Source organism: Benincasa hispida, chromosome 11, assembly GCF_027475165.1.
Source record: "Benincasa hispida cultivar pf3 chromosome 11, pf3_genome.v1.1, whole genome shotgun sequence".
NCBI classification, from domain to species: Eukaryota; Viridiplantae; Streptophyta; class Magnoliopsida; order Cucurbitales; family Cucurbitaceae; genus Benincasa; species Benincasa hispida.
Genome location: NC_143488.1, coordinates 44093834 through 44165922, shown reverse-complemented (window position 1 = coordinate 44165922; position 72089 = coordinate 44093834). Strand labels below are relative to the sequence as shown.

Genomic DNA, 72089 nt, shown 5'->3' with positions numbered 1-72089 from the left:
AATTTATGAGTAGAGATGTCCAATTTTTCAACAATGATCCATCTCAATGGATGAAGATTCTCTAATTAAATGGAAAATGGGGAGAGAGTAGAAGAAAAAAAAATTCTTGCAAATTAAATGGAGATGAGGATGAGGAATGCATTACCTATCCCTGCTTCTACCCCTATCCCAACCTGGATTAACATCTATTTATTTATTTAGTCTAATTATTTAATGTTATGATATTATTATTATTATATAAATATTACATTTAAATTTCAAATTTGATTGTTTATTGTTTTAGATAATGAATATATTTAAATTGAATATTTAAATTTAGATTATATATGTGAGTCATTTGATTTATATTTATATATATTTTTTTTACTAAAAAAGTTGATTAGTTTTTTTAGGCCAAATTTTGAGTAATTTATTTTAAATTCAAATTGTCATGTAAAACTAACCATAATAAATAATTTAGTGATAAAGTTAATTATTTAATTAAAATTTATCACATTAGTGATTTAAATTAGTTATTTTTCAAAAAAAAAAAAAAAAAAAAACTAGGGAAAATTTTCTCACGAGAAACTTGATCCCTCTGAATTCCCTACGAAAAATCCCCACTTCGATCTCCATGGAGAATTTCATGGGGATAAGGAATGTAATGGCCGGGGAGCGGGGATGGGGACGGAGAATGACATCCCAGGCCCCACCGCACCCGTGGACATCTCTATGTATGTGCAATATGCAATTTTTACATTTTTTAATATATTTTTATTATTATTTAATTTATTTGTACAATAAATAGGGAAACAGAGATTTGAACATTTGATCAATTGAGCTAAAATTATGTTGATTTTTTTTTTAATTATATTTCAAGTTGAACTTTTGAAGCTATTATATACCTTTTTTTTAGTATATCATGTTCGATTAATTCTTAAAACTATCAGTATTTTTTTAAAAATAAATTCTTGGTATTAATCTCGATAATAAACCTTAGAGAGATGATGTGATAGGTTAATTTTGAACATGTTTGAGGATGTAAGCATTAAATTAATAGAAAATTTTGATACCAGATTATAATTTTAAGATATATTAGAATTCTTCTAAAAAAATTACTAGAATCTTTCTTAAGGTAAATAAGCCACAACCCTTAAAGTTCATAGTACAAAATTAAACATCTAAATATCTAGTGATCAAATTTATAACCTAATCTCACTTTTTATAAAGAAAAAAAATCAATAAATCTCAAGGGATTCTCTTTAATTAATAGATAAGTGACTGATGAATGAAGAATTTTGGACCAATCACAAGCTGCCACGTCATTTACTAAATTAATGAAAAAATTCTAAATCATTCAATTTGGATCCAATTAAAAGTTGACAAATGTCCCGAATTGAATTGAAGACAAATTTTGATGACGTCATGCGGTTGGATCAGATGAGATTAAATTGGCCTAATTTGATATTATTATTTAGGTTTAAAGTCTAAACTACAAAAAAAGCTGAATTGGACTCAAATTTCAAATCAGGCCCAAAACCGACTAATTGGGCCCAAGGGCCAGGCCCATGGATCAACCAAGCTCAAGTCCAAATAATTGGGCCCAAGGGCCAGGCCCATGGACCAACCAAGCCCAAGTCCATGAAGCTCACGTGAGAACTCTATAAATAAAGAAGTTCTCTTCATTTGTCGGGATCAATATTTTCTACATTCAGAGAGCCCAGAGAATTCATCAACAATCAGAAGACTCCCAAGACTCATGAAGCTACACTCCTAGAAGACAGAAGATCCTTGAAGACACAAAGACTCTTCCAAGACTTCTACTTCAAGAACGTTCGGTGCTTTTCTTCTTCAAGTCAAGTACATTCACCCAACTGAGAGAGAATCAGAGGATCAAGTATTAGAGATCGAACCATATCGCATCAAATCAACTTCAACATCAACACCAACTTAAGTTCAACTCCACGAAACAAGTTTCTCCGGAAACCTCGTGTGAACAAATTGGCACGTCCAGTGGGACATCTCTACCTCTCATCTCTCTCTCAGTATCCAAACAAGGAAAATGGCACCTAAGAAGATGGCATCCAAAGCTTCCTCCATAAACGACTCATACATGGGACCTGTTACCCGCAACCGTTCAAGAGAAGTCACGTAGGAGTAAGAGTAGAGCTCCCTCATCGCCCATAACATCTTGAGGCAAATGATGGAATCCCCATAAAGAGGGGTTGTCATCAAGGAAAACCCTTTGTTTGACAACTCTACTTCCACCTTCAGCAGGCCGAAAAGAGATTCACCGCCAGATGTGATTTTTGTCATGATGGCAGATGTGACGGTGGAAGCGGCCATGGAAAAAATGGAAGGGAAGATTAACTTTCTGATGAATGCCATCGAGGAGCGAGACCATGAGATCATTGCCCTGAGAGAACAAATGCAGTCTCGAGAGGCTGCTGAATCAAGCCAAGCACCCCACGGTCAAAGCAACTGACAAGGGGAAGACCGTGCTGCAAGAAAACCAACTGCAATAGTTAGCCTCGGTGGCCCTCTCTGTCAGTCCAACAACTGCAAGATATGATCATGATCTCCATAAGAGCTCAATTGGAGGACCGACTCAAACTTCCTTCATGTATTTCAAGCCATACACCCAGAGGATCGACAATCTGAGAATGCCTATAGAGTATCAACCCCCAAAGTTCAATTTAAGATGGAAAGGGCACCCAAAGCAACATATCGCCCACTTCGTAGAAACATGCGAGAATGCGGGAACAAGGGGAGATCTATTAGTCAAGTAGTTCGTCAAAACACTAAAAGGAAACACCTTTGACTGGTACACAGACTTAGAGCCTGAGGTGATTGACAGCTGGGAGCAACTTGAAAGAGAATTCTTGAATCACTTCTACAACACTAGGCGCATCGTCAGCATGATAGAGCTGACAAACGCCAAACAACGAAAAGAGGAGTTGGTCGTCAACTATATCAATCGATGGAGAGCTTTGAGTCTAGATTACAAAGATCGACTCAACGAATTATCTGCTGTAGAAATGTGCACGCAAGGTATGCATTGGGAACTCCTCTATATCCTGCAGGGAATAAAGCCCCGTACCTTTAAAGAATTGGCGACCCACGCTCACGACATGGAGCTAAGTATTGTCAACAGGGGAACGAGGGACTTCTTGAGCCACGAACCAAAGAAAGACAAGAAGGAGGTGAAGGGCACTGAGAAAATTGTGAAAGGTGCCACAAAGGAATCAATAGTCGTTAATACGATCCCGTTGAAGTTCTCCTCGAAAGGAAAAGAAAAGAAGATAGAAAAGAAAGACGAAAGAGGTGAAAGACGTTGCCGAACCCTAAAAGAGTGACCGGAAAAAGTCTACCCATTCCCCGACTCTAACGTTGCGGATATGCTTGAGCAACTACTAGAGAACCACCAAGCTACCAGAATATAAATGACCGAAACAAGCCGGAAAAGTGGATGATCCCAACTACTACAAGTATCACAGGGTCGTTAGCACACTCAGTCGAAATTTTTTTTTTACTGAAGGAATTGATCCTCAAATTGGCCCGTGAGAGGAAAATAGAGCTGGATCTAGACGAGGTAGTCCAAATGAATCATGCTGTAGTGACAGTACCACCAAACGTGGCGGCACCGATCATATATTATGAAGAAAGAGAGAACCCGGTCCAGTTTGGGACCTTCAAACCTGTGGTAGTGCGGTTTCAGCAGAAGGTCCAAGCTACAGATCCTCAAAACAGAGGAAAGCATGTTGACGATGACGAAGGCTAGATCCTTGTGTGCGCTGTAAGAAGGAAAGACTAAACTCTACCCAAAAAGAGCTACACTCTCATAGAAGCTACAAGAAAGGGAGCAAGACACAAAAAAGGAAGAATAAAAAGAAGGCTTGAAGGCCCAAGGCTGTTGACGAGAGAGACGAGGATGTTCCTCGTCCCAGACAACAGATGACGTTAACAGATTTCCTCCCGAAGAACTTCTGCAATTGGGGTTCAGAGGAGATGCCAGAGGCTGCTGCATGTCATGCTGTCAGTACCATGGAAGAAGAAGATACCATTCTAGGCCCATTAAATTCGACAGGAGAACCAAAGAGTTCGTCACCATTCAACATAGACGACCTGCTCTCACTCCCGTGAGAAGCTAAGACGACCCTCATTGAGACACTGTTAGAATCCAACGCATCTGGTGCATCAACCTCCGCAGCACATGGTTATGCCTCGTGTTGCACATTCATAGGCTTCTCAGACGAAGATTTGCTACTGGGATCCAAATTGCATAGTAGGCCTTTGTACGTCTCTGGATACATTCGAGAACAGAGAGTGGGTCGAATCCTCATCGACAACGGATCCACCGTCATTATAATGCCTAAGATGACTATGAAACAGTTGGGCATCCTCATGGAAGAGCTATCAAACAACAAATTAGTAATTCAGTGCGATAGGCATGATACGCTTGGAACTCCTCATTGGTGATCTGAAGGCAGACGCACTGTTTCATGTGATAGACTCAAAGACCACCTATAAGATACTATTGGGATGCCCTTGGATTCATGGGAATGGTGTGATTACATCGATACTACATCAGTGTTTCAAGTTTTACCAAGACGGGATAAAGAGGGTTGAAGCAGATTCTAATTCGTTCTCTGAGGCCGAGTCTTACTTCGCAGATGCAAAGTTTTACTTAAAGAGCAAGAACTCCTATGGGACTATGTCGACAGAGAACTTGTTGGGAAAGAAATCAGGTGGATCCCGGTCGAGGTCGTCAATAGACACAGAGAAAGAGGCGGGTAGCAAGGTACAAGTCTCCAGCCCAAAAGAGAATAGGACATCCCTCAGCGTTGGAGAAAAACCCGTGGTGAGGGGCGAGAAAGCCTTAAAACCTCCGATTCTATGCTATGTTCTTTTGTCGAGACGAAAAAAGGGTGAATCACCTTTTACGGAATGCTCGAATGGTTTTCAAGTTGACAAGATAGAAATTCTAAAGAAGAGTTTCATCACACCCCTCATGCTGATAACGAAGCAGGAAGTCCACGAGCCGGAGGCGGAAGTGATGGGGTTAAAGCTATCTGAGAGGCGAACGAAAGACGGATTCGATCCTAAGGCTTACAGGCTGTTGACGAAGGCGGGCTATGACTTCACAACTCACACTGAGTTCAAGATTTTGAAGATTTACGAGCAACCCTGAATCTCGCTGACCCAAAAGAAGCTTTTGCAAGAAGGACACGCTATACCCACATCGAGGGTGGAACTGGGATATGAGCCGTCAGAGCCAATTCACATAATTAGAAAGGCGCAAGGGAAAGTGGCCAACAGTAATCATATCACTGCAGAAGAAGTCGATGATGTAGGAGAAAAGAAGGGCAAAGATAAAAGAGCTTCAGCCTTCGACTGTATTAATCGTTGGCCGCATGCTCCTTGGTTTTCGAGAGGTTAAGCATGATAGAAGCAGAAAGGGGAAGCCCACATACTATTCCTAGAGTTACTCGACGTTCAGTTTTTAGAAGGTTGACTCTACCAAATGAAGAAAATGAGGAAATTTTCTGTCAATTGTCGGTAGTGGAGCGACCGTCAGCCTTCGAGAGACTAGGCACAGTTCCAAAGGAGAGCAAAGGAAACCCCGCGCTCCCATTTTTGATCGTCTGAAGCACGAGAGGGCTGAAGATCCCTTCGACTAATATGTCCCTAGTAAGACAAAGGGGAAGGGAAAAACCTGCGCTGACGCCCCCGAAATGACTATAAGAAAGAGAGGGCCGATACCCCGAGCATCCATCTGGCAACGAATCGACCTTAAAAACGCTGAAGTGTTATCGAACCAGAAGCCATAAGGAGAGGCAAGAAGTGATGGAGAAATCCGTAGTATCGTCCCCTCACGCATGAAGAGAAAAACCTTCGTTACTCTAAACACAAGTGAGGGCATACTCAAAGTAAAGAGGCGTGATGTCGTTTTCACCAATCCTCAGATAGAAATTTAGAGCAGAAGGAAGGCGAAACTTCGTGCCACCACATCACCATCACTGAAGAATCCGAAGAAGGTATGACCGAAGAGGAAGTGGAGGACACTCCGCAAGGTCTAGAGTACGGTGGTCAATCCACGATGGACGAGCTAAAAGAGGTGAATCTGGGCACCGTAGAAGAACCACGTCTGACTTTCATCAGTGCATCCCTCTCGGAAGGGGAAGAAGACGAATAAATGAGTTTGCTCACCAAATACAGGGATGTTTTCGCCTGGTCATACAAAGAGATGTCGGGACTAGATCCAAAAGTAGCAGTCCACCATCTCGCGATCAAACAGGGGTGTCGACCTGTTAAGCAGGCTCAACAAGGCTTTCAGCTAGAACTTATCCCTCAGATTGAGGTTGAGGTCAATAAGCTGATCGAGACCGGGTTTATTCGTGAAGTTAAATATCTAACATGGATAGCCAACATTGTCCCGATTAGAAAAAAGAATGGACAACTTCATGTCTGCATAGACTTTTCCGACCTAAATAGCGCATGTTCGACAGACGATTTTCCATTGCCCATCACAGAGATCATGGTCGATGCGACAATGGGACATGAAGCCTTATCCTTCATGAACAGATCTTTCGGGTATAACCAGATATGAATGGCCCTCGCATACGAGGAAATGACAGCATTTCAAACCCCAAAAGAGATATATTGCTACAAGGTAATGCCCTTCGGGTTGAAGAACGCCAACATTACTTATCAACGTGCCATGCAAAAGGTGTTTGACTATATGTTGCATGAGTGCTATGTGGACGACCTTGTGGTCAAGACCAAGCAACGACAAGACCATTTGAAAGATCTAAGTACCGTGTTCGATCGCCTACGAAAGTACCAATTAAAGATGAACCCCCTCAAATGCGCGTTCGACATAACTTCAGGAAAGTTTCTGGGCTTTGTTGTGAGACATCGAGATATAGAGATAGACCAATCCAAGATTGATGCCATCTAGAAGATGCCAAGACCAAGAAATCTACATGAGTTGAGAAGTTTACAGGGACGTCTGGCCTACATCCGAAGGTTTATTTCTAACCTGGCAGGGCAGTGTCAACACTTTCAAAGACTGATGAGAAAGGAAGAGAAATTCGAATGAGATGAGGCCTGCCAGAATGCTTTCGATAGCATAAAGAGGTACCTAATCAACCCTTCTATCTTAGGAGCCCCAGTAGTGGGTAAGCTGTTGATACTATACATTGCAGCACAAGAGAGATCACTGAGGGCACTGTTGGCACAAGAAAGAGAAAAGGGAAAAGAACGTGCTCTCTATTACTTGAGTAAAACCCTGAATGGAGCCGAGATCAATTATTCCCCTATAGAGAAGATGTGCCTTGCGCTTTTCTTCGCCATAGATAAGTTGAGGCACTACATGCAGGCCTTCACAGTCCACTTAATTATGAAAGCCGACCCCATCTAGTATATCCTGTCCAGGCCGATCATCTCGTGAGGTTTAGCCAAATGGGCAATCGTACTTTAACAATACAACATTATTTATATACCGCAAAGGGTAGTTAAAGGGCAGACATTGGCCGACTTCCTGCCAGATCACCCAGTTCCATCAGATTGGGAGTTAAGTGAAGACTTTCCTGATGACGAAGTTCTCTCCACAGAAACCTCAGGGCGGTGGGTCATGTTCTTTGACGGTGTGGTACGGAAAAGTGGTGCGGGGGCAGGTATCATCCTCATTTCGCCAGAAAAGCACATGCTGCCTTATAGCTTCGCACTTGTCGAGTTATGCTCAAACAACGTTGCTGAATATCAAGCCTTGATAATTGGTCTCCAAATGTCCTTAGAGATTAGAGTAGCTTGTATAGAGATTTTCGGTGACTCAAAATTGATAATCAGTCAACTCTTATGCCAGTACGAGGTGAAACATGATGACTTGAAACGCTACTTCACTTACGCTCGCCAGTTGATGGAAAAGTTCGAAAGCGTGACGTTGGAACATGTCCCGAGGACGGAGAACAAGAAGGTGGATGCCATGGAAACCTAGCCATTGCCTTAACGGAGCTGGATAATGTGCCTCTTAATATATCGCTTTGGCGGAGATGGGTTGTACCTCCGGTTGGGACTGCATATGGGGAAATAAATGCGATATCAGTCTACCTAACCGATGAGGAAGACTGACGATAGCCCATCATAGATTACCTTGAGCATGGAAGTCTCCCGGATGACCTCCGCTATAAAATCGAGGTTCGAAGGAGGGCAGTGCATTTCATTTACTACAAAAGGGGTTCTATATCGTCAATCCCTTGAAGTACTTTTCCTTCGATGCCTCAGTAAAGAAGAGTCCGTGAAGGCTTTGGAGGAAGCACACTCAGGCGTATGCGACGCGCATCAATCTGGACCAAAGCTACGGTTCCAGCTGAAAAGAATAGGTTACTATTGGCCGGGAATGATCCAGGATTCGATGGATTATGCAAAGAAGTGTAAAGCCTGTCAATATCACGCGAATTTCATTCATCAATCGCCTGAGCCTCTGCATTCGACCATAGCCTCATGGCCTTTCGAAGCATGGGGGCTTGATTTGGTCGGCCCTATAACGCCTAAGTCGTCAGCAGGGCACTCCTACATCCTCGCAGCCACTGACTACTTCTCAAGATGGGCTAAAGCTGTCGCGTTAAGGGAAGTTAAGAAAGAAAATGTGGTGGATTTTATCCGCACTCATATCATTTATCGATACAGTATTCTCCATCGGATCGTGATGGATAACAGAAGACAATTCTCCAACAGTTTGATGGACAAGTTGTGTCAAAAATTCAAATTCAAGTAGTACAAGTCATCCATGTATAACGACGTCGCAAATGGGTTGGCTGAGGCATTTAACAAGACATTGTGCAACTTGCTGAAGAAAATTGTTTCTAAGTTGAAGAGAGATTGGCAGGAGAAGATCGGTGAAACGTTGTAGGCTTATCGCACCACTCACCATACCCCTACAGAAGTCACCCTGTACTCTTTCGTTTATGCGGTAGAAGCTGTCCTTCCTTTGGAAAGAGAAATTCCATCGCTAAAAATGGCGGTGCAAGAAGGGCTGACTATAGAGGACAACGTCAGACTGCGGCTCCATGAGTTGGAAGCACTGGATGAAAAATGACTAGAAGCTTAACAAGCGTTGGAATGTTACCAAGCGCGAATGTCTAAAGCCTTCGATAAGCATGTAAAGCCTCGGTCCTTTCAAGTCGGTGATCTAGTTCTCGCCGTAAGGAGACCAATTATAATGACAAGACATACGAGGAATAAGTTTACACCTAAATGGGATGAGCCCTACGTCGTCAAAGAAGTCTACACAAACGTAGCGTATAAGATAGTTGATCAAGATGGGCTAAGAATTGGCCTAATCAACGGCAAGTTTCTCAAGAAGTTTTATGCTTAAAAAAAAAACCTTTGTACAAACTACGTTAGGACTTGATCCCTGTCATTATAAAGGGTACGTAGGCAACTTAAAGAAATTTAAGTTCAATCGCGCAAAAAAAAAAAAACATTCTTTTTTAACTACGTTATGACTTGATCCCTATCATTATAAAGGGTACGTAGGCAGCTTAAAAGAATTTAAGTTCAGTCACGTGATAAAAAAAATATATATGTGCATGTACATGAGTCCAATGAGAGATAAGCAAATAGAAGAAGCAGAAATTTAAAGGACGAAATAACAAAAAAAACTTTCATATAAGAGACTTCAGTGCTACAATAGTCGACTCTAGTAGTTTTTTTTTTAAAAAACTCCAAGGCCATTGCCTATTGAGGAACGTCTAGGATACCCAGTTGTAGCTCCATAGCTTCTACTACATGGCTTCTAACACATGACGTAGGGCATCCAAAGCTTTGACGTCCTTGTCAGAATGGATTGGGATGGTCTCGAGTTCATTTATCACCCCTTGCATCTCCGAGGCCTCAAGCTTATGCCGAGTCAAAAGGCCGTCGCTCTCGAAAATCAGCCACGATATTTCGACCCGTTTGGCCTTAATGGCCTCTAACTTGGCTAACAGTTTCTCTTCCTCTTGTAAGGCCTGAGAGTCGTGTTCAATGAGCAACTTTTGTTTAACAAAAGCACTACTCTCATCGTACAATATCTTCTCCAGATCAGACTTGGCCTCTTCCAAACGTTGCTCCTTACTTGTCTAAGTCAACTGAGTGAAATAGGATAACTGGAACTGATTATACTTCTCCACATTTTAGAAGTACTCATCTACAAGTTTTTTTAGAGGAGAGAGGTTGGCACCACAAATGTCAAAAATGGCTCGGAATATCTCATGCGTTTCTTTCTCCAACTAAGAACCTTCTCGAAAAGGAGTATACATGATCTTCTTGTGCATAGTCTCCCACATGGCCGAGGCTGCCTAGCGTCGGATGTCGAAAACCATAGTGGCAGCATATAATTCAAAAATCTTGGGATCGATCGGAGGTGGTGCCCTATTTGTTCACCTTTGGAGCTCACTATCGCTTGGAATTGCCAAGACCCTCGACGCTTCTCCGGGTTGGAGAACCCTTCCTACCGCAGGCGCCAAGGGGAAACTAGTTTCCTTGGCTATTAAATCTGATGTTTCAATGTTCCCGACAACCACCACCTCATTGGCATGAGGAATGTCTCTGGGGATAGCACACGCTTGACAGGACTTTAGCACGGGATCCACTGGCAGCGCTTCAGAGGTACCAACTCCCTTAACGACTGAGTCAATGACAAAAGGGCCCATTAAAGATTCTTCGCTTCGTGATGCTTCAAGTCCTTGGAAAGAGAGGTTCAGAGACGACTACAAAAAAGGGAGATTTAATGTAAACCGTACAAAAAAAATATAATAATAAAAAATAATAATAAAAAAATGACATACCAGTGAGTTGAGAGCGTTAGGAGCCATCGAATCATTCTGAGCCAGCTCAAAAAAATTGGCATCCGATGCCCTATGTTTTTTGGAGCATCGCTTACAATAATGGTTGTCGGTACTACTTTGACTATCCTCCTCAATCGGTTTGGAAGCGCCTTTTTGTGTGATCGCTGCCACCCCCTCAGTCAGGCGAAGCAGCTTCCCTCCATGGTTGATTTCTTTACCTTTAAGTAGTCTTGATGGCGTTAGGGGAGGGATAACACTGGTCACTAACAGATGACGATTCTCTTCGAAGTAGTTCCCATGCTTCGTTAACCACCAATCCTTGAATCGTAGGATAACATGGGTGTGCGGATCCAATGTACAGGCCGGCATGAATACCTGAGACGAGGGCTTGTGTCTCATACATACTCTCCAGTAATATAAAACATTTTTTGGCATAAGGGCGGGAGGTATTCCCCCTATATCATTCGGAACGTTTTGATGGAAGCCAAATTGTCGACCGTAGTGAAAGGGACTATACGACTCTATAATTCGGGCATCCCCACACTGGGAGGATAAGTAACCTGATCACATGTTGGAAAAATAACTGGACTTTAGGAGAGGTAGGTCTCTACTATCAGTTAGGCGTTCATGCCTGTTCCTGTCTGAATACTTCAGCCGCCATGGATTAATTCCTGTGCCTCGTACTCGTGGAAGTAAACCGAGCCACCTTCGCCAAAAAAGTGGGCCATCTTGGGACCTCGAACATCTGCAGGAATGGGGTAATGGGTGTCGAAGTAATGGGCCAGCCAACCATGGACATAATGCATGGGGAAATGAAAGTCCATATCCCCGATGGGGTTCGAAGCCTCTGCTACCAGCCTTAGGCTGTGATAGATGTTGGTCAGGACCAGAACAACAAGACTATAAACATTTCCATGAGCCATCAAACAAGCCATTCTAAAGACCTCGGGGCGAAGATAACCTCCCTTCTGGGGAAATAAAAAAAGACATAACCAGCAGGATAGAAAGGCGGCCAGATAGGTCTTGTTCTTCAACTCGTTTCCTACATCTAGCTCCGCAAATAACATGTTCTCCCTACTCGACCAATCTCGAAATGCGATTTGCGTACCATCAGGATTTTGCGTGGATCGAAAGGCTTTCTTTTGCTTTTGTGTAACGGGCTTGTCATATTTGCAAGCCCTCAGGAACTAAAACACGATCCATGAGCTGATAGACACTGAGGAATCATGTTTCGTGGGAGTCATGCGATTTTCTCTCTACGAGCACACTATAAAAAAATATGCCCAAAAAAGGTGTTGCATGTTTTTGGCAAGTACTTCTCTTTGTCACAGTGACCAGTTAGCTCTTTGAGGGAGGGAATCACTTCTTCGTAAAAGATTCCTTTGATCGGGAGGTCCCCGAACAACCAGAGGTCCCATAAGGAAATTGACACTTTGCCCACTACAGTATGAAGAATGTTGGTTGAAGGGCACCAGGCTTCACAGAAAGCTCAAACTATGTCACCATTGCGATCATATGTGTACAGGGAGGCCATCACTGTGCCAAGCCACTCCTAACAAATTAATGTCACGAAGGAATTGCTCATTTCGACCTACTACAACCTCAAGCCAGTCCCAGTAACAGTCAACGAAACCGAATTCTCTAGGGACTTTTGTCACAACGCTTCAGCGGACCTGACCCTCAATTATACGACGTTTGAGAGTTAGCACTCGATCTGGGTTAGGGGTTTCCTCATGAATAGAAGATCTTAGGATCCATGCACGCTCTCTTCGGGTCAAGGGTACTTCCATTGATAATTTGGAAAGGATCATGTTGTCATTTAAACTTGACCAACGATTAGTGAAAGGACCGACTAACGATTTTGCCACAAGAAGGTTGAGTCATTCCTCCATGGGCTGACTCTGATTTTTAAGAATTACGAGGAGCCTCTCATCTGATGAGACGTGCTCGATGAAGTAGAACATTGTTCTGTAAAAAAAAAAAAAAATGTCACAGAGGAATGAGCTTAAACCATAGGGTTAAAAAAAAACACAAAAAAAAATCAAATTATTCCTTGGGGGATCGGGATGCTCCCATGACGATCAGGATGCACGAACGGTGCCATAAAACAAACCTCAACGGGATCCTCCTTAGGGTGATAGCATGGGAGAGCTGTAAGCCTTGGCGGGACCCCTCCCACGATGATCAGGATATGCGAACGGTGCTACAAGGTAAACCTTATCGGGATCCTCCCTAGGGTGAAAGCATGGAAGAGCTATAAGCCTTGGCGGGGCCCCTCCTATGACGATTAGGGTATGCGAACGGTGCTACAAGGTAGACCTTATTAGGATCCTCCCTAGGGTGAAAGCATGGGAGAGTTTTAAGCCTTGGCGGAGGCCCTCCCATGACAATCAGGATATGCGAACGGTGCTACAAGGCAGACCTTATCAAGATCCTCTTAAGGTGAAAGCATGGGAGAGCTGGAAGCCTTACGGGGCCTCTTCCATGATCAGGATATGCGAATGGTGCTACAAGGTAGACCTTATCGGGATCCTCCCTAGGGTGAAAGCATGAGAGAGATGTAAGCCTTGGCGGGGCCCCTCCCACGACGATCAGGAGATGCGAACGGTGATATAAGGTAGATCTTATCGGGATCCTCCCTAGGGTGAAAGCATGTGAGAGCTATAAGCCTTGGCAGGGCCCCTCACATGACGATCAGGATATGCGAACGGTGTTACAAGGTAGACTTTATCAGGATCCTCCCTAGGGTGAAAGCATGGGAGAGCTGTAAGCCTTGCGAGGCCCCTCTCATGATGATCAGGATATGTGAACGGTGCTACAAGGTAGACCTTATCAGGATCATCCCTAGGATGAAAGCATGATAGAGTTGTAAGCCTTGCAGGGCCACTCCCATGACGATTAGGATCCAGGTACGACACTGCAAGATAGTCGGTGATCGAATGAGGGGTCATAAGCCTTTGCGGGTCCCCCATGACGATCAGGAAGCACGAACAGGCATGCAGTAGATAGGCCATACCAAGGTCATCCTTATGTGCGCCAAGGATTCGGTCACGCGGCCAGATAATTAGAAAAAAAAATTGTTGTTACAAAACCAAGCTTATAAGAGGAGAAACCCACCCTTCAAGATTATTGATGGGTTGGCTAAGAAAAAAGCGGTTGTGTTCCCTTGAGTTGTGTTTTAACTCCTACAAAAGAATAAAGGGGACAAGTTAGTAAACTTATACACAAAAAAAAAAAAAAAAAGAAAAGGGGCAAGTTGGTAAAAAAAAAAAAAAAGAGTGATGATTGAAAAAAGGGCAAAAAAAAAAAAAAGAGAAAAAAAAACGAAAATTTTTCTTAAAAAAAAAAAAGAGGACATTTTTTTTAAATAAAAAAAAGAGTAATAAAAAAAAAGGAAAAAAAGGGGAAAACGGGGGGGAGGGGATGGTGCCAGAACCTTAGGGCGCCCCCTATCTTCGGACACTGGAGCCTGGCGAGCCCTGGTGAGCCTCGAATGGACGGATCGATTTCGACGGCAATCGATTGCGGCAGCCTAACGGATGAGCAGGCAGTGGCCTTCGATGAGCGGACAGCAAGCACGACTTTAGCACAGTCGGCGGTACCGTGCGCGTGGTGGCTGGGACAGACGAGTGGATGGCAAGCGCATGGTGGCTGGGTCGGTTGGACGAAGGCGTGAAGAAGAAGACCGGATGCGGCTCGGCTCGGCGCAGCGGCGGCGTGAAGGCACTAGAGATGACCGAAAACGGCTCGGCTCGACCCAGCTTGGCGGCTGTGTGAAGGGTTGGGGCTACCGCACGTGGCTCGGCTCCTTGATGGTAGCTCGGTAGAAAAAAAAGAAAAATAAAAGAGAGAAGGAAAGTTTTTTTTTCTCTACCATTGACCGTTTGGGTGAAAATTCAAAAGACCTTAAGCCCTATTTATAGGGACTCCATAGAATCCAGAATCCAATAAGAAAATATTAGATTTGATTAAATTTAGATTTTATTGCTAAATCTAGATTCTATTATTTAAATAATAATAATAAAAAATAAATAAAATAATAAAAAATTTTACCACCCAAATCTTATCTTTGATTCTTTCTTTGTCCCTCATTTTCTAAAACTTTTGGCAATGTACCGAACCTTTTGTTAATCGTATTTTTAGCCCTGAATTACATTAAATTAGGGATGAATCCTTTATTTATTTATTTATTTTTTTCGTAAATTCGACTATATCTCAAATTTGATCCCGAACTCAAGTTAAACTTATGTACTAAATTCATAGTTTGACTGACACATCAATTGAAGTCAAATTCAAGAACAGATGTATTTGGATTTTGATTCCAACTTTATATTTTTCGAGATTCATCCACCCATATATGTGCATAAATCTCGAAAGGGGACATTTGTTGAATGAAGAATTTTGGACCAATCACAAGTTGCCACGTTATTTATTAAATTAATGACAAAATTCTAAATCATTAAATTTGGATCCAATTAGAAGTTGACATATGTCCCAAATTGAATTGAAGATAAATTTCAATGACGCCATGCGGTTGGATCAGATGAGATTAAATTGATCCAATTTGATATTATTATTTGAGTTTAAATTCCAAACTACAAAAAAAGGTTGAATTGATTCAAATTTCAAATCAGACCCAAAACCGACTAATTGGGCCCAAGGGCCAGGTCCACGAACCGACCAAGCCTAAGCACACGAAGCCTACATGAGAACTCTATAAATAGAGAAGTTATCTTCATTTATTGGGATCAACATTTTCTACATTTAGAGAGCCCAGAGAATTCATCAACAAGCAGAAGATTCCCAAGACTCCTGAAGATGCACTCCTAGAAGACAGAAGACCCTTGAAGACACAAAAACTCTTCCAAGACTTCTACTTCAAGAACGTTTGGTGCTTTTCTTTTTCAAGTCAAGCACATTCACCCAACTGAGAGAGAATAAGAGTATCAAGTATTAGAGATCGAACCACATCGCATCAAATCAACTTCAACATCAACACCAACTTAAGTTCAACTCTATGAAACAAGTTTCTCCGGAAATCTCGTGTGAACAGTGACGTGTACGTTTCACGCAATATGTTGATATGTGAGTATTTATTTGAGTTATATAAGTTCAAATCCGATCATAGCTAAGCAAATTAGATAACTATAATCATTTTGAAGGCCAATAATTCGATCTCTCACCCCAAAAATAGTTATATATGTATGTGTGCATATATGTATATTAGAGTCATGTAAATTAATTAGTTAAGTTGAATCAAATATTAAAATAAGTTTATTAAAAAAAATGTATTAAAAGATGTTTATAAAAAGTGTAAGAATAATACTCACAAGCATTCTTAAAGAAGTATGCATTCAAAATGAAACGTCTCGGTGTGCATTCTTCATTTTAGGGATCAATTGTATCATTTGGTTAGGATCTCTATTAGTAACGAAAACACCATGATTATCTTAAATGTGGATATAGTTCCTTGTTTGAGTTACTCCTCCCAAATAGCTATTGGTCTAGGCTGTGTAATTCTAGTGATCAAAGATCCCTGTGACAGATACATTTTGTGGTGGTTAAGAACTGTAGGGAGGATCGTTTGATTTGGCCCCTTGTCCTTAGAGTTTTTTCTATCACCAATGCCTGGGGGTTCTATGTCCGAGAAGATTAGGGGTGTCATTATATATACTAACACTGCAACAATTTTGACTTTTAATGTCAGTTTTGAATTGCCATCATATACATATGATGGTGGAATACAAATGGCCATTGTATCCCGTTTCATCTTAGGATATGATAGCAGTTTTGAACTACCATCATATAGTTATGGTGACGATTACCTACGATGGCGGTTACTAATTGACATTAAATATTACGTCATCATGTGTATATGATGGCGATTTGAATGATGTCAGTTGGACACTGACATCATAACCATGCCATCATCATCTATGATGACGACTTTCTATGATGTTAATTTGTAACAGACGTTGTATGCATAATGGATGACCGTTGTGAACTGACATTGATTCTAATGTAACCTCCAACAAGAAATATTAGCATAATTGGAACCCAAATCTTGCCTAAAATGAATTTTACAATAATAATAATTCTCAACTCATTTTCAATTAATTCCTCCATACAAATGTTCCAACAAAATTCAGAAAAATTTCTATAATACAATAATTTGTCATTTCATTTCAACATTTATCAATTCAACATTAAGTTTGGTACACAATGCTCTCAGAATAGCTATACAGTAGGTTCCAAAATCGAGAAAAAATTTAGAAAAAGATCCTGAAAACCAGACAAAGCTACACAATATATTTTAAAGTACACAAAATGCATCTACCAAACTTTCAAAAAGCCAAACAATATGTTAAACCACCATGTGATACTAATTAAATGACTCCGGAAACACACACTCCACCCACTCAACTTTATACCTCGTTGAGTTCTTGTGTAAAAAGGTTTTTCGTGTTAAACTACATGAAAAAAAAATCACAAATATTATAATAAAGAGAAACCTAAAGAGAGAAATTAAATTACTTAACACAATATTAAACAAACTTAACATTACCAGTTGTGGACCACTTGGGCATGCCTGCACACACTACTAAGTGTGTGTGCATAGTAGAACCATTTTTCACAATCAAATTTTACCTAAAGAAACATGAAAAAAAATGACAATAAGTATTCTAGTTAACTTTGTATGCACTATGCTCTAAAGATTGGTATTGCAATTACCAAAAACAAGGCTTTATAAAGATTAGTATCTCCACAACATTGGAATAGCAGAGTTTTCAAACATAGCAAATAAAGAACACGATCTAGGTAAATAAAATGATAAAAGAAGAATATATATGAAAATCATACAAATTTAATTTGGAGTTATCCACATAACAAGAGAACTATTAATGAATTAACTTGAGCATTTGTGAATACTAAACAAAAGAATTGATAATATGTGGTATGTTAGAGTACGTAAGAGAGTGCTTTGTTGGTGCACAATTCTTGAAAACAAGCATTTTTGCTTGTTAGCAAGATATATAAGTTGTTAAAATAACAAAGTTTAGAAGAAATACAAAGGGAGAGAACAAGTAACGAAAGACAAAAGGTATGTAGTTGAATAAAGAAAATACAAATGACAAAGTAAAGAATTGAAAGAAACAAAAAAGGAGAAGAAGAAAAGATAACTCACCAAAATTTAGAAACCCACGACGTAGTTTTGCATTATGTTTTGATATCAGGCTTCGACGACGGTTCAAAACGGCACCATTTTAATTTTATTAAACTACATAATTCTTTTTCCATTTTAGCGCCATTTTTTAAAACTTTCAATGGCAGTTTAAAACCACCCTTATATCTAAATCTTTGGTGACAGTTCATGCATGTCATCTTATATAAGATTTACTAAAAAAAATATAATAATTTCCACAAAAGAGGCATGCTTTTTCCAAAACCAACATCATAGAGGTCATCTGTCATCGTTTATAAAATCCCAATTGACATCTAAAGCCTAAATTGTTGTAGTGTAACTTTACGGTTCAAATTTCATAATCTAGCTAACTATTGGAGATATGCTACCTATGCGAGATTATTTGTCACTGATAGGTTGCTATATCTAGTGTCTATATTTTTTGTATCGAGTAGGATGAGTCGATACCATATATTCTTTGATTGTCCTTTTAGACATACAATTTTAGGGAGAAGTACTTTCGTGGGGGTGGCTCCTCCTCCCATCAGATTTCTTAATAGCCTAAAGAACTGGATTGGATTTGTCCATTTTAGTACAAGTATATGCATATAAGGCAAAATTTGGAGAATGTCCTAATGTGTGGTTATTTATTATATTTAGTCAAAGCATAACCTTCATGTTCATCATGTTACATTACGGTCCCATAACATCATTAATGTGTTTCTCAATGGTTCCACTTGGCTTAGGGCGTTTAGTGAGGAAGTGATTGTAAGGTTTTTCTCTTGGAATCTCTTGTGTTCTTTTTGGTCTTGTTTAGTGGTTATGTTTGGTTTGTTGTACTCTTGTTGTGACATTGATAGTTCCTAGGTTGTGTAGTCACCTTTATGTTTGCAATTTAATACCTTGGGAAAAAGAAAAAAAAAGGAGTAGCACATTGTTTTACTAACACGCATTTAGGAAAAGAAAAAGTAAATAATAAGTGCTTTAATTTCTTATTTAAGGAAAATATAAAAAATAAACTTGCAAAAGAAGAAAAAAAAAGCACTAATTCACATTCATAATGCCAAACCCACCAAGAAGTTAATGGAACTTTAATGAACTTGTTCAAGCTCCTTTATATCCTCTCCACACAACATTTGGGAGCCTATTCAAATTATTATAATTTCTTAAAAAAAAAAAAAAAAGAAAGAAAGTCTCCTCAAATTGGTTAATACCAATATGAGTCGTTGCTTCAAAGAAATGGAATGGTAAGAATGGACATGAATATATAAAATCTTTGTTTGGTAGAAGAATTGAAGTATTTACATGAGAAAATATTTTTTCTAGATATCATGAATGCCTCTCTTTGCATGCTTTTTATTCCCGCCATAATGGATGAGTTTTTAATAAACCCCCACTTTTACTTCTTTTTTTTCCTCCATTTTTTATTCTTTTTTCCATTTTTTTCTCTTCTTTTTATATTATTATTTTAACTTTTTTTAATCATTTTTCTGCTTTATATTATATTTTTACATGTTTTTATTTTCTATTTTTCTTTAATATATTTATTTTATTTATTTCCTTTTCTTTCTTCTATTTATTATTCATCTTTTTTTTTTTAATTTTATTTCCTTTCATTCTTATCATTTTATTCTCATGTTTTCCATCCTATGAATGGAGATTAAATTAAATTATTATGGTGTAAATTAATTATTAAAAGATAAATTTGGTTTAACTTAATACTTTATAATTGTTCATTATTCTAGTAACTTTAATTATAAATTACTCATTTTACCAATACTTGTAATCAATAATTTAATTATTATTAATATTTGATTGTTAAATAATTATTTTTCTCAAAATTTTAAATTAAATTTATTATTTATCAATTAATCTATAAAATTTTATAGAGTTATCATGATTAATTTTATAAATTAAATATAAAGATAATTTGTTCAGATAACATTTGTCTATGCACAACCAAATGTAGTCATCCTTGATTCCCATCAGTCTTATTTCCAAATTTATAATTTGCAGTCCTCCTTAATTTTTGAGCATCTAAAAAACCTTAAACCAAATTACTCGTAAGAATTTATTGTTATACGATTGTTTGCACTCTTGTTTTAAAATTTGTAAAACCCTATTTGAGGTTCAAATATAACTAGATTAAACTTCTTCGTTAAGAAAAATGGGTTACAACTTACACTAGCTTCCAATGTAGAGGAATCTTTAAAATATTTGTCCTTTTAGAAATTTTGAAACAGTAATTAACGTAAGGTTTAAAACAGATTTCCCTTTTTTGTTTTGCCAATATAAAGCGTTACAAGAATCTTCAAAATCTCAAAAATTCATACCACTAACTTCTTGAAGTGTGCTTATTCTCAACCATTCAACCAATGATTTATTTTTTTATTTTATTTTTTTAAATGAGAATTCGGCATCCCACCAAAATTAAAGAAAAACTAGTCACTTTCGTACAAAAATTCTTAGGAAAATTGGATCAAACATTTTTTTTTTCCAAAGGAAATTGGATGATGCTTCTTAACATATGTGTAATATTTTTTTTTCTTGGATAAGAATACATCTAAATCTCGTTTGGTAATTATTTCGTTTTTTATTTTTAGTTTTTGAAAATTAAACCTATTTTCTCTCTATTTTTTACAATACTTTGCATCATTCTTAAATACAATGATTGAATTCTTAGTCAAATTTCAAAAACAAACTTTTTAAAAGCTACTTTTTGAAGTTTTCAAATTCTGGCTTGGTTTTTTAAACCAAGATGACAAAGGAAGAAGTTTGGAGGCTTAATTTTTAAAACAAAATACAAGAAAACAAATGCCCCGTTTGGTAACCATTTTGTTTTTAGTTCTTGTTTTTGAAAAATTAAACCTATATACACTATTTCTACATCCAGATTTTTTCTTTTATTCTCTATTTTTTACCAATGGTTTAAAAAATCAAACCAAATTTTGAGAACTAAAAAAAAGTAGCTTTCAAAAAGTTATTTTTGTTTTTAGAATTTGACTAAGAATTCAATAATTATACTTAAGAAAGATGCAAATCATCATAAGAAATGTGGATGAAATAGACTTAATTTTAAAAAATAAAAATAAAAAATCAAATAGTTACAAATGAGACCAAAATGATTATCAAATAGTACCTTAACTTTTTGTTATTGAAATCAAAACGGTCATTACTACTTTTACAATCTTAAAAGTTGCCGTGGTAAAATTCTTAAATTTGAGAAAAACCCAATGGAAGTGTGATTAAAAACAAGTATAAATTAATTTTTTGGGTTAAAAAATATAATGTGACAAATTATGCAAAGGAAAAAAAAGTGTGTGAAATAATTCAAAAGCTCTAAAACATCCTCAATTTTCAATCTCCAATTTTTCAAGCAAGTTTTTAAGAGTTTTTTTTTGTACAGATGGCCTCATTTGAGAGGCTTAAATGAAAAATGACCACCTATAGAGAAAGTAATGGAAAGTGGCTTTCTGCTTACGTCATAAGCATGTGATTTTACTGATTCGTCTCTGAGATGCATCCCTTGTGCCTATCAAAACGAATTTACTCGATCCTCGATGGCTCATCACTCGATACCCGATGGCTCGTCACACGTTCCTCAATGTATGATCACTCGATACCCAACTTCATGGTCGCTCCATACAACTACAATTGACAAGTATATACTCGATGATATCCACATCATACTCGATATTCGATTACTTTATACTCGAAATTCATAACCCGTTTAAAGGTCACTCGATACCCAACTTCATGGTCACTCGATACAGTTGCAACCAACACGTGTATACTCGATCATATCCATGCCATACTCGACGCTCGATTACTTTATACTCGATTCTTTTGAATTCATAACCCGTTTGAAGGCATTTGAATTCTATTATTTCACCACTTCCCACGAGCTCAGACTATTCTCTCTGTTCACCTGATTGTATATCCTTCGAAGACAACACCTCTACACTCGAAACTCCATTATCTCTGCATCAAGTAACATTCTTCTCCTTATTTGTAGTTTGGCATCATTCACTCGAAACTCGACTATCATCAGGTAACATTCTTTTCTTTTTCTTTTTTGTTGTATTTTGGCATCATTCACTCAAAACTCGACTATCTGTGCATCATGTTCCTCGATATGCACTTCCATGTTACTCGATACTCGACCGACATGGTTTTCATTTCTATTTTTATATCTTGCATGTTTGGTTGGACTTCGAGTTTGTTTCGTTTCAATTTTCATATTTTTGTTATTTCGGACCGTCTAGAGTTTAGGGTTTGAGTTGGATAATGCATGAAGGTAGAAAATCAAACTGAATGCTCGACAATTGACCATCTAGTCACTCGTAATGTAGCGAGTAAGGGACACCATGTAGCATATATCGGCTATCGAGAAATCAAGTATCTTGTATCTTGCATCGAGGAACATGCATCGTGTATCGGGTATTGAATAAAATTCTTATTTATCCCTATTTTTTGTTATTTTGTGCAGTATGGTTAGACAATTCAAGATACCACCCCAGGATCGTTTCCAAGGCCAAACGACCAGTCTATCCTCTCACATTAGAATGCTAACAAGATAGTGAAAGAGAAGTTTACTCCCACTCAGCTTGCCCTCTTCAAGAAGACGGTATTTAGACGATTTGCAGTATGGACATTATCTTCAACAGTCGATTGGTCCATTACATTCTATTAAGGGAGGTTGAAGACCATAGAAAGGGTGCAATGACATTCGATTTGAATGGTACAATTATAACATTCACCAAAGAAGACTTCCTATTGATGACAGGATTGTGGTGGTCACCTAATCCAGTAGTTGTAAGGAGGGCTGAAGTAACTAGATCGCTACGTAATAGGTACTTGAGGAACGATTTTACGGGAGGCATTCATATTGGTACCTTAGAGACAGTGTACAAGGAGATGGAGTTTGAGAATGATATGGATGCTGTGATGATGACATTGATATATTACACTGAATTGGCTATGATGGGAAGGGAGAAGATGAAGGTCAATGTCGACAAGACCTTATTAATTGATGTGGAGGATTTAGATTACTTCAACTCTATGGATTGGGGAAATGTGTTATGCGAGAGGACATTACTTGGACTACAAAAAGGATTAAGTGACAAGTCCGAGAACTACAAAAAAAAAAGTCCAAGATCAATAAGAACTACATTGTCAAGTACAATAATTGATAAAACAAACAGATTTTGGGCTTTAATATCGGTTGCAAATTTCATTAAAGAGCTTTAATGTCAATTGCAACCGACATTAAAGATAGTGTTATTAAAGCCTTTTAATAAACCGACATTAAAGACAACCGACATTAAAGGGCTTTAATAACAAACCGATATTAAGCCCGAAATTCTTCTAGTGTGATGAGGCTCGATAAACTATTAGACAGGTTTCATTTAGGAAAAAAATTGTAAAACTCAAAACATCAAAAACTATTCCCCTTTTCTCTCTCTTAAAAACCTATCCTTCTTAACGAAAGAGACTTAAAAGTCTATTCTACCCTCAACTAAAAAATATAAAATCTTAATAAAACATATATGGGCCCAAAAATAAAATACTAAAAATAAGGTATGTTTACAAATAAAATAACATAAATTTAATAGAGCTCAACCAATTTCTTATTTTAACATTAAATGAAATTAGTTATAGAACTTCTGATATGTTGTTGTTTGAATCCCCTCAAATTGAGTTCATTTCTATTTGTATGTGAGAATTTAATGTTAACTGTAGTTTCTTAGTTTTTGAACGTATGATTGGACTTGAAGGTAACACGAGGACATCTTGATTCATATCGGATGATGTTAAGAATTGACAATAATGATGTTAAGGTTCTGTTGACATTTCCCTCTTTGTGGCATGGCTTCCTAGACTATTTGTCTCTCCCTGTCTATCAATCACAATTTCTTAAAAAACACGACAACAAGATGAAGATTCCTGGAAATAATTGGAGTGAAAATTAATGTTATAGTTCATTTTGTGTGTTGAATGCATAATAATAAATTTCTATTAACATGTCGATATTTCCATCGATATGTCTACATTTTCATAAGTTCAACATCGACATTAAAGATAAATTGATATTTTCATTGTATTGTAAGAAAATCCATGAAACTAAAAAAATAGGCAATAGAATGTCACTAATATAAATATAAGATAAATAATAGACATGTTCGCTAGTTTAAAAATCATAAAATGTTTATTTACTCATTTAAATTTATTTTTTGAATGTTTTATTTTTATACTTTTTTTCAAATATACATCTAAACTGACATCTTACTGATATTTCCATTGAAATTTCTATAAAATTAAGATTTCAATGTTTTCGTCAAAATCGACATTTTAAACCTTAATTCAATGTAATATCTAACCTATGTAAGAGGTATGATGGGGATTATTGACAACCTCCCCCAAAAAAATATGATAGCTAAAAATTCAAATATTGAAAAAGTTTCGTCAATTTTTTTTTTTTTTTTGTTTTTTTTTGCTATTCGTCATAATTCCCCCAAAACAAGTTTGATCTATAAAAGAACTCTAGTGTGACTAAAATTTCTAATTTGATGGTGAGCCAGAAAAATGGGTTAGTTTAAGAAGATTAGACTTTTTTAATATAGAGTTTTAGGAAGGTATAAATATAATTCGGATAGAAATTTAATATCGGTTACCTAGCTTATAAATAAGAATTCTAGGAAATTTTGTTCCAATAATTTGTTTTATAAAAGGACATGGTTTGTTCAAGTGGAAATTTGTTTTGTATGCACTAACAAAACACAAAAGTTCAATGAGAAAAATAGATGTTAAAAACTTTATGATTATGGTAAAAAATAGTATTTGAATTCGTAATCATATTATGATATATGTACGAATACGGTTAATATCCTAAATTTTGTAATGGAATTAAAATGCATACTTTAATTTTTTAACTTAATAAAAAATATTTCAGTAACTTCTAATGCTTTTGCTAAAGGCTAATTTTGGATGCACTGTAAAAGCGCAAAAATAGAACAAAGTTAAAATTTTATGAATGGATGTGATTTAAGATGGAAGGAAAAGAAAAAGAATCCTTCTAAATGCATCATACATTAACCGATTTTAGTATTTATTAAAGTACTAATAAACATCTATAATGGCCAATATTAAAAAATACATGTGTATTAGAGTAATTTAAACCATTAAGGGACTTACAGTTAGAAAACAGAAGGGAGAGAGAAGATGCTGGAATGAATTTTTCCTCTGTGTATTTACTGTATATTTGCTGTACAACTGGTAAAAACGATACAAGGCTTTAAATAGCTGTTGGAGAGAAAGAATAAAGAAATGAATGGAATATTTTAAATACAAGTGTACACTTTTGATTGGTTGAGTGTAAATATTCTTTCTAACCAATTACTCTTCTAGAAGGGAGGTGACTTGACAATGGTGCACTTGACTTAGAGGTGCCTTTTGTGTATGTGTACTACTGACTGAGCTGCTGACATGGTTTTCTCTAACATCCCCCCTCAAACGAAAGGGTACATCAAGTATGCCGAGTTTGGAACGAAGAGACTAGAAGTGAGAGTGTGTGAGCGGTTTTGTGAGGCAATCGACAAGTTGACTGGCCGAAGGGACGTACCGAACTTCCAAGGCTCCTCGAAGAACGTGATCTCTTACAAAGTGAGCATCAATCTCAATGTGTTTAATTCTGGCATGAAACACAGGATTGGTGGCAATCGCAGTGGCGCTTAAGTTATCACACCAGATGATGGGTTTTACAAAGGACAACATTCCAAGTTCTAACATCAGTTGATTAAGCCAGATAACTTCAGAGGTAATGTGTGCTAAGGCCCGGTATTCAGATTCAATACTCGATCAAGCTACAGCCGTTTGCTTCTTGGATGACCAAGAAACGAGATTGTTTCCAATGAATACACAGTATGTTGCAACTGATTTTTGGTCGTCGATGTTGGAAGCCTAATCTGCATCAAAGTAAGCAGAGACTGATAGGTTAGAGTTGGGTTGGAACAACAGACCAAAGTGTTTAGTTGCGCTGATGTACCGAAGGATACGTTTGACAGCCTGCCAGTGAATATCAATTGGTATTTGAAGAAATTGGCTTAAGTGATTGACCATATATGCAATGTCAAGTCTTGTTGGGGTGAGGTACTGCAGTGCACCAGTTGTGTTTCTATAGATAAAGGGATCATCGAGAGAAGTACCATCAACAATGGATAAGTGTTTGCCAAGCACACTCGGGGATGGAGTAGGCTTGAGATTTGTGAGTTGTAATCATTGTAAAAGATCATCCACATATTTTTCTTGATTGATGATGATGTTGGGGTTGATACCCTAAAGTCTCGTGTCCTGTAGTTTGTAAATAGTATGTATGAGTGTTTGTGTTGTTAATATATGATATTTACTTCACATCTTGTATTTTTGCTCAGTTGCTTATTTTATTTGTTTTACCAAGAACCAATAAACATAAAATCCCTAGTTATCTGTATGTGACTCAAGCATATATGTGGTGACATACAAGTGGATCATGTCTTGAGTGATAACCAAAATGGTCTGTAGTATATGGATATAAGAGGAAAACCTTATCCTGGTAAAGCTACGGATGCGGCCCGCTTTGTGGAATGGTCACAAGTGTTGTGACTTGTCACAGATGGTCTGATCTTGATCATTCGTATTGGGGACATGCGAGCGGGAGCGTCCTATACAAAGAGTTTGTATAAGACTTGACCACGAAGTGTTAACGTCTTGTTATATAACACCGTTCATGACTGAGACTTTACTTCACTAGGATGACCATAGGTAACATGACCTCAATCCTGAGTGAGTTGGGAACTCCTGCCATTGAGGGCGGTCCTTTGATTTGTATGGGTGTGAGTGGCCAGGTTGCTGATTCAAACCTACCATTTTGAGGATTCGTCTGATTTAGGAGCTGGGAACTCAACTACACAAGATGGAATTCACTCCTTCCCTGAGGCAGGGATTGTAGATAGATAGCTTCTTTAATGGCTGAGAGGTGTTCACACATAGTTAGACTATGTTGTATTGTTACGATAATTTGGCCTAGCTGTACTTACAAGCATCTGTGAAGGGTCATCATACTCATGATTGGTTATATACGATGGATATAGAAATATATCTGTGGTAAGAATAGTTCAGCTGTTGGTCTTTAGTGGAATGCCTGATAGTTAACTGATGGTGAATCTCGTGGCTAAAGAGTTTAGTCAGCTATTCACGAACCGTTGGAGCTTCGAGCCACAGGTACATTAGGTCCCCTGGTAGCTTGGACTGTTAATTATATATGATATAATTGACTAAGTGTATGAGATACATTATTTTGGAGGAAATTAGATATAAATATGATTTATATCAAAGAGAGGAGAAAATACTATACTAGATATGTGATATCAAAGTATAGGATAAAAATATAATATGATTATATTTATTAATTAATTAGTTGATTAATTATATGATAATTAATCCAAATTCACGTTCGGACGTGGGTTAGTGGGGCAACGTCGGTTATTGTAACCGATGAGTTAAAATGAAAATTATTTTCATTTTTGAATGGTTCAATTGATCGCCCAAAAAGATTTCGCAAGCGCGCGTTGGAGAAAAGAAAAGATCACTTAATTTTTTTTTCAAGAGCCTATACGATAGCACTCTCCGCTTAAACGATCGTCTACCTCGCATCTAAACGATCGCATACTATCGCCTACACGATCGCAAGCTTCTCTAAACGATCGTATAGAGTGCCGATTTTACTAAACGATCGTATACTTTTTCCTAAACGATTGTTTAGTAAATCCTACACGATCGTGTAGCTTCTCCTAAACGATGAGCAGTCTACTATGCGATAGCATCTTTTTCCCTCTCACTTGCTTATCGCCTATACGATTCTTGTTTCCTCCTTCCTCTACCAAATTCACTAAAGACCACCCTTTGATTTTTCACTCTGAGAATACCTGAGCCTCTTTAGTGATGGTGTCATCCCCGTTGCGGTCGTGAGTTTGCAGTTGTTCGTGCTATTTTTGTTGATGCTACTGCTGGGCGTTGGTAGATCGCTTGGAGGGTCCCGCTGTGTTGGAGTTCAGAAGTGTGAAGAACGTCTTCAACTGGTATGGAACTCTTTCCCTTATTATTTTCTTATTCAAAGCATGCTGTTAATTAAGATTTGTTTGCATAACTATATGTTGAATGTATATTGTGTATTTCGGTCACGGTGAGATCGGAGCGATCCGAACGCGCTCATGGAACTCTTAGATATGAGATCCTTCATATGAGACCCGAGTCAAGATAGTGTACTTGAAGACCAAGGAAGTATGTGAGCTGTCCCAAATCTTTTAGAGCAAATGAGTTGTCGAGTGACCGAATACGATGACTGATTGTTGAGGGGTCATTGCCAGTGATGATTACATCGTCAATATACACCAGGAGAAAAATAACAGAGGAATGTTTGTTATAAATGAACAACGAGGGATCTAACCTGGAGTTTATAAATCCCCATCGAAGAAGTTCCTTTGTTAGGGCGGCATGCCAGGCCTTTGGGGCTTGTTTTAATCCATAAAGCGCTTTGTCAAGCTTGCATACATGATGTGGACAGGACGGATTTACATACCCATAGGGTTGTGTCATGTACATTTTTTCTTCTAGAGTTCCATTCAAAAAGGAATTATCAAAGTCAAGTTGCCGAAGACTCCACCTGTGAGAGGCAGCAATACTGAGAATAACTCGAACCGTCGAAAGCTTGACAGCCGGACTGAAGGTCTCAAATAAATTGATACTCGGGCTCTGGTGAAATCCTTTTGCTACAAGCCGTGCTTTGTAGCGTTGTATTGAGCCGTCGGAGTTTCGCTTGATTTTGAATATCCATTTGTGTCCTATAATATTCATCTCTAGTGTGGGAGGCACAAGACGCCAGGTATGATTCCGCATTAGAGCATCATATTCAACATCCATAGGTTGTTTCGAATGAGGAGAAGCTATGGCGTCAAATCCGAGTGGGTTCGGTTACAGACCAGTCAATTGGGGAATTTTTGGTTTGAAGATACTGGCTTTCCCTCGGGTTATCATGGGATGATTGGGTAAGGTGATAGGTTTAGTTGATAGGGGATTTGGAATGTCGGGTTGAAGATGCCAGGTGGACGAGGCCATAGGTACAGGATCGGATGGTGTTGATATTGGTATACGATCATGTAAGTGATCGAGTGTAAATAAATGACAGGCATTAGGTGAACGATCATTTAGAGATGAATTTGGTGGGCGAATGGGTGAGGAAGAGATAGATAGATGATCAGATGGAGTTGATATAGATGTACGATCATGTAAACAATCGGGCGTAGGTAGACGACAGGTATTGGGTGAGCGATCGTTTAGAGATGACTATAGTGAACGATCAGGTGGTGAATGGATAGGTGAATGATCAGATGAGGTTGATATGGGTATACGATTGTATAGACGACTGGGTGTAGATGAACGACAGGCATTAGGTGAACGATCGTGTAGGGATGAATTTGGTAGACAATTAGGTGATAGGCGATGGGCAGTAGGTAAGTGATCGGTATGAGGTGAACGATTGTTTAGGAATGAAGTTGGTGGGCTATCAGGTAGACGATCAGGTAAATGTATGCGATGGGCATTAGGTAAGCGATCGTTTAATGACGGGTTTGGTAGGCGATCAGGGAGAGAAATTGGTAAACGATCGTGTAGGGAAGAATTTGGTATACGATCGGGTAGGTGATTAAGTGATGGTGAGCAATGGGCAGTAGGTAAGCGATCAAGTAGTGAATTTGGTAGACGATAGGCATTTGGTGAGCGATCATGTAGAGATGAAGTTGGTGAGCGATGGGTTTGAGTAGACGATCAGGTATGAGGTCGTTTTGTGGGCAAGGATTTGGAGTGTTTGAGGTGGTGGAAGGTGGAAGGATAGGTAGGGTGAGGTTGGGTGAGGGAATATGCTGGTGCTTGGGATTTTCCTGAGATAATTGGGTGAAGGGAAACTCATCTTCATTAAAGGTGACATGCCGAGAGATAATGACACAGTCGGCTTTGGTTAGGCATTTGAAACCTTTGTGTAGTTCACTATGACCCAGATACACACATTTTTTTAATTGAAAATTGACCTTGTTGTGCTGAAAGAGGCAAAGATATGGAAAGCAAATGCAGCCAAAGACTTTGAGCTCTGAAAAATTTAGTTTCTTGTTAGAGAGAACAGAGACGGGGGATTTACCTTGCAGTACCTCTATTGGTAATCCATTTATAAGCATCGTGGCTATGAGGAAGGCATCCCACCAAAAACTCAATGCCAAGCTGGCCTGGTGTAGCAGTGTAAGACCGATTTCTACTACATGTCCTTGTTTTCTTTTTGCTCGACCATTTTGAGAAGAGGTATAGGGGCATGATAGTCTTGTTATAATTCCTTTTGAGTTGCATAGCTAATGGATTTTAGTATACTCCCCTTCGTTATCAGACTGAAACATATTAATTGTTTTCTTAAACTGATTCTGAACATATACAAGAAAATGCCAAAAAGCTTCAAATGCACAACTTTTTTTGTCTCAATAGATAGATCCAGGTGTATCTGCTATGATCATCAATAAATAAGATGTAATATCTGTAGCCATCTAATGAAACAACAGGGGTTGGTCCCCATCAATCAGATTGAATCAAATCAAATAGTTTTATTGTGTGGCTTTCAGACATAGAAAATGGCAAATTATGAGTTTTACCCAAGGGATAGGATTCACAAAACAGAGACTCTTTATTACTTTTAATTTGTAGATTACAATCACTAATAACGGAATTTAAAACTTTTTGCGAATGATGTCCTAAACGTATATGCCAGATGGCTTTAGATACTGCTACATTAATACTTGTGTTTTTCCAGACAAAATTAATGTAGAGGTGTTCTTATTTTTGTCCATAAGCCTTCTGTGTTCAGGATAACGATGCTTTAACTCCTCATTCCTCTTCACAACCACCCGATCCAGATGATACAACTCATCCTTAAGATTTCCTTTCAGAAGAGTTCGACCCATATGCTTGTCCTTAACAAAGCAATGAGCATCATGAAACTCAAAATAAATGTTGTTATTTTGAGCTAACTTAGACACACTCACCAATTTTTTTTTTGTAATTTTAGGCACACACAACATATTTTCAAGAGAACAGTGTTGTTTCCATCAGACAGAGAGGTGTTACCAATATAAAAGATTTGTAGTTTATTACCATTTCCAACAATGACATTCTCATTACCTGAGTATTCACTTGGTTGTTTAGATTTGCATAGTCAACTATAACATGATTTGTGGCTCCACTATCCACATACCACCAATTCGGATCCATAACAGTTTCAGGTCAGGCAAAGGGGTTAGAGTTCTGAGCTGCTACAAAGGCAGTGGGATTTGGTCCGATATTGTTTCCAAAATTTGTGCTCTGTCCTCCTCTGTTTTGCCCAAAATTTCCAACGGACTCTTTGTTAAATCGATTAAAGCATACAAGAGCTGAATGACCATATTTACCACAGACTTAGTATGTAGGTATGTTTCCACATCCATGACCTCGTCCTCGACCGGAGTTGGAATTACCATTACCTTCTTCTCGTTTCTGATTAAATTGAGGTCGAGAGTTTGTCTGGTGGTAGTTGTTCATTTTTCTAGCATCATTGGGATTCCAACTTTGGGCTACGTTCACAGTAGGTACAATTTGCCCAGATTCCTTTCAGCGTTTTGGTGTTCTAGACGTTTTTCTAAGATAAGGAGCTCGGATTGCATATCCAGCCAAGAGATGTCTGGTTTTCCTTATACGACTGCAATCACCGGGTTGTAGACTTCTTCCAAACTGAGAAGGACCTAAGAAATCAAAGATCGTCTAGGTAGGGTTGTCGGCATTTGCGTTAGTCTTCATAATACGTAAATAATCCTCCATTTTGGAGTTACCTTTCTTTGTTGTCTGGAAAATGTAGCGAAGGAAGTTCTTCTTTACTCCCGACTGCACGCCGAAAAGGTCTTGAGTGGCTTCCCATAGTTCCTTTGCATTGTTGAATCCTAACAGTTGCAGAGCCACTTCAGGGGTCATCGAGTTTACAGCCATCCAAGGAGCAGAAGGTCTATCATGACCTATTATTCGAACAGAGGGTTGATCGTTCTGGAGCGAATGGAGCTCGAAAAAGCCTCATCGGTGCTTTCAGTAGTGTCTCCACATTGAAGGAGGTCTGATTCATCAGTTGTTGCAGAGATGAACTTTGGAGGACAAGGTTTTTCACCTGTGAGATGGTCTTCCAGCTTGTAGCTTCTCAAAATGGGTAGTGCAAGAGTTTTCCATAGCAGGTAATTACTCCGATCGAGTTTGATTGTGGTGATTTGGTTCAGCAGCTGATTTAATGGTGGGTTGCTGAAGATGGTGGTGGATGAAGAAGATGAACCGGTGGAAAGGGCGTTGGCCATTAATGGCTCTGATACCAAGTTAGAAAACAGAAGGGAGAGAGAAGATGCTGGAATGATTTTTTCCTCTGTATATTTACTGTATATTTGCTGGACATTTGGTAAAAACGATAAAAGGCTTTAAATAGCCATTGGAGAGAAAGAATAAAGAAATGAATGAAATATTTTAAATATAAGTGTACACTTTTGATTGGTTGAGTGAAAATATTCTTTCTAACCAATTACTCTTCTGGAAGGGAGGTGACTTGGCAGTGGTGTAGCTGACTTGGAGGTGCCTTTTGTGTATGTGTACTGCTGACTAGTTTGCTGACATGACTTTCTTTAACACTTGCATCATCTAAAAAAGTCAAATATGTTGTGAAATTGAGGAGTACAATGGAGCACAACGAATGTGGAGAAAATAATATATGTATATAATAAAATAATAATAAATAATAAAATATAACTAAACTTATAAATAACTAAATTAAAAATAATTAAAATTATAATTTTATGGAAATAGGAATAATAGAAATAGAAAATATGATTTTATGGAATATGAAATATATGAAATTTTTTTTTTATTCTCACCAATGTGCATAATTTTAAGATTCACTAAATGTCGCTATTTATAGGCAAGTGGCAAGTAGGATATGAAATTATATGGACACCAAACATTAATTATTACAAATCACATGGACAACATGAGAAATGGCACATGGCTTTTAGAATACTAAGCATTGATCATCTATTTTTATGATATTTATAATATTCTTTCTTAGATGGCCATATATGTATGTATGTATGTATGTATGTATATATATATATATATATATATATATATATATGCCTTGTTAAAACCTTACTAGGAAAATCTAATGGAAAAAAACTCTAGTGAAGGAAAAATAGTACATATTTCATAAAATACATACTCCTAAAAGAATACAATATACTTACTCCCCCTCACGAAAACATCACTTAAGATCTCTGAGTCGCCGCATTCCAATGTTGTGCACCACTTTTTAAAAAGTTGCAGTTGGTAATGTTTGCAAATAAGTCTACCAAGTTATCCTTCGAATAAATTTGTTGTACAGTGATGTCGCTATTTTCTTCAAGATCATGAGTGTAGAAAAGCTTCGATGAAATATGCTTTGTTCTATCTCCTTTAATAATCCTCCTTTGATTTGGGCTATGCAAGTTGTGTTGTCTTCGTATAATATTGTTGAAAGATTTTTATTAGAAGACAAGCCACATGTTTCACGAATGTGCTGAGTCATTGACCTTAGCCATACACATTCTCGACTAAGCTCGTGAATTGCAAGAATTTCAGCATGATTTGCGGAAATGGCCGTTATGATCTATTTCACCAATCGCCATGATATAGCAATTCCTCCACATGTGAACAGATAACTTATTTGAGATCTAGCTTTGTGTGGATCAGATAAATATCCAGAACCTACATAACCAACTAGTTCAAAATTTGATTTATTTGAATAAACAAACCCATATCGATTGTTCCTTGGAGATAATAGAGATGCTTAATTCTGTTTCAATATCTTTTTATAGGAGAAGAACTATATCTAGCTAATAAATTTACTAAAAATGCAATATTTGATCTTGTATTATCAGCAAGATACATAAGTGCACCAATTGTACTAATATATGGTACTTCAAGACCAAGAAGTTCTTTATTATCTTCTCGAGGTCGAAATATATCTTTCTTTATATCCAATGAATGGACTTCCATTGGAATATTTAATGGATGTGCTTTGTTCATATAAAATCTTTTCAAAATTTTTCTTGTTTAAGTTGATTGATGAATAAATATTCCATATGCTAAATCCTCAATTTGCAAACCAAGTCAAAAAAAAATTTCTCGAGATTTTCATCTCAAATTCTTTCTTAAGATATTCTATTGCCTTTGAAAGTCATCAACGTATACAATTATAATAGCAAATCCTGATTGTGATTTCTTTATAAAAACACACGGACATATTGAATTATTTTGATATCTTTCTTTTCATATATATCCACTCAAGTGATTATACCACATCCATCTTGATTATTTCAATCCATATAGTGATCTCTGTAACTTTATTGAATATCATTCCCGGGAATTTAATGTATATATTTCAGGTACCTTAAATCCTTTCGGGATTCTCATATAAATATCATTATCAAGAGATCCATATAAATATGTTGTGACTACATCCATAAGATGCATATCCAGATTTTCATACACAGTCAAGTCAATTAAATATCGTAGTATAATTGCATCCACTACTGGAGAATATATCTCCTCCTAATCACTACCAGGTTTTTGTGAAAAACCTTATGGAACTAGTCTTGCTTTGTATCTTGTGACCTCATTATTTTCATTTCTTTTTCTCACAAATACCCATTTGTATCCCACAGGTTTGACACCTTTTGATGTTCGGACTACTTGTCCAAAAATATGCTGTTTTGAAAGTGAGTTTATTTCTGTCTCGATTGCTTTTTTATACTGAAGTCAATTTTTTCTATGCCAACATTCTTCAACAGACTTTGATTCAGGATCCTCATTTTCAGATATAATATCAAGAGCAACAATATACACAAAAATGTTGTTAATAATTACATTAGCTCGATTCCATCATTTTCCTGTCATAACATAGTTTATTGAAATCTTATTAATCTTTAGGTATTTTACTTTCCTCACTAGTCATGTCGAGGATTTCTTCATGGGTATTTACATCATAAATCAAGTCTTTTAATTATATTTCGTGTTTCGATGATTTTTATCTTGGAACTTACTGGTCTACCACGCTTCTGGCGTGTTCCAGACTCATTAGTGACAATTTGTTGTGTTGGGATATCAATTTTTTATGGAACATTTGCAGTTGGTATATGTGACTCAGTTACTTTCTTTGCATCTATAAATGCATATGGTAATTGATTTATTATATTTTGCAAATGAATTATTTTCTGAACTTTAAAACCACATTGATCTGTACGGGGATCTAAATGAGACAATAACGATGCATTCCATGTAATTTATTTTTCCAATTACTTAATTTCTACCCCTAATGTTAGAAAATTTATCTTATTAAAATGACAATCAACAAATCTTACAGTAAATACATCACCCATCAGGGGTTCAAGATATTTAATAATTGATAGGGAGTCATATCCAACATATATTCATAACCTCCTTTGAGGATCCATCTTAGTGTGTTGTGATAGAGATTGAAACATATACACCCAAAAATTCTCAGATGGGAAATATTTGGCTCCTGATCATAAGCTAATTGTAATGGTGAGTACTTGTGATAAGCTACTGGCCTAATGTTTACAAGTAAAGTTGCATGCAAAATAACACACTACAGGAATTCTGACTTCTCCCGACGTCACATTTCATCGGGAAAGTGTGAAAAATTTATCAGGAGAGGATCTTCCGACGCATAAACGGTCGTTGGGAGTTTAGTCGAGAGAAATCTATCGGGAGAGGATCTTCCGACGAACTTTTGAACAGTATTGGGAGTTAGGGGAGAACTCCTGACGCCTAGTCTACGGCGTCAGGAACTCCCCCTAACTCCCGACACCATGTAAGCGTCGGGAGTTCCCCCTAACTCCCGACGCCACATAGGCGTCCGGAGTTCCACCATAACTCCCGACGCCATTTTAGAGTGCGTCGGGGGATTCTATATGCGTGGGGAGTACTAAAATTTAATATATCGTTTGTAATTTTTTAAAATTTGATCTGAATTCTTGTAAAACATATTATACCAATAAAGATTCAATAAACGAAAATGAAGTCCATTTTATAACAAGTAAAAAATTACAATATCCAAATGAAGTCGATACTAGAAATTACAATATCTAAACGAAGTCGATAAACATTCATATCAGAAATACATAAAAGAAGTAAAATGAAAACAACATCTAGAACACTTCTCGAACACAACATCTTCAATAATTGCCCAGCTCATCTCCGAACAACATTCTACAATAAAACAAAAACATTGAAATGTTATATCGATAAACAATTCAAATTCACGTTCAAACTCCAATACGGGTGGTAATGAACATCCAAACGAGTAAACAATGATGACCAACACACATAAAACTCAAATTTGTCCCCAAAATGGTTTGAGGAATGAATATATGAAACTGGGTGTAACTTAGACTACAGTTAACTATTGCTCTTTGCATTAATAATTTACGTTTAAAAGGAAAATAAAGAGGTTCATCCCAATAAAATAACACTACTTTCTCCATATTTTGCTTCTAATCACAACAACGAAGACAATAAATGACAAAGTTGTTTCTTATTTCTTTGACAACAAACAGAGTTTTTTAGATACCAAATAAACCAAATGGCTAATAAGAGTAAAAACAAGTGAGAAAAAAAAAACAATTAAAACAATATGTGACGCCAAGAAAAATTTAAAAAGCTAATCAAATTGCATTGGCAAAAAAAAATGGTCATCCATACAAAAATTTTATAAATCAACTTTTGATCATCCTTACAAAAATCTCATAAAACAATATGTAATTTTAATTTTAGTTGTATATGTGTGTGGTATGTGTGTGGTATGTTGCATCATTATCAACCAAATCAGAGAAAGAGGCAAGGAGAGAGCAAGAGGCAATGAGAGAGAGAGAAAATGAATATGGCTGAAATAAAGGGGCAAATGAAAGTCTAAACTTTAAAGAATAGTATAGGAGAGAGCAAAAGGCAAGAAGAGAGCAAGAGGCAGGGAAAGAGCGAGATTCATGGACTGTGATTAGGCTTTTGAAAAATCAAGGCATGGTGGGATGCTTATTTAATTTGTATGAGAGTGTTGAAGCTTTAAATGACACATATTTACAACCAAATCAGAGTAAAGACACCCTTTTAAAGCCTAAAGTTTCACATTTCCACAAAATAGTGCAACTACATAGGCAAAAAGAAATGTGGGAGGATGGTTTGTGAAGGATGTGGTTACTTACATGGTGATGGATGATTTGACTGTGAAACCAATGTTCACCATTTCTAGTATTACTCTCCTGAACAAGTTTAATATTAAAGAAGTTGGTGCTTTAGTGGAGAAAGTCATTACTTTGGATGTTAATCAGGGTGTGAAGCTGCTGAGGGCATCTTTGCAATCCAAGAATTTCTTACAGATATCTAAACTTTAAAGAATAGTATAGGAGAGAGCAAGAGGCAGGGAGAGAGCGAGATTCGGGGAGAGAGCGAGATTCATGGAGAGAGCGAGACTCAAGGAGAGAGCGAGATTCAGGGAGAAAACGAGATTCATGGACTGTGATTAGGCTTTTGAAAAATCAAGGCATGGTGGGATGCTTATCTAATTTGTATGAGAGTGTTGAAGCTTTAAATGACACATATTTACAACCAAATCAGAGCAAAGACACCCTTTTGAAGCCTAAAGTTTCACTATCTGTCTCTACCTTGCTTTTGCCTAATATTGAATCTTCAGCTGATCAAATAAAGTTATACATGTGCTCTTATAGATGTGACTATAAAGTTTCTAGTAATCCTAAATATCTTTGTCCGAGTTGTTCGTATGTTATGAACCAAGTCTGTGAATTTGTGAATCCACCTAATAGTGCAACTACATAGGCAAAAAGAAATGTAGGAGGAGGGTTTGTGAAGGATGTGGTTACTTACATGGTGATGGATGATTTGACTGTGAAACCAATGTCCACCATTTCTAGTATTACTCTCCTAAACAAGTTTAATATCAAAGAAGTTGGTGGTTTGGTGGAGAAAGTCATAACTTTGGATGTTAACAGGGTGTGAAGCTACTGAGAGCATCTTTGCAATCCAAGACCGTTCTTACAGATGTCTAAACTTTAAAGAATAGTATAGGAGAGCACGAGAGGCAGGGAGAGCGAGATTCAGGGAGAGAGCGAGATTCAGGGACTGTGATTGGGCTTTTGAAACATCAAGGCATGGTAGGATGCTTATATAATTTGTATGAGAGTGTTGAAGCTTTAAATGATACATATTTACAACAGAATTAGGGTGTGAAGCTGCTGAGGGCATCTTTGCAATCCAAGATTGTTCTTACAGATGTCTAAACTTTAAAAAATAGTATAGGAGAAAGTGAGAGGTAGGGAGAGAGCGAGAGGCAGGGAGAGAGCGAGATTCAGGGAGAGAGCGAGATACAGTTGAATAAAAAGTCAAAAAAAGAGGCAAGGAGAGAGCCAACAAAAAACACATCAAAATCCAGTTGTTTGGCTAGCATAACTGTAGGATAGCCAACAATTCTTTAATTATCATAAAGTTACTTGATGGGTCTCCTCTATGTGATCGTACCATAACTGTAGGATAGTAACATATTAGACAACTAAATAATGTAGTAATCATGCCTAATTTGATGGGTCTCCTCTATGTGATCGTACCATGTCTTCAATCATCTTTTTCATTTCTTCTATTTGTCTTGCATGATCCTCTTGCATTCTTTTCTGAATGTTTTCAAGTTCCTTAATCCTCGACTGAGACTGTTGGAAATTGAATCTCAATTCATCCATTCCCCCCTTTGTTCCTTGAGTAGATGACGAGCTTGATGAGATGGTACTTCTTCTTGACTTAAGCTTAGGGCCCCAACTTAGACCTTTTGAATATCCAGGTCGTCTACCCAAAACCGTCTCACATATTTCATCCCCTGTTAGTGGTTGAGAACCTTCTACAGTGGTGCTGGATTTTAATTCCAACATTTGATGCTAGACATAATAATTAAATAGGTAAAAATGAGAGACTAAAGTTAAAAGTGAAAAAAAAACACGACGATAAAGAAAAAAATGTTACATGTGCACTTTTAGCTGCCTCGTTCACAAACTTGCTACCTTTAGAGTGTGTTTCCCTAAATAGGTCAACACGTCCTATTTCTCGACCCTCCTTTGCCTGCAACTCTGCCTGAATTTGCAGGAATGACTTCGATCCACCTACGTGGTCGAATGATAATTTCTCTCTATTCTTCCTGTTCGTCACAGACATTTCTTACATTTGAAGAAAAAAAATATGTCAATAGTTTGATGTATTAGTAAATGCAACAAATGATACACGCCATAAATATTGTACCTAAAATGCTTCACTCTCGAAGCCGTCACATAAAAAGTACCAATCTTCTGGCCTATTTTTAAGCCAACTAGGCAAACTGGCACGTGCTTGCTGAGGATCTCCACATTTTCTGTAATGTCTGTGCAAATCTGCTCTAAATTCTTTGAACGAGTTTTACATTTGATGTTCTATAAAACGGTTAAGTCGTTGACTGGACAGATCAAGTTCGAAATGAGCCTACAAAAGAGGGAAGGAAGAATTAGCATAGATGATGTTCATGAGTGTAAAAGAATAAACTTATAATTACTTACCAATAATTGAATTTTAGCCAATTCTATGAACTCGTTTGGAACCTCATCAAAAGGACAACAACGTACTGGAAATGCAGATCTCACGGTGACGCCTATTGCATTACTAAATCATACTGAATGTTGAGATATCGGTTTCGTCTCCCCCTCATTTATCACGATTGGAATTCTCCCATGTTTTTGGACATATTTTTCCAACTCGATGTTCCGCGAATGCTCTCGTTTCTTCCGATTGGATGCTAAGTCACTATCTGAAGAATAAAAAATTTAAAACAGTTTATGATGTATTTCAGTTAACAGAATATATTTCAAAATATACTAACCTGAAACCACAGAAGATACCGTGTTGCCAAGATATAACTCCTGGAATTCTTCATCAGCCTCCCGTTGCCTATTAGGGGTTGACATCGTATCTATACAAACACAAAAAAAAAGAAAACAATATTAAATTAACAATAAATACGTGTAAGCTAGAGAAAAAGAGAATTGAATAGATACATCATTACTTATCATCGTAATCTAATTCAAATTATTCATCAGCATTTGAACTGTTATTGGGAGATAATTGTTCTTCATCATCATCGTTTATGAAGTCATGATCGCCATGTACAGTAATTGGTCTTTCCTCAACTGTAGGATCAACGTCAACTCTGCATAAAGTAACCTCCTCAATGGTTTCATCCACTCGGACGCCACCAAAAATTTCTAGTAAATCTAGTTGTGCGTTTTCAACATCATCCACTTCCGGTACATCCCATATTTGTTTATTTTGGATTACTTGAACAACTTTCCAATTGCTACCATGTTTGATGTCATCAATGTAAAAGACTTGTTGTGCTTGGATAACAAAGATGAAAGGCTTGTCGACATACCAAAAGTGTGATGTATTGATCGATTTGTATCCTAAATCCACATGTGTTCTATTACTTTTGTTGTTATATGTGTCAAACCATCTACACTTTAACAAGAAAACACGTCTTTTGTTCACATATTGGAAATCTAATACTTCGTCTACAACACTGTAGAAATTGTTATCCACACTTGTATTCTCACTGATCTCCCCGGCCACTAGGACTCCATTATTTTGTGTAGCTCGACGATTATCACGCTCTATAGTGTGAAAACGTACCCCATTAACAATGCATCCATTATAAGAGCGCACCTCAGACGAAGGTCCCATTGCAAGTGAAAAGAAATCATTGGAGATATCTTCTCTCTCGTGCCGTTGTAGAACCTGATAATTACTTATACATTAAAAATGAATACGAAAAATGAATCATCCCTCAACTGTTGCCTACAAAATGACTATGTATACCTGAGATTTGGACCAATCGGGATATTTACATTGATGTTTTATATATAAGTCAGAGGTGCTTTGAGATTCACGACGAATTAACCTCAAATGTTGCCTACAAAATTGATTATTTAAATGTTATATCAAAGGAGATACCCTAGAATTTAGAAAAGGAAAAATTTTGAAACGTACTTGCGATAGTCTATTATTTCTGTACAATTGTAGCAAATGTACCAATGTGCAATACGTTTTTCCTCCGTTGATAGCGTCCGTAAAGTTGACACCCCTAATGGTCGTACCCTCTGCCTAAATAATTCAAATTCACCAAATATCTCGTGATCGGTAATGTTATCATCATTTTGTTTATCTCTATTGAATTTCGTTTCAATCCCACTTAGATATCGCGAGCAGAAAATCCATGATTCATTCATTGCATATGCTTTCGCTATAGACCCCTTGGGACGTGCTTTGTTCCGTATAAATTATTTTAATGTTCGTAAACTTCTTTCAATAGGATACATCCAACTATAACTAACTGGATCCACCACTTTGGTTTCATATGGTAGATGAACTGCAAGGTGTACCATTACATCGAAAAAGGCAGGTGGGAATATTCTCTCCAATTTACAAAGTATGACTATGATGTCTGCTTGTAGTCTGTTTGAATCACTTACACATATTGTCTCTGCACATAAGTCGCGAAAGAATGTACAAACTCAACAATAGCAGTGGATACGTTCTTCGGTAGGTATGCTCGAATACCAATAGGGAGTAGTCTGTGAAGCAACACATGATAGTCGTGTGTTTTCAACCCCGATATTTTTCCATCTTTGTCATTGACACATCGTGATATGTTAGATACGAATCCATCAGGGAATTTATTGATTTCAAATACTTACAAAACGAAATCCATTCACTATTTGTTAATGTGTATGTTGCATGTGGTTTTACAAATCTGTTCTCGACCTATATCAAGTGTAGATCCTTTCTTATCTTCAAATCTTGTAAGTCTAATCGAGCGTTCGTTGTATCATTTGTCTTTCCTTCAATATTTAACAATGTGCCCACCAAATTATCGCATATGTTTTTTTCAATATGCATTACATTCAATTTATGTCGTAACAATAGTCTAGACCAATATGGAAGTTGGAAAAAAAATACTTTTTTTAGTCCAGTTTAGAATTCGCTTTTTTTTTTTTTATCTTACTTCGATGGATGTTTGCTAAGCACAGAAAATTTTAGCGTATTTATTTGTTGTTATATCTCTTCTCCATTCATTACGACTGGTGGAGGTCTACGTTCAACTTTTCCATCATGTTATCTACTTCGACGCCAACTATGATTCTCCGGAAGATAACGTCGATGTCCCATAAATGATATTTTCCCTCTTATCCCGAAGGACGAGTTATCTTCTTTGCATATTGGACATGCATGATACCTTTTGTACTCCACCCAGATAAGTCACCGTGCGCAAGGAAGTCATTAATCATCCATAATAAGGTAGCATATAGTTGAAAAAACTCACCAGCAACAGAATCATAAGTTCGCACACCAATTGTCCACAACTCTTTCAACTTTTTAATCAACGGTTGCAAGTAAACATCAATTTCCTTTCCAGGAGATTTTGGACCAGGTATGAGCAAAGATATGAAGAAGTTTGTTTCCTTCATGCATTTCCAAGGGGGTAAATTATAAGGAATTATCACCACAAGCCACATATTATAAGAAGTGCTCATATTTCCAAACGAATTGAAGCCATCTGAAGCTAATCCCAAACGAACATTTCGAGGATCTAAAGCGAAATGAGGGAATTCACGATCAAAATGTTTCCACCCTTTTGCATCAGCTGGATGTCGCAATACATCATCCATTTCAACTCTCTTATCTTTATGCCATTTTATGTCAGAAGCGTCTCCTTTTGATGCAAACAATCGTTTTAATCTTGGTATCAATGGAAAATGATGCAATACTTTATGTGGTATTTTTTTACCCTTGCCAACATTAACTTTGTACTGAGACTCACCACAAATAGGGCATTGTTGCAAATCTGCAAACTCTTTCCAATATAATACACAATCATATTTGACGCATGAATAGACTCATAACCTAGGCCTAAATCACGCAATTTTCACTTGGCTTCATAAAAGGAAGTAGGTATAGAGGTGCCAGCTGGAAATGCTGCTTTTAACAATTCCAGCAACATGTCAAACGATTTGTTACTCCAACCATTCAGAACTTTGATATGCATCAACTTCACTAAAATGTTTAAAGACGAAAATTGCGAACACCCAGGGTATAATTCATTACGTGCTTCGGTCATTAAATCCTCGAATAAGTTCATGGTATCTCTTTCTTAACCATTAAAGGACATTCATTATTCTCAATCCTTCCTTCATTTGCATTTTTGTTTTCAATTAGAACTTGTAAATCGTTTATAAGATTCAACATCTCATTTTCTTCAACAGCATTACTCTCTATACTATCTACTTCAACATCTTGTATTGAATGACTTGTATGACTTCTAGATAAGTTTACTGGCTCTCTATGATATACCCATTCACAATATGAGGGAGATATTCCATATGTTAATAAATGTCGTTCCACAATATCTATCTTTTCCCAAATTGAATTCATATAATTCTTGCATGAACATCTTATTCGTCTGGAATCATTTACATGAAACCTTGCCATATCTAAGAACTGTGATACTTCTTCTCTATACTCCACTGATAACTTATTCCTTAGTTTAATCTATTCTTTATTCATCCTTAAAAATAAATATTTTTTGACCAACTTGTAATCCAAAACAATAACCTGGATTAGAGGACAAAGTACAAAGTATTATTAAGCATTGAGTTCCATAATTTTCATTTCTTAAGGCAAAATAAACACATAGGTCCCTAGACTGCTTAAATTGTCTTAACAACTTTCAAATGTTTTATTTAGTACGTCTCCAAGCTTTCAATTTTGTGTCTAATATAGGTCTTTCATCTATTCAACATCTTCTAAAATTTACAAGCCTATTGGACACAAAATTTAAAGTTCAATTTTCTATTAGACACAAAATTTAGTTTTATGTCTAGTAGATTCTTTAAACTTTTTTAAAATATTAAATGTGTTAAGTACAATATTTTTAAAAAGTAGGGAAGAAGAAGGGGTCTGGTTTAAACCATAATTTTGAGGGAGTGATAATCCACCAATTCATATTAATCCACCAAATTGCAGAAATTGTAACATATATTATAGTAAATTAAGTAATCCATGACCTTAAGAATTAAAAGGAAAAAAAACTGAATTCACAATAACATCCACAATCCATAATTCATAATTCACATTAGATTACCAACATGCTAGAAATTAAACATTAGCAACATTAATTACCAACATTAGTAACATGCTAAAAATTAAATATTACCAACATTAGTAACATGCTAAAAATTAAACATTACCAAAATTACCAACATGCTAAAAATTAAAAACAATGGCTTAAATTAAGATACAAAATAAGAGAAAATAAATGAAATGGATGTGCACAAACCTTGAATTTTCAAGCAATGAAGGGGGAAGGTGGCGGCGAACGGCGATGTGAAGGGGGAAGGACAGGCGGCAGTGCAGGCGTGAAGAGGGGCGGCAACAGGGGGGAGTGGCGGGGGCGTGAAGGGAAGAAGGAAAATAGGGTGGCGGGTGTGAAGGGGGGTGGTAGAGGAGGGGGTTAGGGTTTTTTGAGAGGGAAAGAGAAAAAATTTTGAGGGAGTGGAGAAGAAGAAGGGGTCTGGTTTAAACCAGACCCCTCTCCCGATGCCGCCCGACGAGCGGCAGAATATCCATCGGGAGTTCTAAGGGAACTCCCGACGGTTAACACCCAGCGTTGAGAGTTTCTGGGGAACTCCCGACGAACCTTTATTTCTTCGGGAGAGACTTAACTCCCGACACATTAAAACGGCATCGGGAGTTCCCGTTTTTCTTGTAGTGACATGTCCCCATACAGATTAAGAAAGCTTAGCTCTCATAAGTAATGATCTTGCAATAAATTACAAATGTTTTATAAATAATTTTGCTAAACCATTTTGTATATGAACATGATATACATGATGTTCAACACCTATTCCAATTGACAAACAATAATTATCAAAAGTTTGGGATGTAAATTCACCAACATTATCAAGACGAATGGTCTTAATTGTATAATCAGGAAATTGTGCTCTTAATTTAATTATTTGAGCAAGTAATCTTGCAAATGCAAGATTTTGACTTGAAAATAAAAACACGTGTGACCATCTACTGGATGCCTCTATTAATAACGTAAAATATATAAATGGTTCACTTGGTGGGTTATATCACATGAATTCGTTCTAAAAATGTAGGTGATTCAGTCCTCACTTTAGCTAGTAGAGATAATATATAGATATTCATAAGATAAAGCAGACAAATTTTCCAATACACGTTTTTCATTTGAGACATAGAGATAATATATAGATATTCCACCTTATTCTTACTATCAGTCTCCATATGATAACCCTTGCAACGTATATCTTTAAAACTTAGAAGATTTCTCTAGGCAAAATAATATTTACTTTTCCAAAACCTTCAATCAAGTTTGCAGAACTTGATATTGTATTTACTTTTGTTTTATACATTGTCAATTTGAAAAAATATCTTTTTATTTGTAAGTATTGTGTGTGTAGTTGCACTATCTGCCAGACATAGATCTTCTTTGCTCATTTTTTAAACACCCAACATATGAAAATGATCCATGTTTCTTTATTAAAAGAACATAATTACAATAAGAAAAAAAAATACTTAAAATATACAAAAGTTACTAAAAATACATGAAGAAAGATAAAAGAAAACAACAACATTAAGTCTAGATATTCTCAAAATCAAAAGAAAACTTGATGTTTCATCAATTGCGCCAATCTTCTCTTTAGGAGATTCAAAAAAGTCCACCACATCCAAATTTATCATATGGAATGAGTCATATATATCATTATCTTGGTATGCAAAATTTGTTTCCACATTTTTTCCTTTTTCCTTCAGGGAGGCTTGATAGATAAGTGTTTTGACCTACGATAGGTACGTGACCAAAGCCCAGTCATTCTGCATCGAAGCATTTATATTCAACACTTTTTGAACTCGTATTTTGTGGAGCTTTTCCTTTGTGATCATTATTTCGTGTGGTTCTTTTGAAATTTGAATGATTCACGACCACCACAAAAATAATTATTATTTCTTCCTTTACCACAATTCACAATTTTAACCGTGACCACGACCTCGACCATGATTATTATTAAAATTCACAGCATTCACTTCAGAGAATGGTGTCATTCTGGTTAGTCGAGATTCATGATTTTTCATCAATAACTCATGACTGTGTCCGGCCACGAGAAGAAATGAAATTAATTTATAATACTGTTTAAAACCTTTCTCTCGATATTGCTGCTGTAGGAGCATATTCGAGATATGAAATGTAGAAAACATCTTCTCTAACATATCAACATCAGTAATTTTTTCTCCACATAACAATAATTTTGAACTGATTTTAAATAAAGCAGAATTGTAATCACTTACTGATTTAAAATTTTGTAGCCTCCAATGCATCCACGCATAATGGATTTTAGGAAGAATAACTGTCTTTTGATGATCATATCTTTCTTTTAAAATTTTCCACAAGATACGAGGATCTTTTATTAGAAGATACTCCATTTTTAATCTCTTGTGGAGATGATGACGAAGGAAAATCATAGCTTTTGCTTTGTTCTGGTTGGATGTCGTATTTCCTTCTTTAATTATTTCTCCCATAGTTCATAACATCTAGGTAAATTTCGACATCGAGCACCCATGACAAAATAATTATTTCCATTAATGTCAAGGGCTACAAATTCTAATTTCTTAAGGTTTGTCATGGCAACATTATCACAAAATATTGTATTTATATTAGAAATTTAATATGTACTAAATATGAGGATATGAAAATTTCAACCTTTAATCATAAGAGAATTAGGCTTTTAATCATAAGAGAATTAGTATATGTCTGAGTTATATTTTTATATTATGGTTTTATGTTATTAGTTTTATTCTAAATGATAACATGCAATCACATATTTAACAAGAGTTCAATCTAACCACTAAGGGTGCATTTGGGACAAGGATTATCCTAAAACTATAATAATCATTTTTTTGCTACAGTAAATATTATTTTGTAATCCCCAATTAATTACAATTAACACTATTTTAAAATTCTCATTTCCTACAGTATTTACTAGTTGTTGCAGTTTTTACTATTTTACATTTATCATTTCTTCATTCTTTGTTATATTGTTTACTATTTTCTTCTTAAACTAAAATAGTTTTACACCTCAAACATATATTATTATAACCCAAACTATTATATACGTCACAAACACAAATTATTATAACCCAACTATAATAACCAATTTTTTGGCCCAAACACACTCATCTTTGTGTTAATGTTATGTAATCTGTGTTGCACCCAATCGATTATAAAGGATATATAATATATATATATATATGTATGTATATATCACGTGATAACTTGTAGTTGAATTCTTAAATAGATTGGAAAAAAAAATAGATGCATCCCAAATACATCTAAATACGTTTCATATATACATGCATACAAAAAAAATAAAGTGGATCGGACCAAGTCTCAGTCAACTCATCATCAAAAACAGTGGACGTGGCATCCACTTTATGATTGCAAGATTATTCCATAACAACAACTTATAAATTTATAAACATTTCATTATATTTGTCTCATCTAATGTTATATATTTTATACACTCAATCAAATTCTTTATCTTCTCAAACCCAAAAGATTTTCTTATAAAACAAAACCAAGCTTTTTCCGTTCATTTATCCCCTTCTTTGTTCTTTGTCTCCAATTCCAACAACAATAAAAAACTGTCCTAAAGGCCGCCATGGAAATTCTAAGCCCTTCCTTTTTGTTTCATCTCTTTGCCATCAACCTTCTTGGCCTCTTGCTTCCCCTTTCGTTCCTCCTCCTCGCTCGTCTCTCTTCTGTCCTATATCTCATCGGCCTGCTACCGTTGTCGTCGCCTTTGTTGCTCTCTCTTATTCTCTATGTAAACTCTCCTCTTCTTTTCCTTCTCGTTTCTTTTGTCATTGTCTCCACTCTTTTCCACTCTCTCACTGGAAAATCTGCTCTCCCAACCAAACTCCCTGGTCCCGTCTCCCAACCACGTCTTTACACTGCATGGATTTTTCTATGCACTCTTCAGGTATGTTAAAATGATAATTAACTTAAAAGTGTAAGTTGATAGGTTATTATAATAATTTTCTTCGTTTGAGCTTATAAAGTTACAGAGTGGAGATTAGTTAATGAGCAGTGATTAACTGCAGCGTAAGCTACACTTAATCTCATCATCTCCTTTCTTTTACACATAATTTTTTTTAAAAGATTTCTACATGATAATTTTTTATTAGATAATTGATTGGGTTGTACAATGATAGATGTAGCTCAGACAATATTTCAGTAGTTTCCTACTTGAATTAGTTAAGCTTACAATAAATTTAAATCTAAAAACTTGAATAATGGATGTAACATGTATCTTAACTTGCATTTCTTCGGGTTTTTTAATCACGTTATTGTTAATAGAACTTTCTTAGCTAGTCAGAAACGTTTGTGGTTAGCTACAATGATATGATTTTAAATGAGATTCAAAATTTGAGTCTCTCAACTTTGTAGAGATATTAAATATTAATTATAATTTATAACATTGATGAAGTTGAAAATTTAGAATAAGGAAATTGACTTTTCAGAAAGCATGATGTATCAAATTACAATCATTTATTCATATTCTTAACAACAACGACAGGTATGTGTCGGTGTCGGGATCGAGGGGAGCTTATCAAGCGGCCTGAACCACGCGGCAGCCGGCCACATCGAGGGCGGCCTGTGGAGGAGGCTGTTGTTTTTCTTTGGACTTCATGAGGCGGTGGTGCACTGGACGAGGGCGGTGGTGAAGCCGGTGGTGGATGACACCGTATTTGGGGAGTCTAGGAAAGAGAAGTGGTTTGAGACGGCAGCTACAGCGGTGAGTTTGGGCGGGCTGTGGTGGTGGCGGTTGAGAGATGAGGCGGAGGCGCTAGTGGTTGTGGCGGAAAGCAAGTGGTTGACGTCGGCGGAATTGGGTCCGGCAGACATTTCCGGCTGGTGTTTGTATTACATTACGGTGGCCATTGGAATTGCTAAGATTGTTAGGTTTGTTGCTTGGTTTGGTGGGATTTTTGTCTCTACAAAACATTCTAAAAAGCCCCATGAGGTTGGTGTTGAGAATCATGTTTGAATTTTTTGTAATTAATTTTACAATTTGGTTGGTCGTAAATGGTAATTGGTAGTGATTTTATTTTTTTCTCTCTCATTGCAACTTGTTATTCTTTTTTTTTTTTAAATTAAGTTAGTTGGAGTATCGAGTTTTGAACTTGAATTAAGTTTGAGTTAGATAAATTGTTTTTCAACTTTTTTAATCAACTTTTTTTTAATATGATTATAGGGTGGGTATTGAATAATCTTCGACTTCTAGGAATGGAAGTTATGTCAATACTATTGAGTCAAATACAATTTCAATTTTCAATTGTTAACGGGCGTTAGATGACTAATTTTTTCCCTCATTCTTCCTCCCCATTTCTTCTTTTCTTTTCATTTTTCCTATTCATTTCTGAACCTTTCTCATTCTCTCTTCTTCCTCGTTTCTCTCCTCCAATTTATAACACCTTAATCCATTGATTTATGTTTGTATAATTATTTTATGGATAGAATTTGGTAACTAATATGGACACTTTCAAGGAATAAAAAAACAAAGTATTTTAGGAATGAAAAGAAGTTGAAAACCATTCCTAATCTTATTATTGATATTGGATTTTGGTAAATATATTTTCACCCATATATATTTTATAATTTGGTTGTTAATTCTATCTGTATATGATTAAATTTTTGTGTTCGTTGTTTTGACCCTTATTTTATTTTATTTTATTTTTAGACTTGTTCAAAAAAGAATAATGTGATTTAATTAATCGAGTCAGACATAAAATAATAATTAGTTTGAATCCATTTGGTAGCTGCCAGTTGATATATTCGTTTTCATGGGGGAGACTAAAGTTGCTTCTTCTTCTTATTATTATTATTATTATTTATTGTTGTTATTATTATTTAAAGAAAAATGTGTTATGCAAATATCATATAAAACTTGGATAAATAGCAATTTTTGAAAAATCTTGCATATTTTGTATCAAATAAAACTTGGACAAATATCATATAAAACTTGCATATTTTGTATAATTTAAGTAGCATCATGTAAATAATGACATAAAAATATATGCATTAATCAAATAGAAACAATATAAGATCAAATGAATACGCTTTAAAAATAAAACTCATTTATTATTTTTTATTTTTAGTGCAATGGAGCCTTTAGGCCTAACTCATAATTTTAAATTCATATAATTATAATTTTAAACGTATTTAAATGTAATATGTAGATTAAGTAATACTTTTTACAAAATTAGTTTTAAGAAACCTTGATAAGATTAATTACCTACGTATATATAAGCAAACATTGAAACTATAAATATTTATCAACTTTTTTTAAAATAGGACTAAGTTTGACAGTATTAGTGTATAACTAATTTTACTAAAATAATCTATTAAGAAAACTTTTGTATATTTATATATATATATATACAAATGTGAGAACATGTAAAATAAAGTTAAAGTTTTTTTTTTCTTTAACTGGTTTCAACTATCCTAAAAATTAAAATAGTATATACATGTGTGTGTTGAAAAATTAGAAAGTAAAGATTAAAAGAATAACATTATATCTTGTAAACATTTTCACAAAATTGAAAAATAATATAATACCTAAACGAAACTGAAGTAGTAGAAAAATGTCTTTGTCAATCTCATCAAAGGGCCTGAAGTCCAAAGATCTGCCCAAACCCAACCTAGCTTCTATCTAAACTTAGTCAAAAATCAACTTTTGATTGGTCCAATCCAACCCAACTAATTTATTCATTAGATTAGATATGGATAACCATTTTGAAACTCAGACATATCTATTAGTAATAATTTGATTGATCCATCGAGCCAACACAATAGAATAAAATTCGAATATTATTTTCTAAATATATATAGATATATGAGTTAACATAAAAAAAAATTATTGTTTAGAAACTAACCATTTTTTTAAAGTAAACTAGAGACTAAATAAACCTTTATAACATCTAAAACTAATAAAAATGCATAATAAATTTAATGAAAATAAAAATTTAATAAATTTTAATAATATTTCATAAAGAAGGTATAAAATATGAATATATTTATTTATAAATAATTAAATAACTAATATTCAATGTGGTAATCAAGTGGGCCAACTCAAGTCTAACCTAAGCTCACTCCAAACATTGATCCAATGAGTTAATTCAAAAAAATTGGGTCATTGACTTGACTATTGAAGATTAGGATGACCCTATCCAAGTTTTTAATGTCAAATCGGGCTGACCCATTGTTGAGGGTGAATGTTAAGGGTGCATTCGGGAGTCTAACATAATAAAACAAATTAAAGACCCCTATATTTATTTATAAAACCTAACTATTTGGGAGTATGTGCCTTCATTCAACGTAGAACTACCCCAACAATATGATTAGAGATGTTTAGGGGCGTATGCCCCATTTCGTTCTCTATGCCTGTAAAAAAATCTTCGTTTAATTACACAAGAAGTGGAGTGAGTATTTCCCATTTAGTATTTTTAGATAAAAAAAATATCTTAAACACCTATATCTTCGTTGTCTCCGTCTCATCAGATCATTGATCTCCTTTACCTATCACCCATCGCTAACCACTTTCTTCATTACTACATTGTCATCTCTTTGTGGTCACCAACTTCTTTGTTGTCAATTCCATTAAATAACTATAACTTTAATAACAATGATTAAATTGTTACAACCATTTCTAATTTAAAAAAATTAAATTGTTACCTATAAATATTAAAGAAATTATGAGGAATAACTATAATAATTATAATAATAATAATAATAATAATAATAATAATAATAAAATACAAGATAATGAGAAATAGTCCAATTGAGAGTGTCCTTGCAAAAATACCTCACAAATTTATATGATAAGAGAGTGAAGAAATTTCTTTCCTTTATATCCTAGTATATTCGTGTATTTACAATCAAATTAATCCAATCAAAAAAGGATTTTTAAAAAAAAAAAAAAAAAAAAAAAACCCAAATATTATATTTTGTATGCTCATACCCTGCACTAACATGATTTTAGGAGAAAACCTGAGCTAAAAGTTTTCTTCGACCCATTTATATCCCTAGTATATAGTTAAGTTGAAATCATTATTTTTCTATATTTTAGTTGTATTTACATATTTTTAAGTATAAATTTGATTTTTTTAAATATCACTTAGATTTACTTGTAAATACATTTAAAATTAGGAAATTTTTACATATAGAAAAATGTCAAACTATTTACAGAAATATCAAAACAAAATACTGATAGATTTCTATCGTGTCTATCAGTGATAGACTTCTATCAGTTTCTATTACTAATAGATATTGATAGATTTTTATCTGCCTCTATTAAAGAAGATTAAAATTTTATAATTTTGTGTAAATAATTTTCCTTATATTTATTTTTTAAAAATCACACTGTAAAATTTTTAATTTTAAAAATTGTATTTTATATTTTAGTTGCATTTAACGATTTTTTATTATAGAATAGCCATTGGATTATGATTTTTTCATATATCACTTAGAGTTGCGTGTAATCATATTTAATGATTTTCAATAAAGTTATTTTCTATATTTTAGTTGCATTAAATGATTTTTTCACCATTTTCAATTTCAATTTCTCAACTTCAATAAAATCGTAATATTGGTGTGGATTTAAATATAAACGTTTCATTTTTAAATTGTAGCCAAACGAAAAACAACTCCTCTACTCCCAATTTTTAGAATTCAAAGTTCATCCAAAATTTAAGCCGCAATTTCTAAATTGTTGATAAACTACATAACTCTCAGAAAAAATATCACGAAGATGCACATATAGTTTCATTTTATGAATTCAATCAATGATATAGAGAGGGAGATGAAGATAGAGTTCTGGTAAATATCTGCGAGAAAGAGAGATGTAGACGAAGATCATCAAAAGGAGAAGTTGAAGGAGATATAGAAGTACATAGAGTCGTAGAAGAAGACACCCAATATTTTACGAAATTATTCAACGTAGTTATTGTATTAAGTTTTAAAATTTGCACGAAACTCATGTTGGTATTGTTGTGTTTAATAGGAGGTTGAAATTGGCTACACTTCTCCATATTTTTACTTTTGCATTCCATAGCTAGGCTTCCTCTATATACTCAAAAGCATAGGTTTCATATATATACTTAGAAGCACCCACATTTAGACAACTATTATTATTATTTTACCTATATTTATGTATATATTCACTATGATAGTTATATTTGGGTAAGTTTTGGTATTGATTCCACAAATTAATTTAAGAGGTTTGTAGACCCACTTTCGTATAATTGAGGTAGTTGGGTTTCACAATTTATTTATATTTGTTAGAGGATATGTACAATGCACGTGGTTAAAAATTTTTAGAACATAAATTTTTAAATTATTATATTTTTAATTAAATTTAAATAGTAAATGATTGACCTGAAGTTTAAAAGTAATGAAATAGGTAAGGGTGTTCAAATAATCCAACAACCTAAATAAATTGGACTACCTAACTCAGACTGTAAGGATTGGGATGGGTTGATCCAACCCAATCCAAATTACATACATACATACATACATACATACATATACATATATATATACATATGTATATATGTATATATATGTATATATGTATTGTGTATGTATATGTATATATGTATTGTGTATGTATGTATCATATGTACAAATGTATATATATAGGTATGGTATGTATCAGATGTACATATGTACACGATAAATATATGTACATATGTATGTATATACATATATGTATTTATCTTTGTGTAATTTTTTTTAGGATTATTATAATGTTTTTCTTTGTTTAAAATTTGTAATAGATATCATGAATATTTGGTATTTAACATTTGAATTTTATGAGATTTTAGTTATTAGTTATATATTGTAGATAAATTTAAATATTTAAAAGTAAAATAAAATAATAATAACCGGACAACCCAACTCAAACCAACTTAAATTTTAAGAGTTGGGTTGGAGATCTTGTTCAGGTCTTTCGGGTAACCAATACAACCAACTCAAAATTTCGAGTTGGTCCAAAAAATCCCACTAACCCAACCTAACTCAACCCATTCACACCCTTAGAAAAAGGTAATGACTAAAACTATATATATGTTTTATTAAAATGTTTGAAACCTATAATTATATATTGAATTATTAAGAGTTCGATGAATATAATTCTTTTGTAAATATTGGACATGAAATTTAAAAGTAATTAAGAGAAAAAATGAAGTAAGATGTTTTCATTTATCTATATTATATAAAAAGGGGCAATAAGGGGAGAATTTTTCTCTTCTCTTTTTGCCCTTAAAGCTTTTGAGAATTCCTATTTTGCCCTCACAACCCTTCATAATATTTGTAGTATTCATATTTTTCCTTCACCACACTTAAACATACACATCTCCCGAAAAAATGATATCGCACCTTCTCAACTTCATGAATCACTTCACATAATAACTAAAATTAATATATACACATCTCTTCATATTATAATTACAAATTTTGTAGATACATCCCTTTATGTCATAATTACAAATTTTATAGACATATCGTTTCACGTCGCAACTACAAACTTTTTTGTGTTTCTTTAGCCCTATCTTCATTTTCAAAATATCCTACGATAAAAAGAATTTTAGAATGATAGTATTGAAGTTTTCATTCTACATCTCAAGATGGTCACAATCTTCCTCCGTATCTTCATTTTGTTGATTGCTTTTTTTAATGAATTTCTATTGCCACTGCCATCCAAAGACGATAAAGTCTCTAAAAGAATTCTCCAAGGCTCTTCCATTTGTAATGGAAACGGGTGAGTCTCTTCTTTCTACACTTTTTTTTAAGAAAGAGAACATAAGATGTTAAGTAAAAAATTCTAAAAAGATTGGGAGATTTAAGGAGAAATTTTTTGTATATTATTTCATCAAAATTGAAGACGGTTAATATAAATGAGCATAGATACAAATATCTAAATATAAAATATAAAAAGGAAGATACATGTGACAACATGACACTGAACAATGATTAACAACCAAATAAAGAAATCAAATAGTGCCCAATTAACCAGAAATAGAGTAGGAAAAGTTAACTTTAATACTATGGTTTAACATTTAGTTTGAATTGATAAGATACGTAGGATTAGGGTATTAAAAGAAAATTCTATTTTTTTTTAATATACTAATATAAAAGAGGGTGACAATTCTCATTTTTTAAAATTATTTAGCTACAAAACATAAGTATTTTGATATAAAATGGCATATGTTTAGTCTTTTGCATAGCAAAATCAAATCTTAAACAACAAATAATTCATGGGTGGCATTTTTAATCTTAATTGTGAAAAAAAAGTTGAAGATGGGCAAGAAATGCTTGATTTCTATATATTTATGCAGAAAACTCATTGAAGTCCAATTGTTGCAGCATTAAAATAGATTGCTACAGCAATCAACCACAGCAGAATTGAATCACTAGATTCGATTTGGGGCATGATTTCAAGTATTTTCTTCATCAATTTTGGCAAATTAGGGCAGCTCATGAGCCCTAATCTTTAGCAACAGCCACCACCTCTTCGATATCTATATAAAGGCTCCCAAAGCTCTCTATTGAAGATCCATTTTTCCAAGAAAACACACAAAAAAAAAAAAAAAAGTGCACTTTTCTCTTTATTTATTTTACTGTTATTAGGCGTTTTTTAAAGCTCTAAGCTGTTACACTTGTGTCGATCCAGTCCCATTTGAAAGTCTTGGATGGTAAATTATCCGATTCTCCTTGAGAAAGGTTGAATTGAGTTAGATTAGGTTAGATTCACAACTTTCTTATTTAAATTTTAGTTTTTCATTCTTTTATTTTTTAAAGTTTTTTTAACTTTCATCTTTTCTTCCAGTACTATTTTAGTTTCAATTTTATTTTTCAACATTTTAATTCTCGTTTTAATCTTGTAATCTTCCTCAATAGGAAATTTATATCCTTCTTCATTAATTTTATTATGGAATTGTCATCATCTCAATTTTTTTTTTTTTTTTTATTTCTTGCATCATGAGCCAGACTTTTCTTTGGGATTCAAATATGTGAATGCTCTAAAAGAAGTAGCCAATGCCTATTATGTAAAACAAAGTGACTCCGCTTAATTCATAACTTGGTTCACTTTTTTTTTATTTTTATTTCATCATTATTAGTTTAGATTGATCACCTAAATTAATATACTAAAATAAAATCTAATACTGAATGAGTTAGGTGAAATTTGGTTCTCATAAAAGTGAGTTAGGAAAAGAGCATAGAAATAGGACTTTGCTTTTTAACCTAGACATATGGCAATAACTTTAGAACCAAGGGATTGCATTTTTAATTATATAAGTTTACATTAGTTATAGAAATATAGATTTAATGGCTTAGCCTCCTAAAGACACTTCTTAGAAGATCGTATAGGTGTTGAATCCGGTTCACCAATTTATTGAAATTGAGCTAAGCTATAAGTTTTCATATTAGGCTACATTTACTTTCAAAAATGAGTCTGAACATGTTTGAATCCCTATTCTCTCATTATTAATTGTCTTTTAAAAAAGTTACATTCTTAATAAAAATCCAAATAATCTTTTTTTGGTACTAAAATTGCAATTTTGAGGAAAATATTTGTTGTATTTAAGAATTTTGTTGAAAAATCGTTCCTTTGGGAGACGACTTGAAATTCTTCCAAAATTTTTACTATTTGTTGCATTGTGCACTTGCACTAGACTAGAGATTTTTTCTTTCAAATGATTTTCAATTTAGTAAAAGTGTGTTTAGTCTGTTGATGTCGAATTTTCCAAACGAGCATGATCTCCACGGGACAACAAGGATAAATTTGTTATTTTAGAGAAAGAGAGCTCGTCTGCAAGTAAAGAGAAACCTGAACACCAGTGTGGTGTAAATCATAACTACTTTGATCCTTAAGTCAGAGGGATGGAAGGAGAAGAGAGAATTTGATACTAGTTTTAGAATCTATGAAGCACAGACATAGATACGGCTACACGATACGGATACGATCGGATACGGCGATTCGTCATTTTCTAAAAAACTAAGATACGGATACGTCTAAGGATGCGTCATTTTTTTATATTTTTTTAATATATATATTTCTAAAAAAAGAGGATACTGATACGTTGAAGATGCATTTTTTTCTTTAAAAAAATCTAGGATATAGATAAATTTAGCATACAAGTTAATAACAATAGCACAAAATAGAATACAAACACTGAAATACAATACAAAAAAAGCAATATCTAAGATATTGAAGTACAATAGTTAATAAAATGTAATAGAAAAGTGACTCATATTACAAAGAAGAAGAAGAATATTAGAGAGAGAAGTATGAAGATAAACGAAGAACTTATTATTGAAGATATCCAAATGGTTTATATTTTGGTGGACTTTGTGGGGACTCAAATGTGAAGATGGAAATTAGATGATTTTAGTTTAGAGTTTGGTCCGTTATTTTTTTTTTCTTTTAGTTTTGGACTCCAGTAGTGAGTTTTTTAAATATGTTGCCTAATTTTAGATTGAGAAAGATTAGATGAGTTAGTTGTCTTTTTTCTTAAAAAAAAGTACGTAATAGAAATAGATACGTCAAATCGTGTATCAGATACGTATCTGGAAAGTATCTAAAAGTATAGATACGTCAAATCGCGTGTCAGATACGTATCTTGGAAGTATCTGGAAGTATCGGTATCTGATACGTGTCTGATACTGATTCTTTGCCTCACATGAAGTATCTGTGCTTTATAGTTTAGAACTTACTTGTCGTTTACGTTCTTCTCTGTCTTATTTATAGGTCTTACCCCTCCTCCTATTTCTTATCTAATTAGGGTTTTTGACTGGACTGCCTATTTAGGAATCCTCTTTGGGTCGAGGCCGACCAACCCAACATTCTTACTGGCACTTTTAGAGTTTCATCCCTTTTTAGTCAAGCTTATGATGGGGTAGACAACCTTAGGCCGTTCTTGATAAACCGAGGCCGACCAAGCCCATCTCTCATTCGGTTTTATTCTTCTCCTCCTTATTTGCTATATGTTGGCTGTTCTATCCTTGGTTCCAGAATCCACTCAAAACATTAGCCCTTACTCCCAAGCTAGAGTTTGTGGTTTCTTGGACCCTTTGTTGCAGATTTCAATTCTCGGAACCTTTCTTGGGAGTGCGATCTCCCCTTCAAACTCCACACTATCCTATTGCGAAACTTAATTCATACTTGTTAGGGGCTGCTAGGCCTATCAAGTCAAACACTTTTGCGGTCCAACTGATTTTTCAATGTGCTCCTCCATCTCATGACAAAGTTATGCCCAAAATCGTGTCGACCCACCTCTAGATTAGGAGTCATCCCAGAATATTGTCCAGTTAAATTCTAGCTTCCAGGCATTCCTTTTTCTTTTACTGGTTGTAGCTTGTTATTTGCCACTTCCCTTCTGCTGCTTTTCTCGGTCTGTCGTTGCTTCTTGTCTTAATCAAACATGAGGATTTCCACGAGCAACGGAATGATCGTTCCAAATTTCATTCAAAATTGAACAATAACAATTACAGTCACGAAACGAAAACTTACAGGTCATGCACAATACGAAATTATAGCATGTTTAACAATGAGATCAAGAGAAAGATTATACATATCTTTGAAGGCTCATGCTTCAAACATCCTTGATCATGAACACTCGTTCAGTCTCCAAAACAGCAACACCCGAGCGCTCGAACACTACAACCGCAACACAACACGATCAATCAGCAAAACACGAACTCAACGATCTTCAAGATCACGAACCCAATGAACAGCCTCCAAAACCTCGAACTCAGTCGAGTTAAGTGAGAACACCACCACAATCGCTATCTTGGTATTCTCGGTGTGAGAATCCAAAAGTGTGGACTCTGTGTGGACTTGGTTAGAGGAAGAGACTGAAGGAATAACAATTGTTTAGACGATTGAGTAAGTGGGAGATGACAAGAAGTCTATCGTATAGACAAATGCTCAATCGTTTAGCAGAAGGTAAGCTATCGTATAGCAAAAGGCCTGCGATCATTTAGCTATGACCAGTTGAGTGAACTATCATATAGTGTCACTCCAAGATCGTTTAGTCTCTCTTTATGCTATCGTTTAGTGAATCCAATTCACTTGACAACAAATTGTGAGTTTTTCTGAGAATAGCAACTCTTGCAAAATCTTCTAAATTTAGGAAAACATTTTTTCTTTTATCTCACGGTTACCATGAAAACCACCAATAACCTCCCACTCAATTGGTTATTAGAGAAAAAAAGATAATTATCTAATAATTAATATTATTATAAATATATATGATAACCAAATTACCATATTATATTTATAATCTATAGTTTAAATATTTTATCTCATGAAACATATAAACCATAACTCTTTTTCTATTTCATGGTACTTAATATAAATCTCATTTACATTAATCATCCACTTGATGTATCTTATACATCACACCGATCATATCATATATAACAGAATTTCCTCTTGTCAATTTGAACATTTAAAATCAATACCAAGAACTGATTCTCAATCTGAATCCATTGAGCTACCAAGGGGACTTTATGGACCTGTAGCTTGAAGCTCCAACGGTACGTGAATAACTGACTAAACTCTTTAGCCACTAGATCCACCATCCGTTAACTATCAGGCACTTCACTAAAGACCGACAATTGCACTCTTCTTACTACAGATATATTTTGGTCCATATCAACCAATCAACAGTGCGATAACCTTCACAGATTGCTCGTAAGTACAGCTGGACTAATAACCGTTATGCCCCTATAGTTACATCTAACTCCTTAAGTACCACTGATTCCTCTAATGAACATAAGTCGTAGTCCTACTATGACTGAGTCCTCTCTTCCAAAGAGAAGTTGTGACCATTATGTTCAAGACTCGGAATTAGCCCTTAAAGAAGAAATCTACTCGGAATTAGCCCTTAAAGAAGAAATCTATCTACTTACCTCTACTTCGGGGAAAGAGTGAATTCCATCTTGTGTAACTAAGTTCCCAACTCCCAAATCAGAAAAATCCCCAAAAAGCTAGGCATGTTGAGTTGACAATCTGGCCACTCTCACCTATACTAATCAAAGGACTGCCCTCAAAAGCAGAAGTTTCAAAAACACTCAGGATTAAGGTCATGTCACCTATGGTTGTTTAGGTGAGATGTAAATCTCAAGTATCAATGGCGTTATATAAAGAGACTAATCATCTCGTGGTCCGGCCTTATACAAACTTTTTGTATAGGACACCCTTGCTCGCATGTCTCCACATGAATGGTTAGGATCTACCATCTATAGTAGTTCACAACACTTGCAAACCTCTACAAAGTGGGTCATATCTATAGTGTCACCAGGATCAAGTATCCCTCATTCATCCTTATACTACAGACCTTTTTAGGTTATCACTTAAGGCATGATCCACTTATATATCTCATATATATGCTTAAGTTTACTACAGTAACCATGGAGCTTTGTTTATGGATATGAGTAAATGCTAAATAAAATAACTCTTATTTTATTCATAACAATGTGTACAGTTTACAAACTACGAGACTCCAAGAGAATTAGGACACCAGTCCCAACAATGTGATGGGCTTTGACATGTCTGGAACAACTTCCAGATCAGTCAAGAATTTCTTGAGTCAAACAGCTTCCTTAGTAGCTTCACAAGCCACTACATACTCAGCCTTCATGGTGGAGTCCATGATACACCCCTGCTTGGTGCTTCACTATACTACTGTCCCTCTGTTAAGAGTGAACAATGATCCTGATATGGATTTCCTAGAATTTCTATCAGTCTGAAAATCAGAGTCCATGTATCCTGTAAGGATCAAATCCTTAGAACCATACACAAGCATGTAGTCCCTTGTTCTTTGTAGATACTTGAGGATGTTCTTAATAGTTGTTCAATGATCTAATCCTGGATTAGATTGATTTCTACTGGTTATTCCCACTGCGTAGCAGATGTCAGGTCTAGTACATAACTTTACATACATCAAATTGCCCACGACAGATGCATAGGAGATCCGTCTCATATCCTCAACCTCTTGAGGTGTCTTAGGACACTGTTCCTTAAACAACGTAACTCTGTGCCTAAAAGGCAATAGACACCTCTTGGAGTTTTGCATCAAACACTTGACAAGCATCTTGTCAATATACGACGACTGAGACAGTGCTAGCATTTTGTTCTTTCGATCTCAAAAGATCTGAATACCTAGAACAAACTGAGCCTCTCCCAAATCTTTCATTTGGAATTAGGTCGCTAGCCAGTTCTTAACTGTAGTCAGTAAACCTACATCATTCTCAATGAGTAGGATATCATCTACATACAATACTAGAAAAAACTAATGAATTGTTGATGATCTTCTTATATACACAAGACTCATCAACGTTTTGATCAAAGCTATAAGATTTGATCGCAATATCAAACCTTATGTTCCAAGATTGAGATGTTTGTTTCAGTCCATAAATGGACGGAATAAGCTTGCAAACTTTTTTCTCTTGACCTTGGATTATGAATCCCTCAGGTTGCACCATATAAATGGTCTTCTCAATATTGTCATTCAGAAAAGCATTCTTGACATTTATTTGTCATATCACATAGTCATAATATGAGGCAATGTATAGGAGGATCCGGATAGACTTTAGCATGGCAACAAGCGAGAATGTCTCCTCTTAGTCGACTTTTTCTACCTGGGTATAACCCTTTGCCACCAGTCTAGCCTTGAAGGTTTGCACCTTCTCATCAGCACCCCGTTTCCTCTTGTAGATCTATTTAAATGTATAGGTTTCACCCCATTAGGTTGATATACAATATCCCATACTGAATTGGAGTACATAAACTCCATTTCGAGATCCATGGCTTTGATCTATTCATCTCTGTCAACATCCTTTACTACCTTCTTGTAAGACAATGGATCCTCAACTTCGCCATTAGCTACCATAGCTAGGATTTCAGTTAAACCCATATAGAGAATAGGTGGGTTCACAACCCTCCCACTACGTCGAGGTTCCCTCAACACTTGAGGTGGATTTGACCTACTAGATGAACCTATTTCAACAACTCTTGTTGAGGTACTAGACTCTTCAACGACTCTTGTTGAAGATTAATAGTTTCTTTGGAAATTTCATTCAACAAAATTTTGCTTCTGGGTCTGTGCTCCCTTATATGGTCTTCCTCAAGAAAAGTAGCATTTTTCAATACAAATACTTTGTTTTCTTTAGGATCAAAGAAATAACCACCTCTCATTCCCTTGAGTAGCCTACAAATAGGCATAATCTTGAATGTGGTTCCAATTTCTTAGGATTGGCCTCAAGCACATGTGCTTGGTGACCCCAAATTTTGAAATGACGTAAACTAGTTTTACAACCATTCCATAACTCCAAAGGTGTTCTGACAACACTTTTAGAGGGAACGCAGTTCAGATATACGCTGCAGTCTCTACTACATAACCCTAAAACAAGTCAGATAAGGAAGCGTAACTCATATAAACCGAATGTCCAACAGGGTTCGATTCTCCTTTCTGATACACCATTTTGCTGAGGTGTACCAGGTGCTGAAAGTTGGGATACTATTCCGTGTTCTATCATATAGTTCTAGAATGCCAAATGCATAAACTCTCCACCTCGATCAGATTGAAATGTTTTAATCGTTAATGCATTTTCAACTTCAACCTTGAATTCTTTGAACTTTTCAAAAGACTCAGACTTATGTTGCATTAAATAGACGTACCCACTATTGAATAATCATCAGTGATAGTGATGAAATATTCATAACCTCCCCTAGCTCTTACATTCATTGGACCATAAAGGTCTGAATACACTAGCTCTAGAGGTTCTTTGGCCCTCTGATTTTTTACAGTAAAAAGGCCTTTTAGTCATCTTGCCTTTAAGGCATGACTCACACACATGTAAAAAAAAAATTCTTCTAACTCGCTTAGAAGTCCATTCTTCACCAAGCTCTCAATCCTATTGAGATTGATGTGTCCTAGTCTTAGGTACCAAAATTGGGCATTTTCCTTAGGAGAAATTCTAAGTCATTTATGTTGAGTTACAACAGTTTTAAACATTTCTATGTTATAGAGAGAATTTGTTGCTAACGGCCTTAGCACATACAAATTGTTTTCTAGCAGAACATATATCAACACCATTCTTTGTAATAAACACTTTATTAAAAGAAAAGTTTAATTGATAAGAATGTTCCAAAAGACACTTTATACAAACTAAGTTCCTTTTTAAATCAGGAACAACATATACACCGTTTAGAATGAGAAATTTATTATGTAAAGTTGATCGAAGACCTCCTACTGCCATAGCTGAGACGACGTGTCCGGTTCCAACTCGCATCATCATCTCACTAGAATCAAGTTGCCACCAGGAACTAATTTTCTAAAATGAAGAATAAACATGGTTAGTGGCCCTAGAGTCAATAATCCAGGCAGAATCATCATTCTCCACGAAACAAGTTTTCAAGACAAACAAATCACATTTACCTTGTTTGGCCTTCTTCTTTTCTACCAAATACCTAGGGCAGTCCCTCTTCCAATGCCCATCTTGGTTGCAATAGAAACATTTTCCCTTGTCAACCCTCACTGGTTGTTTGCCCCTTGGAGCAATAACTCCTAGGTTAGCAACAGCCTTCCCTTTTCCACCCTTCTTCTTCTTCCATTTTTTGGTTCTAGAGGAAGAAGGTACAAACTTAGTTTCAGAGGTCAAACCTTTATGGAACTTTTTGGAAGATGAAGAAACATTTGCTTCACCCTTATTCTCCTTTCTTTTCAACAAGGATTGAAAAGTCTGTAGCTCGTTGAGCAGGGTAGTCAGGTTGTAGTCAATCCTGTTTAAAACAGCATTGCTACAGAAGCTAAGTGCAGGAAATTTTCTGGTAAAGATTCCAGTATGATGCTAACCTGGCTGGCCTTATCGATGCTTGACCCGTTCATCTCTGCCATGTTGAAGTGGATCATCATGTTGAGAACATGTTCTTGAGTAGATGCCTCTTTTTGTATACGGGCATTGAAGATGTACTTGAGAGCGTCGTGCCTAAGCTGTGAGGACGATCGTCTGAATATTCCCCTTAGAGACTCCATGATCTCATGGGCGATGAGCATGGGCTCATGCTTCTTGGCCAAGACTTCGTTAAGGCTTGCCAAGATATACGCTCACGCCTTTTTTATCTAGTGCTCGTATGCTTCTCGAACATTTTGAAGAGCAATAGAAGGTGGAATGGGAGGACACTCCTCCATTAGGACGAAACATAGGTCATCGATGATCAAAATCGTGTTAATCGTGTTTTTTCAACTAGCGTAATTATCGCCAGTTAATTTTTCGATGGCAAGTAAACTAAGTATAGCGGTAGCCATTTTAAATTGCTGAAAAAGAGCAACTTAAATTAGTCTATTTGCATTAAACCACTTTTAGAAAACCAATCAAGTTTTAGCAAAATAGTCTTGTGTACCCTAAGTGACATCTATTTTTCAATAATGTTTCAGTGAGGTAGAACAAAAGTCATCGTAGGGTGATTAAGTGCTCCTTTACTAAAATGAGACATTCTCAACCATTAGACAGAAACAACTTCTTGTAACTGTAACTAATAGTCATCATTGTTCGGTCCAGAATTTGTTAACATTCTTAACAATTCTGTGTAAGTGTAGCCCCTCATTTTAGGTTCTAGAGTCCCGCCCAATGAGCCAACCTTAGAGAAAGTCGATTGGAAAAAGAGACTAAAGCAGCCCTATCCATTTCTGGAGATCAAATAAAGCGTCATGCAATACTTCCATCCTTTAGAGGGACACCCACGATACCTCGAGGCGATGCATGAAACTTTATCCAATCTAATGAAAGAGACTGAGGGATATTTCTTCACACATCTCACTCCCACTTACTATAAAAACTCTTTCCATTCACCTTGGTATTGACCTAAACAAATGCCACCTGTAGGGGGACACCCATGGTGCCTTAAGGCCGAGAGTAGATTTCATGGTGTGAACTTTTAGGGAGAAACGTGTAAAAGTAAAATTGAAGTATCATATACCCCATTTTCCTCCCACTGAGTGTTCTATCTAGGGTTAATTAACATAGAAAATCTGGCTGCTTATTTTATCTAAGTGTTTGTTTAATTTGCTCAAAAACAACTCATCTTTAATGATTAAAAAACTTTTATTCAAGTCTCATTAAACTCTTTAATAGACTTTCATCAAATTTGCATGCATGTAGCAAATCTATCTAATTCATCTTTCTAGGTAGGTTCTCAGGTAGGGATGCCACGTTTCCATCAACTTAAGTACCCCAACTTAGAGAGAACTAGCCTTAGAAAAAAGGTCCCTTATAGATATATTTGTTACATATTTAATCTTTTATTAGAAATCAATTTAATCCTATTAAACTGATTTAAAAGGTTAAACTTAGATTTCTAATCTCATTAGAAACATGATCTTAGATCTATCTCAATCAAATTTTAAAACAATTTTAAAAAATGAATATAGCCTAAGGTTTGCATGCAACTCTTTATTATTGATTTTAATTCTAATTTCATTTATTATAACAATGATAAGTAGATGAAACAATTAAAACCAATCATTACATGAAAGACATACATAAGTTAATTATAACTTTTATAATTTAGCCTAAGGTAATGTCATGCTTCATGCAATATTCATTCATTACTAATATATAACTTTTATATAACTAAGTAATGAACCATGCTATAGCATACATTCCATACAACCATTCAACCTTATATTATAACATTTACAATAAAAATGATGCATAGATATGCTATAATGCATGCACACATATACCATAACTCTTATATTATATAATGCATGAGTATGCTTTATGTAATTTAAATCATGCATACTAATATATTATAACACTTATAATATAAAATGATGCATGAAAATAAATGCATAACCTATGGTGGATTTTAAAACTATATGACATACATTATGGCATATAATATAATCATACATCACATGTATATTTAAACTGAAGTTGATGGACCAGGATAGAACATCTCTAAAATAGAAATTAAAAGGCTAATCTATTACAAAATTGAGTCCACTGGTTCGAAACAAGTGAACCAGGTCTTGAACTGCTCGCCTTGAACTGCTCCACAAAGAACCCTTGCAACTGATCGTGTAACAAACACCTAATCGTCGAGCAGCGAGGCATCAAGTATATATGATCATTTATATGTGATCGCGTAGCTCATGACTATGCGATAAGCATGAAATTCTACGCGATCGTGTAGTAAACATCCATGTGTCGAGTATCATATACTATGCGATCATGTAGCTAATGACTATGTGATGAGCATAATAGTCTACACGATCGTTTAGCACGCAAGGATGCATCGAGTATCATATACCGCGCGATCATCTACCAATCGAGTGCCTACGCGATCGTGTAGGAAACTTTAGCTATGCGATCGTTTAACAAATACTACATGATCGTGTAGCAAACTCTACACGATCATGTAGAAAACTCTACACGATTGCATAACAAAAAACTAAATGATCATTTAGCTCTTAGTTACACGATGCATCAACCTCTGTTTTGCCTTCTCTACCGAAACGCACTGCAACCCTTCTTCTAAAGTTTCACGAGCGACTCAAAACTTAAACAAATACAGACTCGATTGCAATTTATTGCCCAAAAATGCAGGGGCCCTTACAAACCAACTTTGTAAATTAAATAGAAAGCCATAAACAGAGATTTCTATTTCGAAACATCCACCAACAAACCATCCACAAACATTCATCATATAAGTGCAATGCAGATTGTAAAACCCACTAGTAGTATAAACAAATTCAATACAAGAATGGAATTTGGAATCAGAAACCAACAATCTGGCTCTGATACCAATTGAAGGAACACGTTTGAGGAGATCCTTGAGTGGAAGTTAATCTTCCAAATTCTATTAATTATTGAAAACATAACTTACAGTATACATATATGCATTCAAAATAAATTACAACATGTTTTTTACAAGAAAAAGGGTTTCAAGATACATTACCTTTGAAGACCTTTTCTTTCACGTATCCCTCAAGCAATCACGAACTCAGCAACTTCTTGAAGACCTTCTTCAAGAATCCTCGAACAGCAACCCAGACACTACCACAAAGAATCCTTAGTATTCTCGGGGTGAGAACTCAGGAGTAGTGGGCTCTGACTATTTTGGTTAGGAGGGATAGTTTGGGTGGAGGAAGAAGAAGATTGATAAATCTCTCACAAATAAAAACAAAAAAGTTTTCTCAATCGTTCAGCAAGTTGCAAATCGTCCAATCATAGAGGAAGAAGAAGAAAACTACTTTTCTTTTATTCCTCTTGCCACAAAATCAATAACCACCCACTAAGGTGGTTGGAAAGAAAAGGTGTGGAAGTTATTATTCAAATAATAATAAAATAATATAAATAAATATGATAACTAACTTATCATATTATATTTATATTAAATTATATGTTATATCAAATATAATATATAATCTATAGTTTTAATATTGTATCATGTACAATATAAACTATAATTTTTTTTTCTCTATTTTATGACATTTAATATAAATCATATTTATATTAAATTTAACAACTACGAATCACATTCATAGAAAATATATTTGAATCTCATTCAAATATTTATTTCCTCCCATTAAACTGACAATTATATTGTATATAATTGAAACAATTTAATTATATTATATATAATTAAATCCCTTTTATTAATTTGAACAATTCAAATTAACCCAAAAATTGATTCTTAATTAAATCCTTTTGAGCTACCAATGGGACCTTATGGACCTGTAACTTGAAGCTCTAAAGGTACATGAATAACTAATTAAACTCTTTAATTACATTATCCACTATCTGTTAACCGTCAGACACTCCACTAAAGACTGACAGCTGCACTCTTCGCACTGTTGATATATTTCTGTATCGATTGGATATAATCAATTGACAGTACGACGACCTTTTACAAATTGCTCGTAAGTACAGTTGGGCCAAATTACCGTTTTGCCCCTATAGTTACATCTAACTCCTTAAGTACCACTAATCCCTCTAATGAACAATAGATCATGGTCCCACTATGACTAAACCCCTCTCGGGCCAAGAGAGGGTGTGGTGCCACATTGTTCAAGACCTGGAATTAACCCTTAAGAGAGCAATTTATCTACATACCCCTGCTTTGGTAAAGGAGTGAATTCCATCTTATGTAATTGTATTCCTAGCTCCCCAATCTGACAAATCTCCAAAATAGTAGGTTTGTTGAGTCAACAATCTGGCCACTCTCATCCATACAAATTAAAGGACCGCCCTCATAGGCAGGAGCTCACAACTTACTCAAGATTAAGGTCATGTTATCTATGGTCATCATAGTAAAAGGTGAGTCACTATTATGATCAACGTTATATAATGAGACTAAACATTTCGTGGTCTGGTCTTATACAAACTCCTCTATATAGAAGATCCCCGCTCACATGTCTAATACATGAATGATCATGATCATATTATTTGTAGCACTTTATAACAATTGTTACACATACAAAGTGGGTCATACTCGTAGTGTCACCAGGATAAACCCAACCTTATCCATCTACAACAGACCATTTAGGTTATTACTTAAACATAATCCACCTGTATATCTCCACATACATGTTTAAGTTACAATGATAACTTTGGATGTTAGTTTATTGGTTTGTGGTTAATGCAACTAAAATATCACATATTTTATAGACAAAGTGAATAAAATATCATATATTCTTAATCACATAAGAGTTTGTTCATACAATGTTTATAAACTATAGAACCCTGCGAGATTTAGGGCATCAACCCCAATAATTTCATTTTTATTAAATAATATAACACTTATATTATAAATTAATGAAAATAAACACATCCATCATACACATCATATAATCTAACTTTTATACTTTAGTATGATGCATGGACATGTTAATTATGCATGCAATCATATAATATAATAACTATATTCAATATAATGCATGAGCATGCGTATTATATCATGCAACTTTATATTATAACAATTATAATAAATATGATGCATGGTAAAATATTTATCATATAGTGGGATTTTAAACTATATGACATACATTATGCAATATATATAATTAATCCCACATCACATGTAGAATTAATTAAACAGCAAAATTGGACTAAAAATTTACACTTCTAAGAATTAATTAAATTCATATAACATTTATATTAATTTAATTAATTAAAACAAATAAAATTACATTAACAAAAAAGAAAAAAGAAAAAAAAGCTAAAAACTGCTCCAAGCATCATGTTGGCCTTGAACCACGCACGTATGACATTCTCGGATAGTAGTGACTCTGTGAGAGAGTGTCGTCGCGCTCTGGCTTTTGCTTCCAAAGCACAGCGGCGTTGCAGCAAGAACATTGTGGTGCTTGGTAGGATTTCATGTTGTGTCGTTGCACTTTGTGACAAGCGTCGTCGTGCTTCGACAAGAGCATCGTGACAATCTAAGCCAGAAGCTACTCTCTGTTTCGATTTTCACCAGGAATGCTCCAAATTTGCTTGCGTTCTCCAGCAACTCTTGCCAAAGCTTAAAGATATGGACTCACAGACTCGATAGCGTAATTAAATGCCTAAAACAATTAGGCCCTTACAACTTTAACCGGATTAAAGCAGTAAATCTAAGTGCAAAACCTTTGTAAACATCCAATTCGTAAACTACAATCAAAATGCAAGATAGAATTCACCATTTCTCTCAATTTCATATCAAATTGAAAAAAAAAATTGTACGAAATGACTCTGATACCAATTGAAGGAATCGAATTTCTTGCGGAAGCATGTAAACGTCGTACAATTTGAAATTCAATTGATGGACAGTGAAATACAGAGAAGATAATAATCAAAACCAAAATAAACATTCATAAATCTTAAGCATACATATTAATGCAAGATTTAGAGGTATGAGACTGACCCTTGAAGTTCTACTTCTTCACAAAATTTCTCATTGAATTAAGCAGTAACACACCTTTGCTCAAACAACAAAACTTTTCAAAAATCGTACACGGTAGGAATGAACATACCACTTAGAGACCTTGTTATTCTCTTAAAACAAGGAATTGGATGTGTGGGATCCTTGATTTGGTTTTTGGCAGAAGGAATTTTACGGGAAGGTTGAATGTGTGTGAGAGCAAGCTTCTTGGGATTTCCCAAAGAAAAAGTATTATGTATCGTGATTTCTAACATTAACAAGTTAAGAGAAGAGTGAGAGAGAGGGAGTTACAATAACTCCCTTTCACAATCTGAATATAATTCCCCTATTATGAGGAGTTATAATTATATTATTAAACAACTAGTAATATAATATGTATTTATTGTGGGGTTGATGTCCTAATTCTCGTGGTCTTGTAGTTTGTAAATTGTATTTGTACAAACATATTATTTAGCTAATAAAATAAGATGTATTTTATGTGACATTTAGTTGCATTAACCCAAAACCAATAAACTAAGATCCAAGGTTATTAGATGTAATGGTCCAAAACAAAAGCAACATACAAAAAGAAATTTATTTTCTCACTTTCCTCCCAATACTTATCATACTTCTTTTGCATTTTCAAAGTCATGTCACGCATAAACATGTATGTGGAGACATACAGGTGGATCATATTTAAATAATAACCTAAACAGTTTGTAGTAGATGGATAAGGTCGGGTACCTTATCCCAGTGCTTTGTAGTTGTTACAATTATTGTAAAATGCTACAAATGATCTAATCCTGATCATTCATGTAGAGACATGTAAGCTATTGGAATTGATGTCTTAAATCTAGTGTATCTCGTGGTTTGTAGTTTTGTTAACACAAATTATTTATCTAATAAAATCAGAGGTATTTTAATCCAATAAACTAAGATCCAAGATTATATGATGTCACTTGAACAATATGTGGTTGACATACAGATGGTTCATATTCAAGTAATGACCTAAAAGATCTGCAGTAAAGTGATGAAGGCTTTATGTCTTATTCTGGTAATACTGCAGATACAACCCACTTTGTAATTGTTACATGAGATGTAAGTGTTACAAATAATATGAACCATATTGTTCATGTAAAGACATGTGAATGGGGGTATCCTGTCTAAATGAGTTTATACATAGACCAGACCATGAAATAATTAATTTCTCTTTATAACACCGTTATTTTAATAAACTAATATTTCACGAAAGACTACACGATAGCCTTCACAAGAGACTAAATAATCGAGCGAGATTTGCTAGACGATCATGTAAACGATTGAGTGAGAGACTAAATGATCGGCTAGATGATTGCTCACGAGAGCGAGATTTACTAGACGATTGGCTAGATGATTCTCACAAGAATGAGAATCTAGGAGGTGTGGGCTCTGTGTGAATTTGGTAGAGGGAAGAAGGAAGAAAACGATCGAACTACACGATCAAGTAAGTGGGAGAAAGGTCTTATCTATTGCATAGACTAAGAGTACTTGATCGTTTAGTAATCTCTCGCTCTTGTGAGAATCGTCTAACCAATCGTCTAGTAAATCTCGCTCTCATGAGCAATCGTCTAACCAATCATTTAGTCTTTCTCTCAATCGTTTACATAGTCGTTTAGCAAATCTTGCTCGATTGTTTAGTCTTTTGCTCAATCGTTTAGAGTCGATCGTCTAGAAAATCTCGCTCGATCGTTTAGTCTCTCGTGAGGTTATCTGTAGTCTTTTGTGAGCAAACGATTAGTG

The 72089-nt window shown here is 35.4% G+C and overlaps 2 protein-coding genes and 1 pseudogene across 2 annotated transcripts; 2 read left to right on the top strand and 1 right to left on the bottom strand.

Annotated features, from left to right (window-relative positions):
* Positions 1 to 37382: 37382 nt before the first annotated feature.
* On the top strand, positions 37383 to 38474 carry LOC150032667 (uncharacterized). Its single transcript, XM_090306975.1, has 4 exons — positions 37383 to 37509; positions 37673 to 37917; positions 38014 to 38187; positions 38418 to 38474. The coding sequence occupies exons 1-4, from the start codon at positions 37383 to 37385 to the stop codon at positions 38472 to 38474; spliced, it is 603 nt and encodes a 200-aa protein (XP_090163101.1).
* Positions 38475 to 38765: 291 nt separating this feature from the next.
* Positions 38766 to 43261, bottom strand: LOC150032666 (uncharacterized; annotated as a pseudogene).
* Positions 43262 to 47895: 4634 nt separating this feature from the next.
* On the top strand, positions 47896 to 49453 carry LOC120090682 (uncharacterized). Its single transcript, XM_039048400.2, has 2 exons — positions 47896 to 48317; positions 48915 to 49453. Exons 1-2 carry the CDS (start codon positions 47997 to 47999, stop codon positions 49383 to 49385), a joined length of 792 nt encoding a protein of 263 aa, XP_038904328.1. The 5' UTR covers positions 47896 to 47996; the 3' UTR covers positions 49386 to 49453.
* The last annotated feature ends 22636 nt before the right edge of the window (positions 49454 to 72089 follow it).

Excerpts from the sequence above, each read along its gene's own strand:
- LOC150032667 (XM_090306975.1), top strand. The coding sequence starts at position 37,383 with ATGGTGATGGATGATTTGACTGTGAAACCAATGTTCACCATTTCTAGT. Across the intron at positions 37,510-37,672 it reads TACTTTGGATGTTAATCAGG|GGAGAAAACGAGATTCATGG; the intron begins GTGTGAAGCTGC and ends AGCGAGATTCAG. Across the intron at positions 37,918-38,013 it reads CTTATAGATGTGACTATAAA|GCAAAAAGAAATGTAGGAGG; the intron begins GTTTCTAGTAAT and ends GCAACTACATAG.
- LOC120090682 (XM_039048400.2), top strand. The coding sequence starts at position 47,997 with ATGGAAATTCTAAGCCCTTCCTTTTTGTTTCATCTCTTTGCCATCAAC. Across the intron at positions 48,318-48,914 it reads TTTTTCTATGCACTCTTCAG|GTATGTGTCGGTGTCGGGAT; the intron begins GTATGTTAAAAT and ends CAACAACGACAG.